Consider the following 57,800-nt stretch of genomic DNA (forward strand, 5'->3'; position numbering starts at 1 on the left):
GTTGATGCTACCAATATTGGTAATATGGTGTAAAATCTTCCTCCAAATAATTTAAATTTTGAATGGAATTTTGTTACTCCATTTGATACCATATCGACTGTTAAAAAATTTAAAAAATCCAACACCAAGGATATTTATGGTCTGTCTAATTCCTTAATAAAGAAGATTATTGTGTTCATTGCGGCACCATTAGCTATGTTAGTCAACTTATGTTTTGAGACAGGAGATTTTCCAACACCTCTAAAATATTCCAAAACAGTACCTGTCTATAAGAAAGGTGATAAAGATGATTTAGCCAACTACCACCCCATTTCCATAGTCCCCATTTTTGGTAAAAGTTTTGAAGCTATTTTGAAATTATTATTATTAAAAATATACATGTGCTGATAGACAGTGTCAGTCAAATCGATATCAAATATGCAATTTTTTTTAGTCAAATAATCTCTTTTCCAAATCACAGTATGGCTTTGGATCTGGGAAATCTACAATTTTGGCAGTTGAGTCCATAGTTAATTATGTCATTTATGCATTTGAAGAGAAGGAGTCAGTCTCTGTGACACTATGTGATCTTTGTAAGGCTTTCGACAGTGTTAATCAGTCAATGTTACTAACAAAGCTAGAATATTATGGTATTAAATGGAGTGGCACTGAAACTAATGAAGTCGTATTTGGATGATCGCCACTAATTGGTTGAACTTAATGGCTGTCGATCTACAGCTATTAAAGTAAAATGTGGTGTACTACATGACTCTGTGCTTGGCCCATTACTTTTCATCATCATGATTAATGATTTGCCCTGCTTTATGAAACCTACATCTGTTTTATATGCTGATGACACTACTTTTGTACAAAAATGACAAAATCTAGAAGATACTAAGGTACGATCTAGCACTACCCTAGGAAAGGCTAAGGAATAGTTTGATGTTAATCATTTACATTTAAATAATAACAAAACTCAGCATACTGTGCGCAGTCTTAAATCAAAAATTACTTATGTTGAAACTGCTAAAATAGTAAGAATTTACATTGATACAAAACTTAACTCAGAAACTCACATCAGTCAGATCTGTACTAAACTGAGTAAACTGTTTATTTGTTAAGAAAGCTCAACTTTCTCATTTCAAATAAGTATTATTTAACACTTTACCATGCCTTCTTTCAATGTCATTTGAATTATGGTGTTGAGTTATGGGGTCATTCCCCACATGTTAAAAAAATTTTGCTACTACAAAAGAGAGCTATTCGCTCTCTTGCTAATATACCACCACATGATTCCTGCAAACCTTTTTTTTATAAGGTATGGAATCATGACTGTATTTAGTTTATATTTCTTTAAGGCTCTGATTCATGTGAAAGTTTATCTAGAAACTTACCAATTAAGATCTAACATCCATAACTAATCCACAAGAGGTAATTCAAATCTAAATACTACTTATTGTAGATTGTCATCACCTTACAACACATTTCATAATATGAACATACAACTGTATCACTATCTGCCTACTCAGTTGAAATCAGACTGTACCCAGAGTTTCAAGAATAGGATATATATCTGGTTACTTGCTCACCCACTTTACTCATTGAATGAATTCTTTTGTGACAATCTTCATCACATTTAAGAACTTATGTTTGTATATTCAATAATATTTATCTTGACATTTAATATGGTTGAACCATTTTTCAAAGTGAATACAGTACTATCATTATTTTTATCTCAATTCCAGAATTGGCAGGCTTTTAATAATCGATAAGGATAATTTTTCAAGAAAATAAGTCTTTTGATGCCTTCCAACCTAATTGTAAGCATGCTAATCATAACTCTTTAGTGGTGTTGACATTTCAGAGGTCACTTCCAGTCATATTTGTAACTCATTAAGAAGCCCTTAAAATGAAAGATATTTTGAAGCAGCTATCTACATTGATTGCGTTCAATAGATATGAATCAAGTTCATTTCATTTCTCCTTTTATAAGCCCTGATTGTTTTTAACCAGTTTTACATACGTTAAATGAAAATATTCCTCATAGAAACAACAAAATATAAATTTGGACGTACATTTAATGAAAAGTGATGTTTTTAGGAGTAAAAAAATTACTTCTGAGCCCAATTTATCCACGGGTGGCATTAACCATAATTAGTACAGACTATAGCCCTGTCATTCCCACTTTCCGCAATTTCATTTCACAGAATATTTTCAAAATTAAATTAATGAATTGCCATAGATAAAGGAAAACAGTTAAAATACTATTACTTGCTACCCAATGCCTCCATCACCAAGAATGTATTGGATAAGCTACAGTAGCACCTGCCCAAAATAGTTTAATTGGAGTAAACTTCACATATTCAATGCAGCAGTAGTTTCTTTCCCTCCACCACCTTCCAGTTATCCAGTCTTAATGACAAGAAAATTGTATCGATTGGATTTAAGATGGGGCTTGGAAATGGCATCACCCAGAATTTGAACCTGGGTTTCTCCAGCCAGCACAATGCTCTACTCATATGCATTTACAAAATCATTAACATTAATTGTGAATACGCAAATGTTTGGCAAAATGAAATTATGTTAATGTTTAAATTAGAATTTTCAATGCAATATCAAAAATATGTAGAGGCTATTGAGAAAGAATGGGAAACTTCAGTCTCAAGGAGTAGAGGAGATAAGGTAATTTAAAAAATAATTTTATTGGATATGTTCTTCTTCAGGAATATTGGGCTTCCACAAAAAATTCCGACATACTTCCCACTTGAGTGAGCAATTTTTTGCCGAGGTATGGTAAAAAAGCTTTTTCAAGGACTGGGGAAGGGTAATTACATGAGTACTTCCAACAGCTTAAGCAGAGAAAATATATTTTATTTAAATATTGCAAATAGATTGAAACAATATAAGAGCGTAAAAAAGCAAACATACCTGCACCAAGTATGATCCATATTTAACAATTTCAGAGTGTAAAAATCATTCGCCTTGACTGGGATTCGAACCCAGATCCCTCAATATCCGGTCGAGTGCTTTAGCCACTTAAGCTACCGAGGCATCCTCTTAAACTCTGAAACACATTAGCGGATGACTCCGTTAAAAGTTACTGTTGCGGCATCTCCCGCAGTTTCTTTGGATCCATATTTATTTCAGAATATTAAAAAATTATAAAAATGTTTTAATTTTCATGTCCTTAATTTTCGGTTTTTAATTATTTTGGAGTAAAATACAAAACTACTACATTCAACAATTGTTAGTCTTGATTTTTATTTCATTTCCAAGAAAGACCTGGGGGCTTTAGAACCAAAAATCTTCAAACAAAGAAATTTACATACAGAATCTTCAGGAGATATAAAAGTAATTAACATTATCGCAAAGAGCTGATACAACATTTTAAGGACAATATATACATACATTACTGGACATTTCACACATTAATACCATTACAATACGGTGCAGTAAAAATCAAAACATAAATATCAATTAATTTTTTCTAATAATAATTTGTGACGATCTTATGATTTGCCATTGATAAAAATTCTATTAATAAAAGTCTTCTTCTGTTAGTGCTGTCTTTGACTGCACACTATTTTTTACTTGCTCCTGTCCATTGTACATCTCAGCAACCTATAGAAAAAAATGCAATCAGTACCAAGTTAAAGTTACATATTGGATTTTATTACAGACTTATTAAAATTTTATAATAAAGATTGATTTGAGTTCCAAAATTTAAATCACACACAATAATAAGTAATTTCAGAGTTGATTTCATCCATGATTAGTACAAACATAGCAATTCTCTAGTACAGGGAAAATTTATGTCAAAAAATAACAATTTTGGGTAACCGAACAAAAAACTGGAATACTCAAGTAATGACAGATATCATGAGTAAAACCTAGGTAGTCTGAATTCAAATCCAGCTAACAACTTTGGAAACACAAGCTTAAACTCAGCTGAGTACCATATCCTTCTGGAAATTACAGCCTCCACATTGAATTGAAACAGTATCCCTATCTTGAATGTGTTATTTTCATAAAACAAGGGTCCAAATATGATGTTAGCTCACCCCCCAAACTAAGGGATTGATACAAAAGAATTAGTGAAAAAATCAAGTTTTGATGTGCACCAGTGTCCCTCGACTTCTGGTCAGAACTAAATAATTCAGATAGACTTAAGTATTCAGCCTAAAGTTGAGGGATCCAGTTTTGAATTTACTCCATTATAATTACACCAGGGGCATTTATTGCATATTCTTGAATTTATCTATGGAGTTAAAAAAGTGACTCGAAAAGAAATTGCACTTCCACATAACTAATCATTAGCAGCCACAGATAACGGTGAAGATAGCCAGAATCTATGCAACAATGCATATGCATATGATGCTATCATTATTGCAGACATATCAAAACACAACTAACATAAGGAATGTGGTGTGTTAATTTTGATTGTAAAATTATTGAAAGTAAACAGATTAAGTCAATGCTTCTTCAACGACATTAACTTAACAGTTTACATTTGGACAATAGTTAGCAGGTTGGTTTCAATGGTGTGTCTGCATTGTACCTGCTCAGATGATGTTGCTTCCTCAGGTTTTTTGTCATCTCGCACTCGTTTAAAGCGTGGGAATCGAAGAGAAATTCCTTTCTCTGGGTCAACCTGAAATTACATTGAAATATTATTTCATGAAGACATTCTCAAAAAAAACAGAATAGTTAACTAAAAATGATAGGATTAAAAGATCTTCAGCAATTCAAATACTCTTATTGTACACACTATACATTAACTGAATAAAATTTTCAGCGAAGAGCTAAAACTTTCCTGGTCATGCTCAACTCCCCACTGAAATATGAGTAGCAAATGATGGATCATATGATTTTAACTATCGGACCTATATTTTATCAACAGCTGGGCATTTAGTGCCCAAAAATTATTTGCCAGCCATAGTTTGGGACTGGTAATCAGCATCGTTTAAATATTTCTGGCAAGTGGGTTTTGCTGATTATACATAATAATATTTCTATTTTATTGATTTTAGGTATTCTCCATTATTTTATTTTCTGCCCAAGTCCTGGGAGTAAAAACAAAAGCAGGGGTTTCACCTTCTAGCATATGAGGTATATACAAGCGCAGAAGAGATAAGGACCATAGAGAGACCACTAAGACAAACAAGATCCAGAAGAATTGACACACCATGAGGCATAACATAAGTTAGAAACATGAAAGGGAAGATCTCATGAGAAGCCAAGGGGACAAGTACATAGGGACAAATTTAGAAGAATGTGAAACATCAGTATAGGGATAAGGGCATTAAAACTAAATGGAGTACAGTACAAGTCTGCAAGTGAACCAATCTTAGGATCGAAATACTGCTGATGATTAAAGCTACTCAGTCATTTCAGTTTTCTAAGAATGCAAAGCATAATATGACATAACTGCACTACTGCACATATCAGTAATTTTATCTTTGACTAATATTCTATTTCTGAGCAGAAAATTATTAATTCTACTTTCACTGATATTTCAATGTTCTCGCAGGTTATGATTCATTGATATTTATATCAATAACACCACCCAACTAATTATGTGGCCCCAAAAGGCAATACTCTTCACTGCAAACAGAGTAATAAGAAATCACCAAATTGGGACCCTATATGTCAATGGCCCCTGAGAATTCACCTGAGTATTCATATTGACATCACAATCATGGAAAAAATGAAAATCCATTAGTTTTTCATGGAAGTATCAAGGGTACATATTTGTGGCAATGATGGATCTCAGTAATGGAATCATCCCCACTGAACTGAGACCTATCCTCCTTTCTCCTATTAAAGATTTATATTAATGTTGACATGTTTTCATTTTACTTTTTAAAAAACTTTAAATGTGCTCACTTTGCAGGAAAGCATATCTACCTTATTAAAACTAGTGATGTTCAGGTAAAATACATGGAAATTTTCATAGCAAATTTTTTGCATACTTCCCCAACAATTCCAAAACATAAGTTATTTTCTAATATGACGTTTTAAAATACCAAACACAGACCAATGAACCAATTCACCTTCATCTGGAATGTCTAATCTTAGAGAATGAAAGTTAATCTTGTGAGGTAAGTAACACAACATGCCATTGAAAACTTCATATTTTATAAACAAGGAGCGGTAACATCACTTCATTTTTTCAAAACTCAATAAAACCCATTTTATGACAGAATCTTTGTATTGTAGGCACATATTTTAAGTTCTGTATCACACAGTTTTGAAAATCAAATCAGGTAGGGCCTTGGTCCACAGATTCAGGTAAACCTGCTCATGTACGACCTAATTAAGATTATTCACACATGACTTACTTTTATCGGGTGAAAGTGGTAGGCAAGTGGATGCGATCTTTTTAGATTTTCAAAAGGCATTTGATTAGGTTCCACATTCATAAATTAAAGGGCACAGGTATAAACAAGTGTGCAATAAATTGGGTTGAGGACTTTCTTTCAGAGTGGGAACATAGCATAGTCCTTGACGTTGCTAGTTTCGATAGAATAAGAGTGACCTCAGGGGTAACTCAGGGAAGTGTAATTGGGTCATTACTTTTCTTGATTTTTGTTAACGATTTGAACCATACAGTGAAAAGTAAGATTAGGATGCTCGCGGATGACACTGTGATTTATCGGGAGATATCTGAGGATGAGGATCACTTAATTCTAGCACAGGATTTAGTTTGCATTACTAAATGGTGTTCAAAATGGGGATAGTCATTAAATATTAATAAATTTTCAATGATAAATTTCTTTAAAAGATCAACAGGATTTGTTTACAAATTAGCTGGAGTTGACCTAGAAGTAGTTAATACGGTAAAATACCTAGGTGTTACATTCACTCAAGACTTAACTTGGGGGACCCACATATGTTAAGTCTGTGGGCAAGCATATAAAAAATTGGGATTATGAATTGTCCTCAGAAGAGACTCCAAGATCAAGGAATGTTGTTATCACGCTCTTGTGAGGCCTCATTTAGAATATGTATGTAACGTAAGGAATCCAAGTGAAAAAGGGTTCATTCAGGAAACTGAGAAGGTTCAATGCCAGGCAGCCTGTTTCATTAAAAACTGTTATGATAAAACAAAAAGCGTCACTGATATGCTTATGGAGTTGGGATGGGAATCATTAGAAGAAAGACGATTCAATGCTAGGGGTAACTTACTAGATAAATTCGGATCCGCATGTTTCAGCACTGAGGTCTCGCAAATTATTCGCACTCTAACATACATTGGTCACTTAGATCATGTATATAAAATTTGGGAAATAGATGCCAGAACTAGCAGACTCAAGGACTCCTTCCCACGGACAATACGGGATAGCAACTGCAGGGTTATAGATAACGAAAATTCCACTTGCCACCCTCAGCATCTAGGGAATAAGTAGTTCTACTCAATTGCATGCACTTTCACCTACCTTGTGTGTTTTGTTGCCAAACCCTTTCTTTCTGCATGACCTCAATAGAATTCCTTTAAATAATGTAGTGCTCTTTAGAGTATTGTTTGCTCTGCCAGTTCTGTTTTTAAGTTTACCCTTCCATCCCTCGTCTCTCTCTCTGTGCGGAGAGCCTACAGCTACCTGCAGTGCTGGGTCACATTCCCTATAAGTGCCATTGGGGAGAAGACCAACGCATGTAGCATGTCCATGTGGTGGTGGCATTTTGCCTTCCTATTTTTCAAATTCTAGCTCGCACGTTATTGGATTAATATCTTACTGCATCCTAGGGGGCAATTATTTGTTAGATGATAGTATATGTAATTGCATGTGTGTAGAACGAAAGGATTTTTGCATGAATGTATATGCCACAGTGGGTATAGTTTTGCATGTGTGTGTTGATTTTGCATATGGTTTTGTTCCCTTTTACGGGTGGTGACCTAACACCCCCCACCACACACCCTTGCGGGATATAATGCAGATGTTCCAATCACAAAACATCCACCGGAAAAGTAGGCCTCTATGACAAACTCACACTTTTTCAAAAAAGGAAGTTATGTTGCCACACACTGTATCTTCCTTAATATTTACACTGATATTTTTTGTTTTTATTTTTTTATGTTTATTTGTGGGACAGGTTTAGTTGTTGCCATTATTTATGTCTGAAAAACAAATGCCACCTATTCTTTCAAGGATCAATGGAATTTCATCATAAATGTCCTAAAAAATGATACATTCCTTCATTTTTTCCTTACATTTGCTGACTGACTGAGTGCAGGTTACTGGGTGCACTAAAATCACTGGACAGAAATAGAAAGGAAGACTCAAAAGTGTGGATGAAGTCCCAAAGACTACACAGCTATTATTAAAGGCTCATCACAGTCTAAAAATGTGCCCACCCTATGTAATATGACCAAAACTTACCAGTCCTATTGCAGCAAGATGCACAGGTGACAGAGAAAGGTCAGCACATTTAATTTCCCACACAATTGAGGCATCAAACCAGTCCCTTGGAGGTGGGTGGAGGCCAGAAGATATGGAGTAGTAAGGGCGGGGTTCTGGTATTACATTAGGACGGAGAGATTCCGAAAGAGAGGCAAGATCATCTTCACTGAATCCAGTACCAATCTGCAATCAAAATAGGAATATTTTAACTGATTGTTACAATTTCTATTACATACTCTGAAGCCAAATGTTCTAATATTTTTATTTTGAACTTGTTTTAAGTTCAAAATATTTTATCATCGTGATCTTCAGTGAAGATCATGAAGAAACTAACTGTCCAATTTTAACTATTTCATTTGATATATTGTATAATTCATTTCAAGTACTTCCTATTGTCAAGCTTGAGTATCTGAATGTTTTTAGAAACATAGCCATCAGGGGGAATGAATAGAAACAATGACTTCAGTGTTAACTTGTTGATGGAAGGAGCATATGTACTACATAATGCACTCTTAAATGAGTGACATTTTCACGAATTTATCTGTCATCCAAGGGATGTTACAATACTCATTCTCCGCTTAGTTTAGTGATAAATTGATAGAAATCAAGCCCGATGGGGCATAATATGTTTAAGTACAGTTCTACATCACCTTTGAATTATTAGTGAACAGGCGGTACCACTTACAGGTTCATTAAATGGTGATTCAATTTGCTTTGAAATTGGATTTCAACACGAGGATCAGATCACTATTATGAAACAGAATTCATCAGCCAGAATTTGAATCCAGGCACTTGGTACGGTAAAACAGCGCACCAAACAATGCCATTTTGGTTCCATTTTTGCTACATAATACTATGTACTGTTAAGTGCATTACCTTGCAAATACTTTGGTAGGTTTCACTTTCTGGATCATAACAGGCCAAAAGAAATCCTCCATAATTTCCAGTTCTCTTTCCTTTTCCAGGATATCCACCAATCACCACCAAATCTAATGAATCGCCTTTAAAATTAGAGAAATAAAAATTAACATTTTACATTTGAAATTATTTGCTACTCTTAAGTAAGTCTCAAATGGTCCAAATAACACAATTTAAAGCAATTGCAAGTCCCAAAGTGAAAGGCAAACATACATTACAGCACTTGACTCCAATTAACTCAGGAGCCAAATGTACACATAAAAAAATTGAACAAAACTGAAAAGTTTTTGGTGCTGAGCAAATTAATAGATCAGATGCTTAACCCCTTGCTCTGAAATGACGAGCCAAGCTCGTCATGAACTTCCGATGCCAAATCGCGCAATGACGAGTGTAGCTTTCAGATTTTCATAATTTTAGCATTATTTAGGGGAACAATATAATTATTTTGAAAGTTTAAATATGTTGAAATATCACTCATGTACATAAAATACTCATATTTCATGAAATATGATGCATTGGAAGTAATAAAATGATTTTCTATGAGTAGTGATAGCTGTGTTCTCGATTTTTTTATGGGAAGAGTACATCAACTTTTTAAAATCCTACTTTTGGACAGCAGATTTTAAATCGCACTTGCTCAGGTACTATTGCCTTGATTGCCATGAAATATAGAAATGAATAAATTGAGTTCTCTTCCATACATACTACCTTGATCAAAAATTTCCCGGAATTTATTCAGAAAATTAAAAATACAAGTTTATTCATCTAAATCTATATTGTCCCCTTCAAAGTAATCCCCATCGACTGCAACACACTTATGCCAGCGCTTGATCCAATCCTCGAAACATTTTTTATATTCGGTTTTCGGTATGTCCATCAGTGCTTCCTGCGATTTTTCCATTACTTCCTCTCGGCTGCTAAAACGCGTTCCCCGTAATGGTTTTTTAACTCGATTGAACAGAAAGAAGTCACAGGGAGCCAAATCAGGTGAATTCGGTGGCTGTTGGATGGTATTTGTTGCATTTTTCGTCAAAAAATTACGAATAATGATAGCACTGTGCGACGGTGCGTTATCATGGTGCAAAATCCACGAGTTTTCTGCCCACATTTCTGGTCTCTTTCGGCGAATTGCTTCACGCAAACGTCTCATAACGCCCAAATAATACTCTTTGTTTACTGTCTGGCCTTCTGGCAAAAATTCATGATGCACTACACCGTTGTAATCCATGAAAACCGTCAGCATTGCCTTCTTTTTTGACTGAAAACGACGTGGTTTTTTTGGTCTCGGCTCATTTGGTGAACGCCATTCACTTGCCTGATGTCTGGATTGCGTGTCGTACTCATAAACCCACGTCTCGTCTCCAGTAATGATCCTTTTGATGAATGTGGGATCGGATTCAGCCTCGCAAATCATGTCTTTTGCGACGTCAACACGGTCTCTTTTTTGCATGAAATTGAGGTCTTTTGGCACCAACTTTGCTGCTACACGACGGAAACCCAAATCATTAACCACAATGTCTTGGGCGGATCCATAGGCAATGTTCAAGTCCTCCGCTATTTCTCTGATGGTTAATTTGCGGTTATTGACCAACATTTCTTTTACTTTATCAATTTTTTCACCGACTTTCGATGTCGATGGTCTGCCACTGCGTTCATCATCTTCGATTGACTCACGACCACTTCTGAACCGCTCGTGCCACTGGTAAACGACCGTTTTTTTTAGAGAATCGTTGCCGAAACACTTTTCCAACATTTCCAACGTCCGTGCGCCACTAAATCCGTTTTTTACGCAAAATTTAATACAAGTTCGTTGTTGCAAATTTAAATCCATTTCTGAAATTGTAAAAAATCGCCAACACACACAGAGATAGATGTACTCTTGGCTACGTAACTTTTGCAAATGTCAAGTTATGACACTAAGATTTAAAGGGAATATCAACAACAGATGTACCAATTTAACAAAAAAAACAGAACTCAAATCGGAACGATGGGAGCGCCACACGGTGGTTATTCCGGGAACTTTTTGATCAAGGTAGTATTACGAATTTGAAGGATAAATGCTATTGTAATACAAAAATTTAAAAATAGTTTTTCATCAGTATACTTTTGGAAACATTATTGGTGAAACTAAGCTAAAATTTGGAATCTTCGACAAACTGTTAGTTTAGCCATCCTTCCGTAGAATTATTTTCTTTCATTTTTGTATTGGGTGTCCACATAAAAGTATCAAGTTTCTACTACAGTTTGTACAGAGTTTGCCTTCTCGAAAAGGGTGTTCCTATTACACGATGAGTCATCTTAGCATTTCTTGTGGTGCCTACGCAGTTCCTTCACGATAACCTTAGTTTGAATGCGATCATTCATATGGTTAGACAGGAGTGTGTTACAGGTGGTCGTTTCGGTTTTTGTCCACTTTTGTTATATATAAAGTGTGTTGAAAACTACCCTTCAATGTCTAAAAGAATTGTGTATGTTAAAGTGACAATGAGAGCATTGAAAAGAAGAGTAGAATGAGAAATGGTGGTGGAGAAATTGTTTCAAAACCAGCAGCTGCCATGCTTCCCGTTGATGAGAAAGTTAATGCAGAGAAAAAAAATTGCTTTTATATGTTTGATAATGCACTGTTTAAAACTTACACTTTATACTCACAAGTAAACAAAAATAGAAGAAAAGTATCACCAGTTTTCGTTTGCATGTTGCCGAGGCGTTATTGGTAAAGGAAATTGGAAAAAACTCTGCCAAATTACAATGTTCATGGACGACCTTCACATGGTGACATACAAGTCAGATTGCAAGCTAAAAATTGGGCTCCTTTTCCTGAACATATCCCATCAACAGCAACGAAACAACATCCAACAAAAAGATGACATGCATGCTTAAAAAATAACGTCAGAAGTGAGACAACTTGGCAGGGTAAGCACTGCCAGGTACCTTCACATTTGCCAGTATTTTGAGAAGTATCATACTTTCTCTGATTATTAATTATATACATGTAAATAATATTATACGTTCCAATCTATTGTATCATAATGTTGTTTTACTTTACTTTAATGTTGTTTACATAAATATTTCCCAATTTTTAAATTTATGTATAGACTTTTCAATGACATATATGTAATTTTCTTTTTTGTTAATATTTAATATTATTATTATTACAGTTGTAATTAAAAAGAAAAATGTCTTGATGAAAAAAAATCATTTAACTAGATACTTTACAATATGAAATAATAATAACTTTTTATTTCACTATTCTACGTTGATTACCAACTACAAAATATCATTTCATTACCTACCATACCATTTTTAAAGAACCACAGAAAAAATAAATAGAGGATAGGGGCACGATATTCATAAAATAAATTGAAGTTGAAGGGGTTAATACTACATTGATTTTGAAGAATTATTTGTACACTCATTTAAAGGTGGTTGCTTCATCACTGCAGGGTAATGAGAATGAAAAAAGTCCTTATGGCTGGCAGCAGGCAAGGTGGTGAGATAATTATAATATAAGAATAATTACCTATACCACTACCCCCTTCCAAATAATCTTTTTTCAGTTTCAGCCAATTCCTAGATCTTCTGGCAATTTGATAAGTTGCTTCTACGTGCAGTGCCTTGACCATTAGCCCCTCACAGTTTCCTGAAAATATAAATCATTCATTAAGCCTAAAATGTTATGAAGGGAATTTTTCACAGCAGAGAGACATTCTTTTTCACAATCATACATATAGTGGCTATACTAAAATACATTTCAGTTTAAGAATCTTTCAAGCATGCAATTCAATGAAAAATAAAATAAACATATCAGACTGATAAATTACATAGCACAAAACAGTTTAAAAATGACATATAGATGGTGACCTTTTTCTATTAAGATGTAGTACCAATAAGAAATTATATACAAAAAAGGAAGGAGTGGTTAAATTTTCAAAAATTATTTAAATATTAGTTTACTTTAACATTTCATTACAAAAGTTAAATGGTGAAACGTAGATGACTAAATAAATACTTAAAAATGAATGAGATGATCACATGAATCATTCACTATACAGCATGAGGCAGCTGAACTTCATTCGTTTTGTGAGTTTTTCTATACATGTGAAAACATCACATTTCTAAATATGCCAATACCTTGCAAGTATACTTAATTGCACCCACACAGATAACACCTAGAAGTTTTTTTAATAGAATGTGAAATAATACCTAAATGAAACAACAGAATCTGCACCTTTCCCTTGGATCACTAGAGCAATAAGTTTTTTTAATACCTTCAGTGCATTCTGTAAAAGTGAATGGTTAGGCTTGCCACAACCAAAACAATCTGGCAGTATACACTTAGGAGAAGCATCAGTGTGACCACTAATTCTTAATTCCCATTCCTGACTTTTTTCTCAATATTCCTGATGAACAAGTTCTTATTTTTTTTCAAATTTTCTCCTGAATGTTTGGAATCTGATCAGTTATTTATCCATATGGATTATCACTCATCACTGTATGTGTCAAAATATCACTGCAGTTGGACCTAGTTAAGTTTTAATATTTGCCAGGGCCTACACAGTCAATGGCATATTTGAATTGGCCTCATTACAAAAGGAATATCATTCTCACTGACGATATCCAATTAGCACATCATATTGCCAAAACAAGAAATATGGCGGATTTTTTTAAATTTGGGCCACCTTTTCCCAATGTCTTCCAATAATTCTTTAAGAAATTGAGTAATTCCAGACTTATTTCCGAATGGGAGGCCACCTCGGTATATTGGGATTCCTTAAGGATAGCCCCTCATGGTTTCACACTTCCTAAATATATATCTCTCCACTGTCATATTCCTGAATTTAACCTCAGATAAAATAAAAAAAAATAAAGCAGTTTGACTGCTAGTAGCAGCCAAATCATTTGATATTTAGATCCGATAAATCCTTAAGTCACCTTATCACCTTCCACTGTTTTGTCCTGAGAATGGCAATCCTTTTCCCTTGATAGCTATGGTAAGGACTGTCTTTTTGGAAATTATTTACATTTCTATGCAACTGCAGATAATAGTCTGTTTTTCGCAGAAATGGGTTTTCCATAACATAATATCTTAGGCAACGTAACCTGTTCCTGAATGTATATTTTTTCACAGCATTGATATACAGTTATTATAGCATTTATGATCACAGAAATCTCTTGTAAATTAACTATATGCAAACGCCAATAAGCAGAAGTAAGTATAAAATATATCTAATATTGAACATTTTTGGAGCTCAGATTGGTGGACCAAGTAGCTTCTCAAAAAGGGGAAATTGGAATGGAGAACTTATGACCATCTGACAATGCTATCCAAGTTTTTTTCATTTAAAATATCAGTTATTTTATTAAATAATTTAAAACTCTCTCTACACACCTACACCCACACAAATTTCAAGGGACATGTAATGATTGCAGGCAAAAGTTGTCAGTCAAACACCAACCTCCATGAAGAGAAAAAGGGAATTGGAATATTGCTTTTGGTGCACATTTTAAACTTAACTCTTACCCTACTATCATCCAGCATATATAAGGCAACGCTAGCACATAGTAGCCAGGGGCCATGAGAGAGAACTTTTGCAGAATCCTGAAAATCATCACTCGTCGTAACGAAGTGACAAGCAATTTGTTCACATTCTTCATGAGGGCCCCATGAAAGGGGAGATGCAGCTGCAGTGAGTGGGGTTGCCTTAAGTCATAGGACGTTTCAAAATAGGTAAGATAAATTGCCCAACAAAAATTCTTTGATGACGTCCCTGTGTTATTCTGCATTAAATGACTTAATTTAACTTATATTTCTCAAGAGCAAAAAATTATCTGTATGTACCTGACATACAAAATACTGTGATAATAAAGAAATATGCCTTCTATTAATAGATTCAAAACCAATTCTTTTCCATAAGCAGCTCCCAGAGCAGTGAATTCTAAAAATGGGTAGCATAAGTTTTTTTACAAGGTTTGGCACAAAATCATTCAATTTCATACTTGCGTTGTTTTGATTTAAACATTCATGAATATTCACTATGTATTGCTATTACAATTACCTTCAACTAAATTAAGCATTCCAAAGAAACTGCGGGAGATGCCGCAACAGTAACTTTTAACGGAGTCATCCGCTAATGTGCATTTTAATGCAACAATTTCAGAGCGTAAAAATCATTCGCCTTGACTGGGACTCGAACCCAGATCCCTCAATATCCGGTCGAGTGCTTTAGCCACTTAAGCTACCGAGGCGTCCTCTTAATTAAAATAATTAAAAAAAAAATATTAAAATTTAAAAGAAAAAAAAATCAGAGCAATCAGAGATTTTTTCTTAAAATTTCAGAGTTTAAGAGGACGCCTCGGTAGCTTAAGTGGCTAAAGCACTCGACCGGATATTGAGGGATCTGGGTTCGAGTCCCAGTCAAGGCGAATGATTTTTACGCTCTGAAATTGTTGCATTAAATTAAGCATTAATTTATTCTTTCCAAACATCCGCCACTTTTCCAAAAACAATAGACATTACACCGAAAATATCGACCATGTGTGAAAACCATACCCAGACCAACACAAGGGAGGACAGTCAATGCATTAATACCAGCAACTAACCCCAGGCATTCACACCCCATTTAAGTTACGGTAATTTACCAGCTTCATTATCAATTTCTACCAACCCATTCATCAAAGATTAAAATGCCTAGGTTCAAATTAAAATATCATACCCTTAACAGCTTCCTCAAGAAAAGTTTCCACTTCCTCTGTGGAAGATGTGTCAATTGAACTGGCAAAGTCAAAATGGCCACGGACACTTTTAAAGTGTGTTCGCAGGAGATGTCGTCTGGTTGCCAATGTTTCAGAAACTAGAGATTTTCCATTGAGATAGAGTAGATCAAACATAAAGAGGCAGACTTGCACTTTGATTTCAGATTCTTCAGCGTCCTGTAAAAGAAAATAGTAAAACAAGAAACATGGCATATCAGACATTATCAAAAAGTATTCTTAACTCAGTTAAATAAAACAGATTGTTCATCATTCATGATATACATAACAGTCTCTATTAGCTTATCATAATTTTAATAATGAATATTAATAACATCATTAACTATACTTTCCACCCTGGTTAAATGGTGGAGCATTGTATTCATACCCAATGATAATGACTATGGTTCATGGCAATGGTATACTTGGTTTTTATGATAATTTTGGGGAGTTCAATAGTGATAATACTGAACAATAGAAGGCCTAATGAGAATTGGCTTTACAAATAATTTTAATATATATATATATATATATATATATATACATACATATATATATATATATATATATATACATATATATATATATATATATATATATATATATATATATACATACATATATATATATATATACATATATATATATATATATATATATATATATATATATATATATATATATATATACACATACATATATATATACATTTATATATATATATACATTTATTTTTATATATATACATTTATATATATATATATATATATATACACACACACACACACACACACACACACACATATATATATATATATATATATATATATATATATATATATATAATTTATATATATACATATATATATTTATTTATTGCCTGATTTAGATTTCAGCCAGATAAAATGATCAATTTGTAATTCTACACAAAACACAATTACATCACTGCTTCTGAGAAGTGGTCACTCACCTTCCTTTTACGAGTTGCCAGTTTTTGAAAAGGTAGTATGCACTCTGTTTCCACATCCCATGCAACGGCTTCACAATCCAAGATGCAAGTTTTAACCGCACTCTCTTCCCCATCATTGGCCTCACATTTATTTTCAACTTTAACTTTCCCTTCACTTTCAGCACTGTTGTCTCTTTCCTTTAATATGGATGCTGTTCTTTCTATCTCAGGTTCCGAGCCTGATGATTGATCCATGTTACCTTGATCCTTTTCACCATCAACTGAATCTTTTTGGGTCACTTCTTCACTACTGTCATTATCCTTTGAAATGGATTCTGTACTTTCAGTCTCAGTTTTACTGACTGATGATTGATCTACATTGTCTTGGTCCTTTTCACTATTAACTGAATCTTTCTTGGTCGCTTCTTCACTAGCTAACCTTGCCTCTTCCTCATCTCTCTCACGAACTGTCCTAAAGCACTTTCTCAGACGCCCTATTACATCTGGATACTTTGATGTATTGTCCTCCTGGTTTCTGCTAAATATTTTGACACTTCCATCTTCTAGAAGGTGAATCTAAAAAAGATATAATTCAAAGAGAAAATAATGTTTAACTCAAATTGAAATCTAATGATTTCCATAAAAATTATATAGCTAATAAATATTTCTCAGATTCTTAAAAATGAAATATTAACAAGTATAGTATTTCATCATAACATCTTGTTCCATCAAAGTTCACAAAATTGTTAACTGCAAGAGGATGCCTAAGTAGCTTTACTAGACATCAAGGGTTGGAATCCAAGTCAGGGAAAATGAATTTTTACATTTTAAATTGTTGCATTACAATATCATATGCCTAAATTTGATAATGCACTGAGGCGATAAAATAAATGGGAAATTAATTTACCTGGGCCCTTTCACCATCATATTTGTACTCGCAAGTAAATGTGCGTGTGTCAAAGCGAGTTAGAACTTCAGATACTCCTTTGGTAGGATGTGCTAGCATAGGCTTTGGAGGAAGACCTGGAGAGAGCTGGCAACGCTCTGGAAGAACTTCTACCCCACCATCAAGGAGTGCACTCACCAGTCGCTCAAATGAAGGGCACTCACTGTAAAGCAAAGGCAGGAGTAATGAAAATTCCCTCCCAAGGGATTTTCACACCATAACCCAACTACATTTCCAATATTAAACCAGCTAACTTTAATGAAGTTGAAAATTTGTATTTAGTTAATATAAAGTCATGGACAATTTACAGATGAGTTCGTATGGAGGCGACATAACCAAAACAATTCATAAAAACTGGAAATGCTGGCTCTGTAGTTCATTGAATACATGTTGATCCAGAATATGTTAGAATTACAAGAATGTGGATTTTTTGAGTAAATTTAATTACATACTGTTTCCATTTTAACTTCTACTTAATTATAATATCCTATAAATACCCTTAATGCCTTAATTAAACTATCATTATTCCCTTACATTTATTAAGATCTTTCACTTTCCTAATTCTAATATACTCATGAACAAAATTTCAAGTTTGCAGTACAAATCAATTGAAAAAGCGCAGCATATAAAAACATAGGCATGCATCCTATCTTGTAAGACAATGTGTTTAATTTTATCACTAATGCTGATCACATTATTAATCAAGTTTCCTAATATTTTAATAATGTCATTTATTTTGGGAGCAGATATTTTTAAATTATTCAATATTTCCTGTTGATTCCTTGATTTCGGTGGTTCCTAGTGGAGAGAAGCAGGGTTTCTGTCACTGCAGCAACTGCTATCTGAATGTAATATACATCTTATGCAACCAAACAAAGTGTGACTGAAAACAATGCCAGCCCTTGACTAAGAGCATCTCAAACACTCACCAGTATGCTGTTTTCACCAGAAGAGCACTTGCATCAACCTTTGACTTGAAAGCATCAGATGAAATTCCTCGACCGTTGGAGGCATCAAGTATTGGTGGTGGGAATGAGTCACTTTTCTGTGAAGGTGGGGTTAATGTACTAGCCAATGCCAGGGCCTGCGATGAAAATTTTACATTTATACATTTTGAAATAAACGAGGACTACAGAAAACTACACCCACAGAACACAATCCTGATAGATTTAACAAAACACTTCTCAGGTAAAATATTCTGCAGATTTGATTAAAAATTGCAGCAACTATGATTAAAAAACATAGTGCATCACAAGTTCTGTGTATCAATATAACCAGAGCACACAATAAAAATTAAAGTGCACAGGACTCTTAACATCCCAGGAAAGATGCTCTACTTTCTCTCAGTCAATATGATTTCCAGCATGGAAGGGCTAACATGTCTGCACTATATCAAGCTTAATTGATTAATTAAGCCCTAAATGAAGCAATCAAGTTAAGAATGTCGGAAAAGTATTGTTAGCATGCCATTCAAAACCATCAAGCACAATGAATACCCAACCTACAATATATTGTTTGCTTCACACAAATGTTTGTTATCAGCTGCAATGATAAGTCTCAAATTTACTAAGCGAATATTTGTGTATGGTTCAACATAAACTCAAAGTGAAAAACTAAAAGCAATCAAAGACAATGACTAAATAGAAAATCAGCTGCCATATGAAATTATGACACTTCATTATCCTGCATTAGGAACTGGAAAAAGAATGTTGATACAGAATGTGACTTCATGAGAAAATTTGGCCTTTCTCCAATAATTGTACAATGCCTAATTGAATTGCAATTCAGAAATCTACAAGAAGGGAACAGTGACTTATAAATTAAAAATCTAATTTACAATGCAACAATTTTAGTGAGTAAAAATCATTCGCCTTTACACTTTGAAATTGTTGCATTGCAATGCAGACTTATAATGGATGACTAGGTTAAAAGTTACTGTTGCGGACTCTCCTGCAGTTTCATGGAATTCAAAAATTGTATCATATACAATGGTGGACCAAATATTTTTGGAGAAAACCAACCTAGCTAACCAGTAGCAAACATAAAAAAATTAAAACTTTAAGAGAAATAATGATATGACAGCTGTAAGCTAGTCTTCAAGTTTCTCATAACTACTTTTAAACAACATATTTTTCTAGTTAACTTGTTTTAGACAGTAAAACCTATTTTGAATTATAAAGAATCAACTCAAACTGATATTTCTAGGAATCCAATCATGATGTTAGATCAATGCACACTTAAAGAGGTAATAATACCTCAATCTACATACCTGTAAAACAGACTGCTCTGCCAGACCAACTCTCAACTTCCCAGACAATGACCGAACAAGATACCGCATTTCAGGGCCACGGCATGCCACAAATAAGGTGACAATGCGATACAACTTTTTAGACATTGCCTGCAATGGAAAAAACTATAATGAGCCTTTCTTACGAATGAGAAACAGAATAAAAACATCTAAACACATCAGAACAAAAGCAGAATGAAAAACTTTTCCCCAACAACTTTGTTGCATGATTAGAAATTTAAGTTAGAAAACTGACAATAAGAAAATGATATGTACAACAAACTCACAGCCTGTCCACTTAGATCAGCAATTGCCTTAAGCTCCGACATAACTTTCTTTAATGTTAATCTGGAACTGCTTGCCATGCTGGTGAATGCTAATTTGCTCTGACTGCCTCTAGCACCCTCGGCCACCAAGCCGAGATCTCCCTTGCGAACAGCTTCCTCCTTGACACCAGATAATGTTCGACCAGTGCTCTGAGCTACAGCTCGCATCAATGTTGTTTCAGCCACACCCAATTCCTTACCTATTCAAATTAACATTATTATAATTATTATGAATGCAACAACAATAAGAATGTAATATGTATTTTCATTAGCCATGAACACCAGCAGAAATTGCAAGTGAATTTGCCATTTAAAAACCTTCGATTGGAGTGGAAGTTGAAAATTGGAACTTCCACCATCTATGTGTATGCCTCAAATCAAGTCTTCACAAATTTATGGAAATGGGAAAATGAAACATTTACATGGTTAACCCTAAGGTTGATTTGGTAGGTGATGGTGGACTTTACCCAGTAATAAGCCCTATAGGGAGTGTGAAATTCACAAATCAGGGTACGGGCCAGTTCCTTTCCCTGTGCCAGTTATGGTTTCCCAGGAAGATCTGATATCCGAAAAATCACAGCATGGGCGGAGGTGAGGGTGCCCAGAGAGGCCTGACCAATCGGTCAGTAGTCAAACGCTTTACCACGACCCCAATAAAAGTCTATCTACTTTCAATTCTTAATAATACTCTGAACTTTTACTAACATACTGAGTTGCCCTCTTTTCTTTATATTGGCAAAGATTACATACCTCTTTCAGTCAATTTGTGCAGTGGTGGCAAAAATTAATAAATTGGGCATCCAAAAGCAGCATCCACACAAAATGTAATAAAAATACATAGTAAAAATGTAACAATTCTAATTTATTCCTATTAAGTATTGACAAAATACTTTTTGGCCTGATCAATGAATTTTTTGTTAATTCTAACCTGAAAAATCATAGTTCGTCTTATGGGCTTGGGAAATACAATAATTGCTGGCATAATGGACATAATTGATTATATGCTTTTCCTGTGATTTACTGATGCTAACGTGGCTTCCAAATTTGTCTGCATTGTTCAATGCTTCTCCTGTAATCACTACGTATATTCTGGAGAAGTGATTCTCACAGCTTATTTTGCTCCCTTATCTGATGCATTTTGTCCATTTTCTTTCCTGCTTGAGGCTCTATTGGCCATTTTTACAAATAAGTTATAGTCTTTGAGTATTGCCTTCTATGACAAACCATTCGGGCTTCTAATTGACCGAAACCAATTCTCCAGCAAAACAAAAGCCTCAGTTCAAATTCTATTCGAGCATCCCATTAATACAAGAGATGGCATAGCAGCATATTGAGTGGAGTATTTAGCTAATGAAGAGAAAATTGTTTATTTTTTGGGCGATGGTATAATTTGGGATCTTATCACCTTCACCTAAGCTTTATCATTATTACAGGTCTTCCAGAGAAACCACAGGTGGTGCTGTGAAGGGAAATGGCCCATCTTTCACTTAATGCGCCATATGGCTTGGTAAAAGATAAGCTCTTACCCATGTAACCTTGGGTTTGACTATGCACTTTGAATACAGTATATATATATAATTTAAAGATATGTTGCCAATATACCTTCCCAAGCTGGAGCAAGACGATTGAGACATAGGTAAAGACTGGGGAGAAGGTCCTCAGGGCTGAGAACAATCACAGACCGCAAATAATTTGCCATTATATCAATAATCTTCAGTCTTGCACTAGTTCCCTCAATAAGTTCAAGGGTTCTAGCTAGTGCTAAATATGGAACACTGCAAAAAAAGACCAAAATTTAATGACAGAACATGAATTAACAGAACAATTTAAAAAAATTGAGAGAGATAGCATAAAGAGTAATTCAAGAATTTAATTCTATGATTCTATCATGATCCAAGTCATTTTCTCCAGGATTTTGAATTTGTGGGACTCCAAATATGAATTTAACAAATTTCTGCATGGCATTTGTGGCACAAAATTTTAAACTTATATAATCTTCATGGCATCAATGCCTATCTGTGCTGATAGCCACCATTAACTTTCACAACCATTTGAAAAAAAACATTCAATTCAGCCATGGCTTCAAGATGTTCATTGTCTTGACGCATAAATAAGGATGAATGTCCATAGGAGATTCTCCAGACTTTTTGAATCAAATAAGCATATTACCTTTCTCCATGAGACCATATGGCATCATCAATCGGATGGTAGTTTGATTTGGATGGATCATACTGCTTAGATTTTTCCACTGCAACTTTTGATTCAGCTTTTTTTGTTTCTGCTTTGCAAGATCCTGCAATTATACAAAAGATTATCATTCAGATTACAGAAATGTGTAATAAAACTATATTAATTCCTATTGATCATCAATCCTATACATTTGATGAATTCATTTCCCTTTCTCTAGTAATCCGAACACTTATTTATACTTTTACATTGAGATGTATTCAGACTCTACAATATCCACTCTGTGATTTCTACGAAGAATATGAGCAGACAATGTGATGTGTTCCATACTTGTTACAAACAGGTCTTATGGGAACCAATAAACATTATTATTTTTATAACTAGAAGAGAAGTACCACATTTAGAATTATGCTAAAAAATCTGCCATTGCACAAAACAACTTTTAATAAAAATAGCTTTTGTGTTGATTACATTTGACAAAAATTTCAATTCACACATTGAGTGTGGCCATTCATACTCTAGACTTCCAATCCCGTTCTTTTCCCAATTTTCACAACAAAAATGTTGTCCTTTGTCGTTTTTCCTTTTTCCTCCTGGGTTTGTGATCTAATAGGACCCATCTTTCAATGCTGCATATACCACTAATATCACCTAATATTGAACAACTTACACTTAGGTTTTTACTAGGCCCTTCCAAAGAGATTGCTTAATCCAAACACAAAATGGTCTCTTAACTAAATGGAACACTGTTCTCCCTTTGAATTCCAGATTTTTGCCTGAATTTTCTACTAATTTTTCATGACAGTGACCACACTGATATTGATCTCAAAGAGTTTGACTTATCATCAACGGTTGGGCATATAAGACAGATGAGGAATACATCTCTATTTTCCAGTGAGATATGTTTACATGCATCTTTTCAGCATGCATGGCTGTACTTCTAATACAAAATCTTATCTGTGACTGACACAAGATCCTAAGACTTGAATGCAAAATGAATATTATTTTCAAAATATCTTTTTGATATTACAGTCTGTTCATCATCATTTGGCGGCCGACTCTATTTCTACAAGATGTGAACAACTACTTCATTCAATGAGATTCTGAACTTCTTCTATGTATATTCATACCTCCCCCATAAATTAATTGTCACTAGAAAATTTATTTCTACATCTACATAGTACTCAGCAAAGATGAAAGTGATGGGGTTAGATTGCCATTCGTAAAAGAAAATAAAACCACATGCAAAACTCAAAAATTCATGCCAATCTACACCCATACAGTTGTAAATATTCATGCAAAAACCTTTTTAACTTACATTTATGCAAATACATATACTATGAACTAAAACACACATGCACGTACGAATATAACATATGTTAATACAACGCTTATTTTGCCCCAAATTTTAAATTTAATGTATTTAGTACTTCTATATTGACTTTGGATTCTTACTATAATCATTCCCGATTGTCCGGGGAAAGAATGAGCATCTGTATCTATCTGTGCTGGGCTCTAGCACCCTTATCATTCCTTTGTGGTCTGATCTACCTATATAGTGCAGGGCCATAATGATTTCTTTAGTGTCCCTGATAAACTCGTTTTTTCTGAACCTTTCTAAAAGTCAGTCTCACTTGTCCTGAATATATTCAACAGATTCAGGTGAGATGTAGTGGAAGTTCGTCATTATGAGAAACAAATTTGCACTTTTCCACAGGTTTATTGTAACATACAATGCGTTTCAGTTCATCAAACCATCACCTCCCCCCTTCTTCCTCAAATGGGCATAAATCTGATGCATCACTTGAATCAGTTGAATCTTGTCTTGTACCTGAAGATGGTTCGATGAACTGAAACGCGTCGTACGTTACAATAAACCTGTGGAAAAGCACGAATGTTTCTCATAATACTCACTTGTTCTCTTTGAATCTCAAGTGGCTCCCATCCCAAGTCCCCTGAAAGACCTGTCCCATATGTCTTCTTATCATTACAATTTTTCACGAATCTATTGGATTTTCTCTTGGCCTTATCTAGGTCTTTTTGCCAAAATTTCTCCCAAGGATCCCAAATAATAGTGGCATATTTCAAGTGAGGCCTGACTAGAGTGAAATAACACCTCTCTTTTACTTTTTCATCACGTTACATTTCAGGCGAAATTTGTCAAGAAAAAAGACTCAACAGGTAGCAGTCATCTTTCACTGAAGAGAGTTAATTTAAACCTTCATTATGGCCATATTATAAGGTCTCATATACTCATTCAATGCATTCTTTTTTATCAAAAAATGCATTTTTTCATCCAGGTTGGGTATAACAGGAACTAAAAAAATAAATACTTACACTCATGGAATCACAAAGCTAGTGATGTACCAATTACATGATCATTAAGAAATGTGCATACATCAAACCTTAAGTTGGATGGATCAGGCATAGTTAGAAAAAGGAAAAGATTAGCAAAAGTATAACATCACATGGAGAACATACTTGAATAACGGAAGTAAGTTGCTTCTGCATTAAGGCCATAGCACTTTCTGAGTGATAAGGAAAGGTTCAATTTAACTTTAGAAGATGCTCAAATTTTTTACATAAATGTAGAATAAAAGAAGCCAGAAAAGGGAGCGACATACATGATACATAATCAACACTCAAAGAGTAGACCACCTGCTCAATAAACATGCCACACTTACTCAATTAAAGAACTATCTAAGACTGACTCTCAGAAGTCACATAAAACATAATGTATGCATGGAATTTAAAAGATAACATCCAAAGAAAAGCATCCATTAAGTTTCAGAGAGAAAATTATTCCGGCTGTGTTTATTTTTAATCTCTCTCTTTGAAAAACTTTGAATTTTGGACTCATGAGGTGATAGAATAGGAAAGATAACATTTAAAAAATATACATCCAAAGCATTTAATTTCAACTATGTGTGAATCAGCTAAGTTAAATGCAATAAAATAGCATTGGCATGAATGCGCACAAAAATTTCCTAGGGATCAAGTCGGCAATTATCGAGTGGGCATATTTTTCAAATGGCTCTGAAAGGTGCAATATATAAGGTTCACTAGTCCACCATAGTAAATAAATAAATTTTTTGCACACTGACTAATCAGTGTAATAAATTATGGGTCTTGAAATTACATTTGGTTTTACTACATTATTTTTAAAGCAAAGCCGACATCCTAACTTCTTGTCACAGCAAAACTGAATGCTATGAGCTAAATCTTGCAAGTCGTCCAATGCTACATGTACAGTGATTTCTAGGGAAAAAAGCTACATGCACTACACAGTTGGAGTAATCACAACAACTAATAAATACCTCCGCATAACATAAATCATCTCCTTTTTCATGACTGATGTCCTCACATCCCATGCGCTGTACCCCGTTAGCATCATATGATACCATAATGTGCATATAATTTTAGCAATTAAATAAATTTTGTCATGAACAAGCCTGAATTTTTTTTGGAGTTTAACACATGGGAAGTGTGAAGACACTCCATTGTGTACATTTTAAAATATATCCACCATTAATACCCTCTTACGTTAGCAAGTTTAGAATTTTTATGCTGAGCAAACATCTTGTATTATTTTTTAACCCACTAATCAATTTGCATTAGTGGATAGACAGAAATCGATCTTTTGGTAATGGGTACATCACTAGACACAGGGACATCACCATTACCTTCAGGAGAGCATTTTGTCAGCTCGCAATGCTTGCACAGCATTACAAATTGGGGTCTTCTATTCCGCTCACCAAAAAATGGGTGACAAGGCTTTCCACTGCTTTCTTCCTTCACACTGGTAGAATTAGTTGATGGCTTTGGCTCAACTTTCTCTTCCTCATCCTCAGAAGATGATGACAGCCTCCTTGACTGCCTCTTCCGTGAAACTTTGGGGATGTCCTCATCCTCATTGCTCACCCTCTCTGTTTCCTTTGCACTAGGGGAAGAAGGTACTTCCTTTTCATCCTCCTCAGCATTCACTTCCTTCTTTATGTCCACCTTTAAGACAACCTTTTGATTTTGCTTTTCTTTTGGTCTCCCCTTCGCTCCTTTTCCTGTCCCTTTTGGGGACTTTTTATTCTTTACGGCTGGGGACACGTCCACTTCCTATTGTGTTTTCATTAAAGAGATATTAATACGATCATTACATAAACCAGAGGTCTTTGAACTGATACAAAAAAGATAATTGGGATAAATAATGCACTTCTTTTGAAGCACCAAATGCTAACAATAGTTGTTAAACCTTCAGCTAGTAGTAGTTTGTGATCCTGCATGTGGCTTCAGGCAATACTGAAGATATAAATACCATCTTGAAGGTACTTACATGTCGTGTTTATCATTTACAAAATGACAACAAAATAGTAGTAAAAAAATAGCATTTCAAAATGATTAAAATAATTTTTTTCATTGAAAAATACAAAGAACCGAACAGGAAAGTTTAATCAATGGTCATATTGTAGTAAATAGTTCAGGTCCCATAATCAAATATCAACTAGGCCATATTATAATAATTAAAAGAAAAATGTTCCACACAGAAAATATTTGCTTTTCCTATTAAGTTCAATTGAAAAAGGTATTACTTTCTGGCTCAAACATGGGCCTCTTAGGATTGAGATTTTTTTCATAGGGGTATCTTACCCTTTCCCTTTCTTTTACGTCCATTAAGCCCTAGATCCTTCTGGTGGCTTTGGCTATAAATTTGTATCATTATCATCTTTTTCACTTATTCCCAGTCATATTTATATTAATGGATAATATAGTACATAGTTATATACTACTTTTACATTAGAATTGCACTGGTGAAGAGTTCAGAAAATTCTACGGAACAATTTCTCAATAGGAATATAAAGTCAAACTCTTGTAATATTAAATTTCATAATAATGAAATGCACCCATTACTTCTATGGGATCAATCTAAAGCTATATTCCAGAGCCAAATAAATGTGATCAAAAACATACCAAAATGTTGATAACCTCAAATTAATGTGAACATAAAGCAAACCCTAAGACATGAACATTACAAACCCTTACCATTGCCTCTTCTTCCTCCTCCAGAGGAAGAGATTTTTTCCCTTTGGATCCTGAAGGCGAGTCCTTGTTCCCTTTACAGGCACTTCCTTTCTTATCAATTATTTTCTCTTTTTTGCTTTCTTTTACTTCACTGTCCCCACTTTCCCTGTCATCAGCCTCTGAAACTACCTCTGACTCTGTCACTTTCTTCTCTTCCTTTTCATCCTTGGCTTTTTTCTTGGCGTTCTGCATCATGAGTTCCATAATGGACTTCCCACCACTGGCAGGAGGAGATTTGGCCTTGGAGTCTGTCACAATAAAAGGAACAATCAAATAGCTATTAAAGTGTACATCCCTCCACATAAAATCAAATTATTAAGAAATTAACCCATATTGACTAAAATAATGAGAATTTAAATGAAAATAACCACACAATTTGCAATCCCAATTGCATTGTGACAATGTAATCTAATTTAAAGCTGTTCTTCAGACAAAAAACAATACACATGGTTTGGATAAAAAGTATCGGGAACCATAAATGAAAAAGAAAAACTTTGTTCCAATCCACCACTTTATTTCAGGTACGACTAGTTTTGACGCTACGGCGTCTGGTACTAGTCGTACCTGAAATAAAGTGGTGGATTGGAACAAAGTTTTTCTTTTTCATTTATTAAAATGAACTTCCACAAAGTTGAGGCTGAAACTATTGAGATCAGGAACCATTTTTTCCTGATGTGACTGCATGTTGCAGTGCACAGGCTCAGTGTTGGGGGGTCTGACCTTCAATGCATGCAAAGCACCAATGTGCAAGCATTTGATCACGCTAGATAATGTTTTTAGTGGACCCCTGTTGAGTGACTCAGTACAAGTGCAAAATGCAGCAAACGATCGAACAGCAGTATGCCATCAAATTTTGCGCTGGACTGGGGAAATTGTGTATAGAGAGGTTAATCATGATTTGCCAGGAGTTCAAGGATGAAAGCATGTCATAAACTGCAGTTTTTAAGTATCATAAGCTCTTCAAAGATGGTCGAGAGTGTGGAGGATGAGCCCTTCACTGAATTACAGTCGATGTCAAGAACCAACGAAAAACATGCAACATGTGTGTTAAGTGCTGAACAAAGACCATTGGTTAAGTGTGTGCATGAGTGCAGATTGCATTGACAATGATAAGATAACAGTTCACACCATTATCACTTAAAACTTGACAATGCAAAAGACCTGCACTAAACTCTTCCTGAGGCACTAAGCCAAACCTGCTCCAAATTAACAGACTACTCGACAAAAAAATGGCATGACGATGATTCCCAAACCCCCTTACAGTCTACTATAGTTACTTAGCTTACTTACTACTACTATTGGTGCCAGCAGACTACTGCCTAGCCTAAAAGTTAAATCCTCACTCCAAGGACATCACCATGGGACCTTCAGTGCCATCAAAGAAGCTTGCACATATGCCCTTAAGGACCTTCTGGAATACGGCTACCAGGGAGCCAAGTAAGTAATTTGGTGCTCAAGAGTTGTACTTAGCAGAATTTTGAGGCATTGTAGCAATATCTGAAATAAATCTATTTTTCCTAAACTTTTCCCAATACTTTTTATACAAACTTATTAAGTATTACAGTACCTTTAACTTATGTTAGCCCATTATGAATATGGATTTTGGTAGAGGAATATGTGATATTAATCAGGAAGACAACATTTAATGGTGCTTTTAAAACAAGCTATTTATGTAAATCAATTATAACATATGGTGATCCTGTTAAGACTTAACAATAACTTAAAATCCCAGTTTTTGTTATCCTAGTCCTAAGGGCTAATACAAAGAGTGAGTGTTTTTCATATCATTGCCATATCTCCTATTTAAAAATACCAATCATTAATTTGTTGTCAATGGTTTTATTAAATGACAAAAATTACAAAGTGAATAGATAAATCCATCATCACAAAAACAAATTTGAAAAATCTAATATGGTGTGTTAATTGTTTAGTAACAAGCAGGCAAAATAACTTTACAAGTATAAGAAAGCACAAGTTTCTTTTACTCTTTAACTACGCGTAAAAAACAATTTCTCAAAACTTTCAGAAGAATTAATAAATATAAAATAAAGAAAAACTGTGACTCTTACCCAAATTTGTTGCAGCTGCTGGACTTTTTCTAGGAGAGGATTTAACTGAAGAAACATTCCGCTGGTTCTTATCATTTGTGGGCTCAGGCAAATCCTGCATTGGAATTCTTGGACTGTAAAAAACACAGACCAAAAATGGTAAACTTTGAATATCTGTCCAGCCACCTTTTTAATGCACGGTAGCAACTACAACATATTGTAGCCAGCAGGTATTTACACAACTATTTCCACTAACTTCCTGCATATAACTCAAACAATGCCAATAGTACATATCACATTTTAAGAAGAATAAATAAATTGCCAAAACCTCCCCATCACTGATAACAAAAAATTTTTATATCGAAAATTCTCTACAAAGCATCTTCTCAGTAAGTGTAGTCCACTCTCCTTCCAAATAGTTCTATGTCACTTGAAAGGTATTTCCATCATGTCTCATTTCCGAAATTCTCCCATTATGATAGGCTACATTGCTTACTGTCTACTTGCTTACATTAATTACTGTCTGCAGGTCATTTAGATGACGATGACTAACCAAATATTGTATGCCATATTATGATCTTCCTGAAAAAAATCTCTATACTGATGATGTTCAGTACAAAGGAATTTCAAAGGCGTAGATACTATCATACTGGCTTCCCACCCAGAGGGCCCGGGTTTGAATCCCGGCTGCGTTGAATATTTTTCAGGGGTATCTCGATCCCTACTTGAGGTGCTTTGTGAACTTGGGCACTTTGACTTGAGTATGCCTTCCGTCAGATGGGATGTTAAGCTGCCGACCCCTTGGCACATTTTGTTATGAGTAGGTTAATGCTGATACCGGGTTTCTCTCCACCCTTTCCTGTCCATCCCTTAAGGCACACATGACTTTAGCTGTCGGTCACCTTCCCTAAGTACTAATACTTGAACCTAGGTATCTTATTAAGAGATTCTTTGATAGCCAAATATTCCCGAGAGAATAAGTTTTTTCAGAAAATTGTACAGCAACTACAGAACATAAAAGTTTTCCCCAAGAGATATTTTAGAGGATTTTATTCTTTGCTGTAGGCCTTGTTTATTGGTGAATATTTTGGTTAGATATGATATGTGAATAGTGGAGTAGAAAATCTGATTTTAAAATTTCAAAGTAAAGGAACTCTCTTCATCATATATATTGTTTCAGATATGGTTTCAGACTGCCCTGTCAGTTGTCAAAATGAACAATATGTTAAATGATAGACAGTAGATGTACTGACATGAAATGACCCTTTTAAAATTTTAATTGCCTCTCGCAACAAGAGGTTCTTTTACACATTTTGCTTATGTTGAATGTCGCCTTTTAACTACCAGTGTAATAAGAATGCTTCATCATATGTATTATTGTAAATTAATAAAAATAAGTAATGAGGAGCACCTGAATCACCACAGCAGCAAGAGGAGGAACATACCATACAAATGTCATTCAACTATACCATACTATTGCCATGGATTCCACCTGTTTCATAAGTGCTGCTATGTTTATTTAACTACTCCTTATACTTTTAAACAAAAATTGCTGGCTGCAAAATAATGCAAATATGCTGTTTATATTTCAAACTCACTCATGAGAGCATGTTTTGGACATTTTTTCCATGACCCTGCATTACAAAAGAACTTCCTTAACAATACTTGTAGATTATTTGATAAGACTGCCACAGTTGCTAATCAGTCGTAGATTTCAAATATAATTGGAATTCAACCCATATTTCTTAAACGTAATATCAAATGAATACGTCCATTACAGCACTACAGTTATTGAATGTTTTTCCATCATTACTAGGCTCTGTTGATTATGCTCTTCCTTGTGACAAGGATGATCTTTGGTTGATTACCTCTTAAGATGACAATCTTCCCAAAAATTGATTTTTTTCCCATCGCCAGTCTATGTTGGCAAATGCTGAAGCTGGAGGGGGTTAAGTTGTTTACTTGCATACAAAATAATAACCCTTTCAAACAGGTAGGGATTACAAAACTTAAAACACTAGTTACTTCCATTGCTAAAAATATATACATACTTTTCAACATTACTTTCATTCAGTGGTGTAGTTATAGTAGTAGTTTTGAAGGGAGGCGACCGACAGCTAAGGTCATATGATGAGGATATTTGAGCTAAGTACTAACTGACGGCATCAAAATAAGATGCAAACCTATAGTATATACTTTGTTCTGTAAGCTGTGTAACATAGAACAGGTATTTTGGAGTTACTGCTTCATGGCCTAGAAACAACATCATTGCAAAATTCCTTTGATGAGACAATTTATATAACATAGAGGTAACTCCCAATTATTTGTAAACTGAGTATATATATGATAAAATTTGCTAATAATAAAATAAAGAATAAAACTAAGATTCTACAAGTTTGAAATTAAATTATGCATTAAAAAGTTCCATAAATTACTTGCTTAATTATAAGTACTCTACTGCATCTAGTCTACATTGTGGATAATCACAGCTTAATCAAAAAAATTATTACAATTGGACTACTGGTATTAGTTTAAATTATGCACTTAGTTAATAAAAGATGGCACATTGTACAGGTTCAGATTTGAGTAAATAATAACATAGTTTAAGGGCAAATGCAAGAGAAAATGTGACAATAGTTGGACAATAATTATTTTGAAGATTTACTCCAACAATTGAGGCTTTGAAACTGGAGCCAGGGATAAACCTGGAGAATTCAATCAAATTTATGACATCCATCCCAGACGTCTAGAGCATTCATTCAAATCTCATGAGTAGCATTATTTCCCTCTCAAATATTTAATAGCAGCTTTAAGAATGCAAACAGAAGTAAACATGAGGAAAAGCAGATAATTAATTAAAATATTTTGTATGACTGCAACTGTGAAAAATGACAGCACTGTGATGCAAATTTTTGGCAGTCTTTATTCAGATTTGGAAAATTAAAATGTATTGAATTAAAGATCAAACCTTTTAGACTTTGTTTCAGCCTCTGCATTCTTGCTCCTCTTCCTTTTTCTGGTAGATTCCTTGTTTACTGGGCTATCTTTCTCTGTATCATTAAATTGCTTTGAAGTTCCTGGTTTGGCCAAGTCACTGCAGAGAAAGCGGACATTTGGGGGAGTGGTGAGAGGAATGTGGCAGTAACACCTGGATCCATATATAGGCCTCAAGAGCACCAACAGACGAGAAGAGCAGTGTTTCCATGCCATCACCAATGATGTGCCTTTTTAAGGCTCAATGTAATCCATTTATCAGTGGGTACTGAGTTTTTTGCATAAAAGGATTTTCATTCCAGGAGATAAGGGTAGGCAGGAAGATCCAGAGTAAGACTAGTTACACTCACAGCAATCAGTTCAAATATATTACAATGGCATACAATAAAGCAAAGCTATATGTTTGCTATAAAGTCAAAAAAATGATTTATCTTTCTTAAGTTAATATCATAATTTTTCATTTTTTCAGGAAGAGAATTAATTGAAATGTTAAACCAAAGTGCAAATAACTATCATACACAGCACATGTGGATACTAACCATTCCAATCTTAAAATTATTCAAACTGAATTGTATATTCTATTCTACATTTAACAGATAAGTTATTCAACAATACTCCAATTGTCTACTGAATTTTTAGAATTTTTTTCATGATTTTGTTGGATAATGCCTAATTTCCCTTCTCCCTAACCTTCCCACCCTAACTCTTCTTTCCTTCATTAGCCATATAAATCATTAATCTTTGTAACTTTGAACATGTATGTTCATCAGTGTACTGTAATGTGTTGTGCCTTGCCCAGTAAAATTGCAGTCAAATTCGTTTTGACTATGGATGTCATATACTTCCAAAAAAGTCATGCTTGACTTTGTTAGAGAAATTATATTTTCAGTTTACTTTTCCAGTTTTTCACATTAAAAATCCTCCCATATTTTCCATCTTTCTGTTCCACCTCTGACTGAGAAAATGGAGTTAAAATAATTAACATGCCAAGTTCATGACATACATAACGTAGCAGGAATGTGGGATACCAGGTGGCAAAAAATCATGCTTTCAAAGCAACAGGGACTAAACTTACCATCAAATTTTTGTTTATCTCATAAGGCATTTCGTTTTACAGGGTAATGTTATACCTATCCCATCATAATTAGAGTCTGTCTCCTAAATCAAAGAACTGGTGTGCATATGCACCCTGATACCGAGAATAAAATCTATATGAAAAAATGAACACAAATGGGGCATTAACTTCCATGAATGATGTCAACAAAATTCAAATGTTGCCAGTGTTTACAAACAATAACCATAAGTTTAATTAGCGTAATCCATATGGATCTCTACATAAAATGGGTTCACAAATGACAGGTTCAACCCCATTGCCAGTATACCATAAGAATAAGCGAATGCTGGTTTGATAGGAGAAGGTAGAGTTCACCTCTTAACTTAGCCTTATGTGAGATGAAATTCACGCATCAGCTTAGAGGGGCCAGTTCCTTTCCCTATGCTGATATATCCAAAAATTAACCCAGCTTAAGGCTGAGGGCATCCAGAGACACCCATATTTCAACCCAGGCCCTGCAATTGGTCAGTATCCAAAGGCTCTATTCAAGAGGCTACCACACCTGCCCATACCATTTGATAGCCATCATCAATAAGGGCCCTACTTTGTGAACTCTGTGCCATCCGATTCCCAATATGCATCTGGCCAATTACTTGCGTTCAAATATAAGATATACTGGGTAAAATAAACTTGAAGCTTTAATACTTCAACCTGAAGTTAAGCTAAAATAGAAATTTAAATATTTCCACGATAAACATAAGATTTCTTGGAAAATAAAAATACATGACCAATCAAGTGTGAAAAAACCAGAATTTTGAGAATTGGGTATCCATGTAGTTCAGTAGAACCTTTGAATTTGTGACAATACTTTAATAATTATACATTTCCACATGCATTACTTCACTCAAATTGGTGACTGTCAAGAGTTGCACATATTTCAATGGATACTCAAATTCCTCAGAATTATATCTATGAATATTCATCATGAAGAGTTGCACACTCATAATGGAAGGTTATGCTAATGTTGGGGAACGACATTTATATAAATTGAAGAGATGATCACCATACTACTATGACCTAAAAAAGAAGGGCTGTAGTTTGAAGAAGTATGATTCAGTCAGTTTACCTGCACAACCCCATAATTGTTATACTAATGCAAAAATGAAAATAAATACCTCCTCCTATTTTGTAGAATGAAAAAAAAAATATTCGTTTGAGAGATTAGGCCATCTACTTATATTCAACCAATAAAATTTTATCAATATATGATTTTGAGATAGCTTATGAATGCCTTATCTGTTATTTATCACAGAACTGAATAGAAGGTATTTCCGTAATCAATCTATCAACAATGATATCTTATATATGATCACAGAAAATAAAAACAAAATTAAAAATATATGGATTTGCTCATATTTTTCAATGTGTCTAAGATAACTTTTGGCATTACCATGCCTGCGTTAACTTGATTGAATAAACTCAATGCATATTTGCTCATAATATTCAAATGTTACACATTCATTTTCGAAAGCCAGACTGAGTATTCGTACTTCGGAGGAGTTACAAGTACCGAAATTAAATATGAATTGCATTCCCATTAAGACACTTAGCCGTTTTCAAAATTGTATCATTTACCAGTATTCTGACATTACAGCTAATAATAGTCCGGCCATCTTCCATCAAAATCCATTAGATATTCACCATTAAGCCACCGACGATTATGACTAAAATTATTGATAGCGCACTCCTGATGAAACGCTATTACTGAGAGTTGATGTGCACTCAACTCAACAACAATATTGATAAAGATATTTGAAGACCTTTTTCCCCAGTCATGCATATGGGGTTTACATGTTGTTTTAATGATAAGAGATGCGGATGTTAAGTTTGTAGAAGTCTGGATTCATGAATTGTCCCAAACTTCCAGCACAAATTCTTGGAGTTAACTTATGAAAATTGCATGGAAGGTGACCTAATACCGAAGTAATTAAACACTACAAAGCTTTCAACCTATCTCCAATTTCGTCAAAAACTTAACACCAACTGCACTGGTAGCTTTAACAACAAACATTGACAACATTTAAATTTTGATCAAACAATGCCAAATACGAAGTACTTACCAATCTGCGGTAGAATCCACGGTATTATCTTTTTTTTTGGTTTCTACATTGGAAACACGACTGAAAAAAGTCCTAGAACGAGATAACAATTTATGAAGGCATGTCCTGAAGAGTACTAAGCCAATTCTGTTTAAAATTATGCAAATTAATCTAAACAATAATTCATGGAACCTATTTAATATTTAATAACTTATTTAATTGACAGTGAAAACAACAAAACCCTCAAAAGTATTACATTACTTACGTTATGCTTTTCTGTGCCATTTTTCCCGCGTTTTCAACCAAGTCCCAAAAAATAATTTTCTGACACAATTACGCGCGAACCCACACTGGAACGAACAAAAGAGAATAGATGGAGAAGGAAGAGATGACATCATAGTTGCGCAGTTTTTGTGATTCAACATTTCAAAATTTAAACTATAGATGCCATTTGTCACAGCGAAATGGGCAAGAAATGTTGATGGATATGAAAAAAAGGCTTCGCTGTCCGTATTTTTTGAAGCACAGACCTTAGTGCCAATGATACCACAGGTGGGCGTTTTCGTCAACATGATTTTCTCATACTCATGTTCATGCCTCATGGCGGGGAAAGTTGAAATAACATCGAGATATATTATTACATTCCACCATTGAAATAGCCTAACGGGTGTTTCATGCCAGTGCACAAGTACAATTTTGACTTGGTTATTTGTGGCAGTGAGCTTAAACTTATCTGAGGCAGGCTAGAACATAAGATGCCATATTTTTTTTTCTTTTTTCGTCTACCACAACAGTTCCTTAATGTTTCTCTACCCAATCAGAGACGGTGCTCTTGGTAGATGGTAGGAGGGTATGCTTGTGCGGTTGGTTCATTGGTAATGCATTGCTTCAGTGTCATAAGGGTTCTGAAGTGAAAGAATTGTTAAGGATATTTCAATTCTGATTGGATTTCATTTGGAAGGTTTATTGAATTTAATTCTGGCAATTAAAATCAAATGTGGTGTACTTAGAATGTTTGTCATCACACTTTTGTGCAGCCAAAATTTGACCACTAAATAGTTGGTTCTAATGGTCCAGCTACTGTACCTCATTGTCTCATGTATCGCATAGGTAGGTATTCATAGGGATACCTGGCTATTGAATAATTTGTGTTAAAAGAGCCTCATATAAAAACTGTTGAGATTTTAACAGATGAAATAATATAGAATAAGCTAATTTTTCGTTTTTTAGAATTTTTTTGCAACTTTTAGGTTGAGGCATATGGTAGAACCTTTAAGTAGGGATCTATTTTTTAGTAAGAACGGCTTTGTTCATAAATGTAACTTTTTGCCTCAATTTTTTTATATGTACTTGGGCAGCTCCCCTTAGTAAAAAATGAAATAAATTTAAGGACTATATTTCACTTCAACAAAATATTTTATACCAAACGGCTGTGTGCAGTGATCTTTTAAATATTTTAATAACTCGATTTAGGAGTAGTTTTCTACCTTGTCATCGTCACAGCTTAGGGTACGATGTCTGCCATTCTGAATTTGATATAACGATGAATTTTATTTGCTTCACTTCTCTCATAATTGGTATGGTACAGAATAAAATTATTGTAAATGTAACTGGCATTCGATTTTTTTGTGACATTCAATAGATTCTTCAGCACTTGAGTTTAAGCATTGTTGATTCCCATCGTCCAAACTGGTCCATCATTTCTTTAGTGTCCAATTCCGATCAGTACCCTTTTGATTTATAAAGCCTCAATAATGTCATGAGTGAAGGCCTAATATTCTGCTTCTGCTGCAAACAAGGCAGCTGTTTCTTTGTGTCCAGGAGGTGGTATCTGAGGGCTAAAAATGAGCCTGAATAAATGTATGCCTTATTTATCTGAATCTTATCATGCATCATGGAATGCCATGGCATTCTGTTAGATCTAGTTGTGCCGGGTTGCAACTTAAAATCAAACGTCACCGTCAAAGTTGAGGGCTAATCTTAGCTTACAGGTGACTTGGTATGGGTAGGCATTTCCCTTCCCTTAGCCACATGGTGTTTTACGGTGTCATATCCAGAAATTCCCAATGATTGAATTTCCAATACATTGGTTCTGAAGCATCGCCCAGGATTCGAACGAAGATCATCTGGTCAACTTAAACATTCAGGCTGCTTTTAATGAAAGTAAACACTAGTCTATTTGAATATATGATATCCCTGGTAGGGTGACCTCTGAATGTTGCTGTGTATGGGCCATTATGTTCTTCAAGCTGTGTCTTCTGGAGCATAATCTCCCCTGAAGATATGCTATTGTTTGGTGGAACATTGAGCCACAGTAATGGTCTATATGTCGGAGCATACAGAAGCCACCTCATAGCATTATCATATCATTCAATGTTACTTGGCGTCCCCTAGAAGTAGACCTCTTCCATGGGAACACAAAAAAAAAAGAGAAACTTTTCTGTCCCACAGAGTAAAACTTTGTGACTGCTTTCCATACAGGGTAACATCTTCTGGCCCAGATCATGAATAGTAAATATAAGATTTAGCAAGGGGAGAATCTCCGATTTAAACAATTCCTGGTCAGGTGTGCTCATCAGGCATCCAGTTTTTTTCATATCGGATTTCCACATTGACAGCTAGGTTAACCGTGTAGCACATATCTGAATTACTATATACCTTTTCTGATTTTGTATTTCCCCCAAAATTGTTTGGTGGTATAAGGACACCTAACTGGTAATTAGAAGACCAAGTGCTAAAATTTCAAGCAATCTGAGTGATTTTTTTATTGTGAATTTTCATGCGTAAATTGCCTCATATACACTCCAGTGCATGTCCATGTGTTGTGGTGATCCCCTTGGGGTATTATGATGAAAATACCTAAATTAATTAAATGAATGCCTTTCCAAAGTATGCCAATAATATGCAATGGAATCAACTTTTAAGTATTTAACTTTTTATATTCCCGCATAAGCTATTTAAATCATTCATTGATTCTCTAGTTTGCATAATAATAGGTACTTTTTAATTTATTTTTTACAAAATAGAAGATTGAGCATACACAACCATCAGTAAGCCAAGGCGTTTCCACTGAGAGTTATTGAGCCAGTGTAAGTGCTAACATGGTGTGCATGCTATGAATAATTTTCTTATGTTAACCAGTAATTGTTTGATTGATAATTATGTTTGGCAGAGTGGAATACTAATCATACTTATCCATTTACTGTACGGCAGAAAGTAAAAAATTTATTCCCTGGTATTTTATTATTGTCATATATGATTATAACAATTGCATTTAATTAAACTAGATGGCCATGCTATGCTATCACATGAAACCCTTTTGTTTGTTGGTTCACACATCCAATTAGATTCTATTACCACTGTCAGGGTTGTGAAATGTAACATTTATTTATTTCACGAAGGAGGTCAGAGGGGGTTTAATCCTGATTAAAAAAGAACTTGGAATAAAATGCTGTTTGTAACCAAGATATAAGTGAACCTTTTAAAGAATTCCATGACTCAAATTTAAAAAAATCATTTGGTTACAGTTCACAATCGATAAAAATTGTTATGTACTCACCATATGTTTTCAGAGTATACACATAAGAACCCCTCTCCCTTAAGAAGCCCCCTTAAAAAGTTTAAACCACTTTCTTTTGTGGGCAAACTCCCCTAGCAATTATCCATCTCATTTCCCATAGTCCAGAGAATACTAAATTACTGTTTGTGTGCCCATTAGCCATAAGTGCACTATGCATTGCAAAGAGTAAGATTTACTAGATGTCCCAATACTTACTATCTTTATCACTGCTCTCTCTTTTTCTCTGGAGAAATCAACTCCTTCCCCCTTCTATCCACCCATTCGGACTTGATCAAGGGGAGGGACACTTGCCTGGTTTATCCTTCCATGGGTGGATCCCACTCAACTGCCCTCTGGGTTGTTCCATTCCTCCTAAGCAACTCCTCCCACACCATCAAATTTTTATGGCTGTTTAGTCAGTCTGTTCCCACTCTCCTCGTAATCCTCTTTTGCGATGTAAGGGTAATTTTTCTTTCCAAGCTTGGATTTAACTGCTCAGGACATTGTTTACTGTGTGTATCTCTTATAATGCCCCCCTTTTCAAACACATCACCCCCCAAATATCCCATCTAAATTCTATTCTCAGTAGTTCAGAGGGTGGTAGCCGGGAGAAGGGCGAGAGAAAAGAAGTGCATTGGCATGATGTGGTATAGAAAACATGACCAAAGTTAAAAAAAGATGTTTCAGGCATATGGTGGAATATCGTAATTAATTAAAAATTGGCTATTTTTAATTAATTGCCAAAGTTAAGGAAATCATTGCAGTCCAAGCTGTGGGAAAGGCTTCAATTGCATCTTGAACTGAACTGCATCCCATTAGCGAATGTGGTTTGAATTGCATGACATAAAATGGGTTAAGCCCAGATTGAACCAAATGCTTCAGTGGTTTGGTTACATTTCACAACCCTGATCACAATGCACCATCAGTACTTGCATTCAATTTTAGTTGTCTAGTGTATATTTTTATCAGTTGTTGATGCAAAAAATGTACAAGGTTTCTCTTATAGTGATTGGAATGAGCATGTCTATAAATTTTGGTTAGTTGCAAAACTTGTTTCAGAATGTTTTCAAAATCTTGTGCAGTATACAATCTCAAAGAATGTACTGAACACTTGGTCAAAACTTAAATGTTGATGCTTAGATATTTGCATTTTAAGTGCATATTTATTTGTTTTTTTTTTAGCTTGTACAATTAGTACAAGCTAAAGGAACACTAATGCAAGTTTGGTGAAATATAAATTACAAGTTAATCATTTTATCTAGTAAGTGGTTTTGGTGCCTTATTTATTTCATTACTTTGGCTTAGGTTGCTATGGTAAAGGATTTTTTATAGCTTTTTAACTTTCTTATCTTATTAATGTCATGATTTCATTCACTAATTTTGTATAACATAAATTTGATTCTTTAGAAGGTTTCTTCTTTCATCTACATGGATCTACAAATGTATAGTATTTGTGCTTTCATAAGACCAGATTTCCTGGAAACAGTGGAAAAAGCTTTCTTCCTTGGTGAGTTTGCATGCATTTACATTAGTAGTGGGTGGTATGATATGTGCTGAGATATTTAGACTTACATTGTTTGTTATATTTTTTCATTATTAATATGACCAGTTAACTCTCTCTTAACAGTATCTCGATTGAAACACATAGATGAATTTTGAACTGAAATTCAAAATCATATTTCATGAGATTACTTAGGCATTGTTAATGTACCTTCATAAAATGTCAGTATCATTTTAATGCTTTAAATATCATCTCATTTTTAATTATCAGATTCTGAGAAACTAAAAAAATATAAATTATTCCAAAAGTTTAACTTATCTTGAAAGTTTAATTACAAAAATGTGTCATAAATTTAATTTATTTAAATAACATTTCCATGACATTTTTTCTTCTCTTGAAATGTTAAGGTATGCACAACTGTAGCATAATAGTGTAGCTAATAACTTGAGGTAATTAATTGCAGTATTTGTAACTGAATTACATATAATATACCATTGCCTCTGTATTTGATCATATGATTTTGGAATATTTAAAATATTGATTCCATGGTTAAGTAATTGCATGTGCACTTCTTTTGGGATTAGTATAGCGATACAATGAATGTTAAGCACTTAAATTTCTTTGAATTGTAGGACAGATTTTTTGCCATTGACTCCTAGTGTAGCAGCTCTAAAACATTTTGTGGGGGATATTTATCAGTTGCTAATTGCCTATATTGTTTTACTGGTTAATTTTCCTCTTGCAACTCACCAGATAGATTTTGCCTGTACGTATGTATATATTGCCGTGAAACTGGAGTCAGGAAATATATTTTTGGTGAGGAAGTCCAAAATATTGCATATAAACCTGTGATACATTTTCAATTTATTTTCTGCCCTGTTGGTTTTCATGATAATGCCCCCATATCTAAAGGAAATGTGTACATAATTTCAAAGGGATAATGCAGTCATATGAAACGTGTACAGTAAAATACCAAATGCTTGATACAATATGATACTCATGCAAAATACATAAATATGATTTGGTTTAATGAATGAATTATGTAAAGGAAGACATTACTGACACTGGAGAAAATAATAGTGAATTGTACTATATGTGAAACTTTAGTACAAGGGTAATCCCAGACGTAACCGACCCTACAGAGAAAACACAAAAATTTTGGGAAAAAATGTATTTATTTTTCAACATAATATCCTTTCAGCTCAATACACTTTTCCTAGCGATATTCAATAAGTTCGATACCCTTTTTATAATAACTGTCTTGCTCCTCAAAATAGCCATTAACTACTGACATCACTTCTTCACAGTTGGAAAATCTTTGACCACCAAGCCATTTTTTCAAGTTTGTGAACAGAAAGTAATTCATAGGGGGCTAAATTTGGCAAATAAGGTGTATGAGGTAGCAATTCAAACTTAAATTCATGAATTTTGGCCATTGCAGTAACGGATTTGTGAGCTGGTGAATTGCCTTGATGAAACAACACTTTCTTCTTAGCCAGATGCGGCCGCTTTTGCTTGATTTCTTTGCTCTAAGGTTGCAATAAGTTTGTTTATTACTTGCCATTGATAGTTTTTCCTTTTTCAAGGTAGTCAATGAAAATTATCCCTTGCTCATTCCAAAAACCTGATGCCATGAACTTGCCTGCAGACGAAACGGCCTTTGCCTTCTTTGGAGGCAGTTCTCCCTTTTGAATCCATTATTGTGATTTTTCTTTTGTCTCGGGTGTGAAGTATTGGACCCATGTTTCATCCATGGTTATGAAATGGTGCAAAAATCCTGCTTTGTAGCTGTGAAACTTTGCTAAACACTTTCACTACACTGGTTTTGCTCGAGTGTGAGCAAATGCGGCACCCATCTTGCACACAGCTATCTCATGTCCAAATTTTCAGTTAATATGTGATGTACCGCACTTTTTGAAATGCCTACTATATCTGCTAGCTCGTGCAGTTTCAGTTGACGATCATCCAGTATCATTTGTGTATTTTCTTCATTGTTTCTGGAGTTGTCACCTCATTTGGTCGACCAATGCAATGCTCATCTTGAGAGCTACTACAGTCTCAGTTAAACTCTGCTACCCAATATTTTACTGTGGTGAAGGAAGGAGCAGACTCACCCAGAGTAGAATCCTGTTCAGCTTTAATAGTGGTTGGGCTGAGGCCTTTCAAATAAAAGTATTGTATCATATAACAATGACCAATTTTCTCCATTTTCACTGAAAACGTTCACTATTGATGGCTGCCAAACACATACTAAACAACATACCGTCCTCAAACTGGAAACATATGCTGTATAGATTGCATACTTTCTAATGCAGTGATATTTTTCAAACAATTACCGCCATCTGTAGGTCAGCCAGGGTACTTCTAGGCCTTCCCATATGCACCTGATGTGCTTTTGGGGGTCGAGATGGTGTGGGGGCTAACATACTGGCTTCCCACCCTGATGGCGCGGGTTCAAATCCCGGCAGTGTTGAATATTTTTCAGAGGTATCTAGATCCCTACTTGAGGTGCTTTGTGGAGGGCCCTTTGAGTAAGTATGCCATCCGTCGGATGGGACGTTAAACTGCGGACCCCTTGGCGCCTTTCGTTAACAGTAGGCTAATGCCGACGCCGGGTTTCTCTCCACCCTTCATCCTTTCCTGTCCATCCCCTATGGTGCAAATGACCTTAGCTGTCGGTCGCCTCCCCTAAAAACTACTACTACTGATGTGCTTTTTATCCATCATATGCATGTAATTTAATTTTCTGCTTTTTTTGGGCCACTGATAACAGTGGATAGCTGAATCATGGGTGCCAATACAGTGGGTTGGGGACACAATTTCATGTATGCCAAAAAATCCAAACCCTTCTTCAAATGAATAACTCTCGGTGAATGAAACCTTTCAGAGAACTGCATATGCATGCAAGTGCATTTAACACATTCTCTGTCTATAATATCCCTTTTGCTATCATCCAGCTTATAGTTTATACATTAAGGTTCCCCTAACTTGCATCAACATATTCAATTGTTTCTGGCTCAACCTTGTGGAAATTCATTTTAATGAAATTAAGAATACAAAGTAACTTTCCACTGTCCTTTATTAGCGTATAACCGGTTTCAACGCTCAAGCGTCATCATCAGGTACAAAATAAATCAGTCGCAGTTCACTTATATACCAATCATGAGGGAGAGGAGGGGTGGGTGAGAGAGGGGGACGAGGAGGAGGCGAAAGAAAATGGAGTTGCAATTGGCGTTGATGGGGAGGGGGAAGAGGGGTGTCAAGTGTCAGGACAGGTGTTTGAATGGTTTAGGGTGGGGTGGGGGGGTTTGTCGGGTCTATCTGTGAGGGAAAGGGGTACTTCCAGGATTGGGGAGAGGTATTCAAACAATAAATCATTAACCACATGACCCGTTTTTAAGTTATTTCTGATTTCAAATTCTTCCCACTTGTCCATCATCATTCCTTTTTCACTCTTGTGTAACAGTTCTGGGTTGAAATCACTCCCATGGTTTTCTTCCCATAAATGTTTAGCGAAGTGCGATTGTTTTAGGTCACAAGTTCTAAAACAGCGTTTATGTTCCTCCACCCGTGTCTTTAATGACCTCCCCGTTTGACCTATATATATATAGCACCACAGTCCCCACAAGTTAACTTATACACACCACTTTTATTTTGCGTACATATTTTGTCTTTAGTGTTATTCAAGAATGTTTTTAAGTTATTATTATAATAAAAAGCTATTCGAAATTTCTCTCTAGGAATCAGGTTGGCTAACTAAAAAAAAACTAAGGTATATCACCTAAATGTCATTGGAGAATTGAACAAATTTAACAATTAAATACATTATTTTATATGAATTGTATTGTGTTCACCAAAGCAAGGATACCAGGAAATTGAGGTTTTCAACTAAATATATCATATCAATCTTTTTGCCGATGTATTAACATTATTATTTCTGTTCATAAAGATTAAGATAAAATTTGAAAATGATAGACTTAATTTTTGAAAAATTGTCACCAGAAGAAAATATTTGTGATTGGGTTATTGGAGAAATAAGATTTGAACACCTTCCGGGTGGAAAAATACTAAGTAAGGGTGTTCATGTAAGACTATTAAAAGATTGATTCTTTAAGAATTTTTTAGATGGGCTATTTTAGTTTTTTTTAACTCCAATTAGAATTCTTCAATATATCAGCAGATAAGGGCAGCTGGATTAAACAAGAGACATTGACTCGAACACTGACAGACTTTGCATTCTCCTTCCCTCGCACAGTTCATAACATTCTCATTTACATAGCATTACAGTTCAACTTTAAACATACCCAACATACTACCTTGATCAAAAAGTTCCCGGAATAACCACCGTGTGGCGCTCCCATCACATAATTTCAATGTATTTGTTATGGGATGAGTATCAATGTAAATAAAATAATGGTAATTAGATAATCAGGAAATAGGTAGCCTAAGTTAAGCATTAAATTTGGAGAGCATAACCTTGAACAAGTAAAACAATTCACCTTTATACGTGTTTTGGCTGAAGATCTTCAAAGTAGTTCATGCAGAGGAAGCAGAATGTTAAAATATTTTACAAAGGGAGGGAGGGTGATGACAGAACCTTAATTATGGATATGAATTAGAGACTGCAGAAACTTTAACGTGGAGCATAGTTTTTTATGACTTAGAAACTCGGTAGACAACAGAATATGGTCAAACATGGTCAAAGTAGTAGGGACTTAAGAAGAAGATATTTAAAAAAAGATGGGAAAGAAGATAAAATTTTGGTGGTCTGTCGACAAATATATTTTCTTTTGTAAGTACAAGACTGTGATCAGTCTAGATTTCCACATTGATTACTGTATTCATTTATGTTAAAATCATTTTTTAACTATGTTTGTTGGAAATAAAGCAAAAAGAAGTGTTAATGGGACAAATAAAGACATAATCAGTCAATAATGTCTTATTTGTGGCTATTTTTATTATATATCTTACTTTTTAACATCAGTTTTAATGTGTGATTATCCTGTAAACAGTAAGAGGCAATTGCTAATATGGGTTATTTCTTTTTATTGTATGAGTACTAGCATGTTTTTGGAAGTATTACAGATGTTTAATATGAAATATAATTATTAGTAATTAAATTATGCTAGTTATGTTAAATTTCATTCAGACTGCAATAAAGGAGCATTATTGAAAACAAATTTTCTATTTCAAGCATTAAAATCGGTTGTACGTCATTTTAAACTGAATTTTTGAATATTCTCCAATGTTATAACTTGCGTGTACATAATAAGGAACCCACTCGCAAAACTACACATTCTTCTACCTCACTTGATGTTTTCATTTCTAATTTTGATGGTAATGAAGTAACTACTAGGACAATCCCCTCACATCTCTCTGACCATTACCCCATTGTGGCTACTTTTCTGATGAATGATAACATTTCTTTGGAGGTTTATCCCACTCAACCTTTAAATAGCTCTAACATTCATCATTTTATTAATCTCTTGTGGCTTGAGGAGTGGCACAATGTGTATAACACTGCCTCTTTTGATGAAAGCTTTGATAATTTTTGTACTAAATTTCTGCACTACTTTAACGTGTCATTTCCTGTTCAGTACAAAAAAAGAACCAAGTCTCCTAAGTGTAAACCTTGGATAAATAATGAAATACGTTTTATGGCTCAGCATCTTAAATAGCTGGCCATTTCTAGTAAAACTAATTGCGAACTTAGACTGAGTATGCAAAAAGGAAAAAGCATTGCCGTCAAATGCTACAGTCAGCTAAACGTTGTTAAAATGACCATAGGATCATTAACTCAAATAATAAATCTGGAGAAATCTGGAAAATTATTAATACCTCCAGAAACAAACCGAGGAAGCAGTCTCAAAATCAGATTAATGATTCATCAGGAGTTATTATATCAGACTTTTCCAAACTTGCCCGAAACTTTGCTGATCACTTTCAACCTTCTTCTATTGCTAAGAGGAGCGACTCTCCTAATTTAGAAGCCAATGCTGCTACCCACTCAAAGTCCCTATTTCTCTATCCCCTCACAAAATCTGAAATAAGAAATATAGAGAAGACTCTAGGTACAAAACGAAGCTCTTGTTATGGTGGAATTCCCAGAAACATTGTTAAGCAATCTATCGACTTCATTATGCAGCCTCTTCATTTTCTCTTGAATGAATCTTCCCGATTAGGAGTGGTTCCATCTCCTTCTCCTGAACATGTCAAAAGTCATTCCACTTTAAAAAAAAAGGCGATAAACATGACATTAACTCCTACCCTCCAATTTCTCTGCCGAACCAATTCTGTAAAATATTTGAGTAGGCATTCTATGTTAGGTTAATTTCTTACCTAGAGGTTTCCAATCTCCTTTCACCATCTCAGCATGGTTTTAGGGAGTATAAATCTACATCCTCTGCTAACTATCAGTTAATAACCCAGACTTTAGATGCTCTAGATAAAAAAATGGAAGTTGCTGCAATATTTTTTGATTTCTCGAAAGCTTTCGATTGTGTTGACCACCAATTACTTCTCAAGAAACTCCAAAGTATGGGTATTCGTGGCACACCTAATGCTTGGTTTAAATCCTACCTATTTAATAGAATACAGCATGTGTTTGGTTTTTTTTAAAATGATACATCTCTTGTTTCCCCAAGTAAGGTCCTTAATCGAAGTGTTCCTCAAGGCTCTGTTCTTGGGCCTGTCTTGTTTCTTTCTTATATAAATGACCTTGTTGATAGTTTTCAACATATAAACGGTGCTACCTCCTTGTTATATGCTGATGACACCAACATAATCTTGTATGGCCTACTTTTGATGAATTGATAGTTAAGTGTAAACAGGTTAGTCACACCTTACTCTCTCAGTGTCATAATACTTTCCTAGATTTGAATATAGAAAAGTCTCACCTAATATATTTTGCAAATAAAAATAAAGGAAGCTAAGTACTTTCTATTGAAGACCATGGGAAGGTGATCCCACAGGTACAAAATACCAAATTTTTGGGTTTCACATCAATTCTCAAATCTCTTGGGATGAACACATAAGTACTTTAACCAGTAAATTAAGCTTGGCCTGCTTTTTAATAAGGTCCATTAGATCCACAGTTTCAGTGGCTGTTCTCTATGCACTATACTATGGTGAATTTTATTCTCGCATAGCCTATAGTATCCTTTACTGGCGTTCTTCATCTAAGGCCTTAGCTATTTTCAGAGCCCAAAAAAGAGCCATTCGGCTAATGAGTTTTTCAAAACAATGCCCCTTGCCGTCCTCTGTTACAAAAATTGTATGCATTGCCAGGGCCATGTATCTATATTTTTCATGTTGTAGTACACACAAAAAGAAATGTCTGAGTATGTGAAAAATTGTAATATCCACAAATATTCTACGAGGCATAATGAGCAGCTGCATGCTTTATATGTACTTACAAAAGATGCAGGTGCTGGCCCAAATTTTATGGGCCTTCAACTTTATAATAAACTCCCAGCTGAGATTAAAACCCATAATAGTGTGGCTGCATTTAAAATCCATCTATTTAGGTTCTTAAAATTAATAATGTTTTATTCAATTGCTGAATTTCTTGATAATGCCTGATATGTCTTGTATCCACGAATGTATTTTGTCACTTTCCCCTGACGTATCTTATATCAAGTGTAACAGTAACTACTTGATCACTGGACAAATAAAATGTATTATTATTTATGAATAAGAACGGGAAAAATTCAGAATCTCTTTTACTAGAGGTATTGGTATTACTAAAAAACTAAGTGTTTATCTATCACTGATATGTCTTTATCTTTTTGCTGTTTTTAGATGGTGGGATTGGGGGTTTGTTTCTTACGAGAGAAGATCATCTTTTTTCCATTGGAAGAATCTTCAGCAATTTCTTGGGGGTGGGCAGATTCTTTACTCCCAAGAAATTATTAAAAGTCATCTTTCCAAATGATGTTAAAATTCAGGGTTAGTTTCGAAGTATCAAAGGAAACTTTGGTACCATTCGATCATGAATGGATCAGCAGTGTGAATCTCCTAGTAGCATGCCCTTATTTGATCAGATATTTTTGTTTAATTTTTGTAGTTTAACCATCAAAGTGTACTAGTTAACTTGCATGAATAGGCTGTTCTTCTTTTCTGAAAGCTTGCATGGTTACATTCTTTTCTCTTTGAATGAGCCTTGCCACACTGAAATATTTCTGCTGGCTCTTCAACACTCAAAGCAAGAGAGAGAGAAAGACTGTGCAAAAGGATGATCCAAAAATCCATTATATTTTCAGTTTCACTGGGATAGCTGCTCAGTTGGTGCATGTTGGTTTTTAAACTTGAAATTTTAAAAACATTTAGAGGTTGTTTTAATTGGCCTAAGTCAATAATTTTTTAGATTTTGGTTGTGACTGTTAAGAAACCGTGAGGTATTGCTCACACACAAATTATCTCAGCAAATAACTAATTTGATATCATGAGATGGTTATGCCATTAATTTGTTATTGCATGTAAATAAACAATTGAATCTTATGTGGCCTACCTCCAAGAGGTAGGCAACAGTAAGATAGAATTAGGCAGTGGCACTTCCACCCATCAAGACATATTTCTTCATGTGTACATATAGCTGCACACATTGAAGACATAACAAAGGCTGTGTATGAGTTGAAGTCATGCAGAATTTAGTGACTTGATTGATATCTTTTCATTTCTTGTGCTCTAGTATTATACAGTCTTTTTAGAAGCATTAGGAAAAAAAATCAGTGTTGTGCAACCACCTTTAAAAGATGTCATTGTTGTGTCTGCATCTTACAGGTGAGACTCTAGAGTAATGGATTTTTGCTTATCAAGAATAATCCTGAGACTGTGAGGATAATATATGGTTGCCTATCAGTCAATAATAAATTATTCTCTGATAATTCTCTGGCTCTGAAATCTTGGATATGCCAACAATGGTAATTTTTTAGGTTTGGGTCTTTTGTTTGATTCAGCACTGATATAACACCCTCAGTCTAGTGGCAATAAGGTGACCAATCCAATATTCTGGCAAAAACACTAAAAATTACTAACTTGTAATCAGCATACTTGAAGTCAAAGTTCAAAATAAAATATTATCTTTGGTAAAGTTAGCCAAGTATCTCTCCATGGAGTGTACTCGTGAAACATACCAAAACAATTACCATTCTCATTGCATTTTATTTATACAGAATATGATGAAGTTAAGGTGTGAGAGTGTTTTATTGTGTGTGGACCTTTCTGTAGCATAAACTATAACTGGGAGCAAATCTGCATGTAAAAATAATGTCAGTTATAATTGGAGCATTTCTCCTTTAGAACTCATTATTATCTATACATATTATCTATCTATCGTTCTCCCTCGAGTGATTTTAGTGTTTTTCTTAACAAACTTGCCAAACTATTAGAGCTAATTCATGATGCTATACCAAAACCTAATTTAATTATAACTGGGGACTTTAATTGTGATTTCGCAAGTAATTCCAAAGCCAAACAGGAATTCTTAGATATCCTTACCTCTTTCAACATTTGTGTTACTAATACCGAACCCACTACGGTAAACGGCCTTTCCTCTACTATTATAGACAATATCTTAACAAACATTGATTTGGGAAAAGTAAATACTGAAGTAATCAAATCCCACATATCAGATCACTATCCTCTTCTATGCAAGATTTTAATTTCTTCTCCTAGTCACTGCAAAAAAATTTATAAAAGGCAGTTTACAGAGCAAAACTTTATTATCTTCAATTATATGTTGAAGTCCCATGATTGGTCTGATTTATACCAACTCAGATCCTACAATGACTCATTTGAGTATTTTTATTCTTCATATCAATATTACTTTGACATTTGTTTTCCATTGGTCTCCCACAAAACTAGAAACTTGTCCTTAAATACTAGAAACCATTGGGTCACCGATGAAATACGATGCCTCTCGAAAAAAATGAAGGAGTTAGCTATCTCTTATAAAAATAAATGTAACTCGATAGACTGCTTGGAGTATAGAACACTGAAAAAAACGTACCGTCAAAAGTTACAACTGGCTAAAAAAACATTTAACAACTGTAGAATTCTCAATGCCGATAACAAATCTAAAGAAATTTGGAAGATTATAAAGGAAGCTAAGTGTTCTATCAATAATCATCATGATTTCAAATTACAGGACTCCACCGGTAATGTTATTTCTGATTACTCTCAAATGGCATCCAACTTAAATGACTTCTACTTGTCTCACCAGACTACTACAAATACTCCAATTCCTGTTAATTATCCTCTAATCCCAAGCCTGTCTAATTCATTGTACCTGCTTCCTTGTACTGAACTGGAACTGATGAACATCATTAAAAAATTCCCTAACAAAAGTAGTCCTGGTACAGATGGTATCCCAGGGATTGTGATAAAAAAATCAATTAATTCTATCAAGGAACAGATACTCTTCCTAATTAATAAATCCCTACAACTTGGTGTTTTTCCTGATGCCATTAAAATTGCCAAAGTTGTACCACTTTATAAAGGGAAAGGTAGTGAGCAGGATATGAATTCTTACCGTCCAATATCTTTATTAAACCAGATAGGGAAACTATTTGAAAAGGTCTTCCATAATCGACTTACATCATTTCTTGAATCTTTTAATCTCTTGTCTGGCTCACAGAATGGTTTTAGGAAATGCAGATCTACATCTACAGCTACCTATCACCTCGTAAACCTAATACTTTCAAATCTTGATAATAGAATTGAAACCTTGGGGCTATTCTTCGATTTTTCCAAGGCTTTTGACCTAGTTAATCATCAGTTACTCTTGTCCAAATTAGGACACTATGGCATCAGAGGTATCCCTTATAACTGGATCAAATCTTACCTCAGCGCAAGGCACCAACAGGTTATTTTGTCAAAGAACGGTACTAATTTTACTTCTCCTAGTAAAGAAGTTACATTAGGTGTACCCCAAGGCTCAGTCTTGGGCCCTATCCTATTTTTACTTTACATTAATGACTTACCAAAAGTTCTGCAGTCAGTTCCAGGAGCCGAGCCAATTTTATATGCTGATGACACTAACGTAATTGTATCAGCACCATCGTTAAACAACTTGACCTTGACAGCAGCTAGAGTTTCCGAACTTCTTTGTGAATGGTGTTCACAAAATTCTCTGAAACTCAACCCTGACAAGTCTGGACTCATATACTTCTCTAATAAAAATAAAGCCCCTGCTTCATTGGCCATTGACCTAGGGGGAACGTGTGTACCTCAAATTTCTAGATCCAAGTTTTTGGGAGTTGTTATAAATAAACATTTATCATGGGATGAACACATATGCAATCTTCGTAGCAGGTTAAATTCCATTTGCTTTCTTATTAGAAGTATTAGGAAATCTGTAAGCCTTGATATCTTACTTTCAATTTATTACGGAGAATTTTATTCTTTAATTATCTATAGTATTCTGTTCTGGGGTTCTTCCCCTCATTCTGATTCAATTTTTAAAGCTCAAAAATGTTTAATACGATTAATATGCAATGCTCCCTACAATGCACCTTGTCTTTCCTTCTTCAAAAGGTTAAATATTCTGACTGTTCCATGTATTTACATTTATGTCGTATGCATTTTCGCTAAAAGTAATATATCCAATTATATGACAAATGACAACGTTCATTGCCACCAAACCAGAGCCTGCAGAGACCTGCATCAAACTTATTGCAGGACTTTAAATACATCCCTGGGGCCTAAATCAATGGGCCTCCTTGCACTGAACAGGCTCCCTTACGATTTTAAGTACGTAAAGGATCCAGTCCTGTTCAAAAAGAAATTAATATCATTTTTAAGGAAAGAACAGTTTTATTCTGTAATGGAATTCATGGAGAAAAAATAACCATACTGAATATGGAATATATTTTATGCAAAAAATTTATTATTGTGTCATGCTTTTCTGAATTTCATCATTGTTTAACATCTATATGTACATATGACGTGTCCTATACACTTATCTGATGTATCTATTACACTGTGTCAGTGTCTTCTGGGCAAATAAAGATTATTATTATTATTATTACTCATTGCCTCTCCCTGTGGTTCTTCCTTGTTCCCATATGCTGTAGTGTTCTACCTTGCTGCCATATTTCCATTCACCCACTTCCATGTTCCAATTATCCATCACTAGTAAAAATTTCCCTTCAGTGGCATGGATAACAATTTCCTCTAGTTGATTATTTAGAGTGTTTATTTTTCCTTCCTATGATTAATTGTTGGCATGTAGATGTGAATGATGGCAAAGATCATTGGTTCAGCTTTTTCCTCTACTAATGATGTTTAAACACTCACCTGCTCTAAGTTTACTCTTCTTCTTTCTACATTTTTATTCAATACTGCTACCACCCCTTGCTAGCTGTCTTCTCCTCCTCTGTATATTACTCTATAACTATTGTTACAGTAACCCCTATAATATTTTGGTGTAACTTACCTCTGGCCAAACATCTATATTTCCTCTTTCAGTCTCCCAATTTCTATTTTCTTTGTCTGCAGTCTTTTCTTCCTCAGCATCATCCTAAAATTCCAGTTTGATATCCTAACAGGTTCAATCCTTCTTTTGTTCAAGTCTTCTTTTCTCTGCTGTTGTCAATTTTGATTTGCGAGGTTTTTGCATAATTATGCCTGCAATAGCCTAGCCTCCCCCCTGATAGGCATGACACTCAGCTCAGTGGGTCAAGTCCCAAGTTGCCAGGACTTAATATTCTCATTTCTGTTTTCATGATGTTTTTTGGGAGAAATAATGTAGGTGCATAGCCATTCCCTTCCTTGATAGTTTTTGACCAGGCACCATCACTGAAATGGCCACTTCACTATGGTCTCACTCAGGAATGGATGCTGCACAGTATATCCTGTCTGGCTGCTACCCTTGGACATATCTGGCCCCACCAGTGCAGTCCTAGGCATCATTAGAAAACCCTCTAGAATCCCTTTCACCATATCCATGGGGAAGGTTCACTGCATCCTGATATATTTTTAGGCCAGTATATTGGTTTATAAAGATAGCAACACAGTGAAAATTTCAATAGGAATTAAAAAAATATAATATATACATATATTATTATTATTATAGGTAATATATCAGTTAAAGTAGGTTTTGGATGGGCATAACTTCTAAATAAATATCTTGTCTCTCCTAACAAAACAGAACCCGATAGCCTACACTACAATAAGCATATCTTCATCTCTGTATACTTCCTTCCTCCCTTCATTCAATTTATCATCCCTGCCCTATTTCTGCCTCTTTTTCGTTTTCCTAACATTCTTCCCTCTATCAAAGTCTTCAACATCCCATTGCCAATCAGCGTGCTTTGAATCCATTTTTTCTGTCTCAGGATTTCTCCCAGCAATCCCATCTCCTCCCCCACCATACCTAACACCACCTCATGTTTTCTTTCTATCCACTCAAACTTCTCTATCCATCTCTGCACCCACATTTCAAAAGCTTCCAACCTATGCCTATCTTCCCTCTTTAATGAGAATATTTCCACACTGTATATAGCATTACTCCAAGTAAAAGTTTCAAACAGCCTTTTCTTAACATACTTACTGAATATCCCTGGCATCAATTCTCTCCTCCTTGTGACAGCTTCTTTGACTAATGCAACTCTTCCCCTTGTCCCTACTACTTTGATCATTTTTGTCCAAAATACTTTCAAGATATGTAACTGTTCCACCTGCTCTGGTTTTTGCCCTCCTATTTCAATGTTTTACTTAGCCTTTTGCTTTATGTAAAGCCACATAACCTTTGATTTATTTACATTTATTCTTATCTCATATCTATTGTACTAAATTTCCAATGTACTCAGCAATGCTTGCAACTCCTTGACTGACTGACAAACTAAAGCGTGGTCATCAGCAAACATAACTGATTTTATGAATTCCCCAAAGACTTTCAATCCTTTCCCATGCCTCTTTTTATCATTTCTCCACATATAAGTTAAACAGCACCAGTGATAATGGACAAACCTGCCATGCCTCTCTTCCAAACACTGCCCATCCAGACTCTTCAGTGTCCACTCACACCAGAGCAGTCTGAGACATGCAGGATGTGGATTGGTTTTCTATCCCTCCAATCTATTCCTATTTTCTGCAATATATTCATTAGTTTTTCCCAAATCACTGTATAAAATGCCTTTTAAAAATCTATGAAACAGGCAAATACATCCTGATTGTATTCTATATTTCTCTCGATAAGTGATCTCATTACTGTAAGGGCATCACGCATACCTCTCCCCTTCCTGAACCCAAACTGATCATACCCTAAATAATCATTTGACCTGCTCTGTATCCTTTTGTTGATGTTCTTGAGAATCACTGTAGCTGCATATGAAATCAAATGTATTGTTCTGTAATCTCAAATAGAGTCCTTTAACATAAATGCTACAAATTAGTCCATGAAGACTCTTCCTCCCACATTTTCCTAAACCTTTATGCAGTTCTTATGGAATGTTGTCTACCCCCACAATCTTATTTGATTTCATTTCCCTTCATGTCCTTTCTATCGCACTGTTGAGTAAGTATGGACCTATGCTATCTTCATATATGTCATATTCACTTTCTATGGCTAACCTTAATGACCTAAGTTCTATACCATATGGTTCTTCTATATATTCCTTCCATCTCTCTTGGATCTTTTATGGTTCAACTAATATTTATCCCAACTTATCTCCGATTGTTAGCACAGGTTTACCTTCTTGCTCCCAGATAGTGTTTTAACCTTCTTGTATAGTGCACCAATTTCACCCTTCCTCTGCAAATTTTCCATATTCTTGCACTGTGTCTTCTGCCATGGCTCTTTTGCTTTATTTATTACCATCTCAATTTATTATTGAACTCTGTGAACTTCCTTCTTTTTAACTCTGTATCTAATTCTTCCATTTCCTCCTCTCATCTATCTGCCAAATCATCTCATCCATAATCCATTCCTTGAGGTAAAAGGCTGAGTAATGGGCAGTACATTCAGCCCCTTAAGCATATTGTTTATTTTAACTATATGCCATGAAAAGCTATCAGGTCTAGCTATTTCGTCCATCAAAAATGACATTGCCTAATTATTAAATTATTTTCATACCTCACAAATCATTTTCATCCCAAGGGAACTTATTCTCTAGATGTTTTAACATGAATATGCATTTCTCAGTAGCAGGCTCGGTAGAAGTTCTTTGACTTCAGGTGCATGAAAAGCTGTACTGGTCTATTTATGTGTTTGGATTAGCTAAGAAACTGGCTGTGTATTTTCATGATCAGAAATTTAGCCTCTTTAGTGTCCTTTGACACACTTATTGACCCTTATCCTGCTTTAGTGCATGCTTACCTTGCATATGGAATGTAATCAGAGAACTCATGAATTATGTTTGTTGGAATTAATCTATTTCTTCCAAAGCCCTTTCATTATGATAGCCACCTATAAAATCTTTTGAGTGAATCATCTATCTCTACTCTTGGTTAACTATTCTTTTTATAATTTAACGTTGATGCTCTTTGTTTTTTAATGTGCCTTGTTTATAAAAAGTCATCCTCACTTTTTCCTCTTTGAATGCTAGTATTGTAATTTCACATCCTTGGGAACATGACATTCTCAGTAATCAGTGTTTATACAATATCTGCCTCAAAGGGTCACCCTACTCAGCATCTGTTTTATTTTTATATTTTCCTCTACATATCCAGTCCACTTCATTGGGATTGGTTGTCTTCTTCAGATTGCTTTTTTAAAGAAAAACAAGGTTAATCCTGAGGGTCAAAGCATGCATAGTTTTTGAATTTTTGGATTATAAATTGTAATATGTTAACGTATGTTGTTAATGTCTGTATGAGTGTTCATGATGATGTACATATATGGGTCTATGGAATGGAAATAAATAATTGGTATTATTCAGATTTAATTAATAAATATGCCATAGTGAAGACGAGAAAGTTGTCCAAATAATAATCAAAACTATATTTTGCTGAAAAAATACTTAACTTATAAAATTGTTTATTCTTTCCAAACAAAGATATTAGTTATTAATGATCATTGCAGGGGTGTAATCTAGATTTCTCATTGCCTGGAAAAAGTTTTAAGGGCTGTTACTGTTCGTATATTCTGACCAGAGAATGAGTAGCCTTGTTCTATCATTACGCAGTCTTGTAGCATTAGTTAATTATACTTTTGACCAACAGTGAAGGTTGGCATTATAAATCTTCCCTATTATGGTCTGTTCCACGACTTCATGGCATCAATACATTGTCATCAATTAGATTAATTACCTAATCACTTCGCCTACCAAGTGGGTAAGTAAACATAAATTTTACAAATGATGACATTTTTAAATCTCATTTTGAGTAGGTTTATTATAATTATAATATACCTGTTCACAATATGAGAACCACTTTTTAATATTATGCACAGATTTGACAATTCTATTGATGAGAATGCTTACAGTTCTGTAATACTTATTACAGATTTTGCTGCCAGAGGAATATATTGTGCTGCTTTGACCAAAGAGGGCACCGTCTTCCATTGGGGAGGATCACTGAACATACCACAATGTGTATACTGCCTAAGAGATTTTTGTGCAATTCAGATTTCCAGCGGTGAAAACTTTTTGATGGCACTTTGCACAAATGGTCAGGTATAGTCATATCTACAAGAGTTTTTTTGAATTATGAGAGCACCTATTCATTTACTGCACTCAATAATACAGCATTTAAATAATGAAATATGTTCTATGCATAAAAATAGTG

At 34.7% G+C, this 57,800-nt stretch overlaps 1 protein-coding gene across 3 annotated transcripts; it reads right to left on the reverse strand.

The window, feature by feature from the left end:
* Window positions 1-2,973: 2,973 nt before the first annotated feature.
* DNAlig1 (DNA ligase 1) lies at window positions 2,974-36,374 on the reverse strand. Of its 3 annotated transcripts, none has more exons than XM_071591196.1 (19): window positions 36,278-36,293; window positions 36,034-36,105; window positions 32,834-33,127; window positions 29,887-29,999; window positions 27,779-28,065; window positions 26,428-26,854; window positions 22,727-22,850; window positions 22,160-22,332; window positions 20,519-20,757; window positions 20,214-20,342; window positions 18,874-19,028; window positions 17,906-18,107; window positions 17,020-17,574; window positions 16,013-16,229; window positions 12,820-12,939; window positions 9,258-9,382; window positions 8,361-8,564; window positions 4,538-4,630; window positions 2,974-3,600 (listed from the first exon to the last, which is right to left on the reverse strand). In XM_071591196.1, the coding sequence occupies exons 3-19, from the start codon at window positions 33,073-33,075 to the stop codon at window positions 3,517-3,519; spliced, it is 3,489 nt and encodes a 1,162-aa protein (XP_071447297.1). In that variant the 5' UTR covers window positions 33,076-33,127; window positions 36,034-36,105; window positions 36,278-36,293; the 3' UTR covers window positions 2,974-3,516. The 3 variants fall into 3 exon arrangements, with proteins under 3 accessions (XP_071447297.1, XP_071447300.1, XP_071447310.1); XM_071591199.1 differs by having other exon boundaries at window positions 2,975-3,600; window positions 32,834-32,959; window positions 36,278-36,374; XM_071591209.1 differs by having other exon boundaries at window positions 2,975-3,600; window positions 26,500-26,854; window positions 36,278-36,292.
* Window positions 36,375-57,800: the final 21,426 nt, after the last annotated feature.

Source organism: Hetaerina americana, unplaced genomic scaffold, assembly GCF_022747635.1.
Source record: "Hetaerina americana unplaced genomic scaffold, ioHetAmer1.1.p SCAF_1, whole genome shotgun sequence".
NCBI classification, from domain to species: Eukaryota; Metazoa; Arthropoda; class Insecta; order Odonata; family Calopterygidae; genus Hetaerina; species Hetaerina americana.

Excerpts from the sequence above, each read along its gene's own strand:
- DNAlig1 (XM_071591196.1), bottom strand. The coding sequence starts at position 33,075 with ATGGCATGGAAACACTGCTCTTCTCGTCTGTTGGTGCTCTTGAGGCCT. Across the intron at positions 22,851-26,427 it reads GACAAAATGCTCTCCTGAAG|GATCTTGCAAAGCAGAAACA; the intron begins GTAATGGTGATG and ends GTATAATTGCAG. Across the intron at positions 20,343-20,518 it reads CTGATCTAAGTGGACAGGCT|GCAATGTCTAAAAAGTTGTA; the intron begins GTGAGTTTGTTG and ends TTTCCATTGCAG.